Raw genomic sequence first — 60,948 nt, forward strand, 5'->3', positions numbered from 1 at the left:
CCGGGATCAGGCGATCCCGACCACTCACGCCTGAGCAGTAGGACCACCCGAGGACCCTTAGGGCCAAGCAGCGACCTGGGCACCGAGGCCCTCGCGGTCGAGCTGCTTTTGCTTTTGATTGTCGATCTGTGACTTGAGAAAAATAGAGAAATTATTTGCTTGGTGCGCTCTATTAGTGTGGTACTCATTATAGACTGCTCTCGTTTCGACCCGAGACCTCTTGAATGCCCAGACCGGCGGACAAGAGCAGGCAGAGGCATAACCCAGAGGTCCTATGGTTCGGTGGCACCCGGGTATGACAGACCAGACCGAGCACCGACAGCCCGCCCCTGAGGCCTGGGCTCCTGACTACTCGAACGGCTCGAGCGATAGGATTACCCGAGAACCCCAGGGACTCGGTAGTGCCCGGGAGACTGCCACGACACCGAACACCACAGCCTACCACAACAAACGTAAGTCAGTGGTAACTGCCCGCGTGCATACCGATCGGGATTCTTTTATCAACGGGGAAAATGAGAGAGCGAACTTTTCTCGCACGATCGAGCATCTCACCAGATAGATTAAACATATGGAATCCAGAAAAATGAAATTTAACATAGGGATTGCACATTGATATACATATTGTATTGACAAAAAAAAAATTTACAAGGTTCGGTGACTTACCCAGTTAGTGGTAGCCCCTGGTCAACTTGGGTGGGGGGAAGCCCCCGGCCTGGTTGACCTAAGCCTACAAACATGGCCATCTACGGGAAGAACTTGCGCAGGTGCTCGATGTTCCACGGGTTGGGGAGCGGCTGCCTATTTTCTGCAGCCAACCAGAAGGAGCCTTCTCGCGGGACACTGATCACGGTAAAGGGGCCTTCTCACATAGGGGACAGTTTATTCCTTCCTTCGCACGATTGGACGCATCGGAGAACTAGATCCCCCACCTCGAGAGACCGGGCCCGGATGTGACGCTGGCGATAGCGCCGTAGGCTTTGCTGGCAGCGGACTGCTCGGACGGCGGCACGCCGCCAGCGCTCTTCCAAATAGTCGACGTCGTCGCGCCTTTGCTGCTCCTGTTCGCCTTCAGAGTAGGCATGCACCCGAGGGGAGCCTAGAGTGAGCTCGGAGGGGAGGACCGCCTCAGCGCCTTACACAAGGAAGAAAGGAGTCTCCCCGGTAGCGCGACTTGGCGTGGTTCGATTGGCCCATAGCACGGCAGGCAGCTCGTCGATCCACCCTTTCCCGTTCTTTGCGAGCACGTCGTAGGTCCGGGTTTTGAGCCCCTTCAGTATCTCCGCGTTGGCGCGCTCGACCTGCCCATTGCTCCGAGGATGGGTGACGGAGGCGAAGCAGAGCTTGATGCCGAGGTCTTCGCAGTAGTCCCCGAACAGGGCACTTGTGAACTGAGTGCCATTGTCGGTGATGATCCGGTTCGGGACACCAAAGCGACTGGTGATACCACGGATAAACTGGAGCGCTGTGTTCTTGGTCACCTTGACGACTGGAACCGCCTCCGGCCACTTGGTGAATTTGTCGATGGCGATGTAGAGGTACTCATAGCCCCCGATTGCTCGGGGGAATGGACCCAGAATATCCAACCCCCAGACCGCGAAAGGCCATGACAGGGGGATGGTTTGAAGAGCCTGAGCTGGCTGGTGAATCTGCTTTGCGTGGAACTGGCATGCCCTGCAGCGCCGAACCAGCTCGGAAGCATCCTGGAGGGTTGTAGGCCAGTAGAAACCTTGCCGGAAGGCCTTCCCAACCAACGTGCGGAATGATGCATGGCCACCGCACTCGCCCTCATGGACCTCAGCGAGAAGCTCGCCGCCTTCTGCCCGGGTGATGCATTTCAGGAGGATGCCGCCTGCGCTACGCCGGTAGAGATCCCCATCTACTATGGCATAGCGTTTGGACTGCCGAGCAACTCTTTCGGCAGAAGCCTCATCTCCGGGGAGGAACTTTTCCTTCAAGTACCCTCAGATTTCATCCATCCATGAGGCATCTTGAGAACAGTCAGCAAGCGCAGCGCACTCGCCGGACGGCGGCACCCTGTCGGGGCTTCCCACTGAGGGCGTCGTCGGGGTCCCCTGAATTGAGCTCGAGGTTTCCCCTTCGTCTTGTTCGGCAGGCAGGACGAAAGGCTGTGTGAGTCTTTCTTCAAAGACTCTGGCAGGGACGCGCGGACGGGAGGAGGCCAGGCGGGAGAGGTCATCGGCCAGAGCGTTGTCATGGCGAGGGATGTACCGCAGCTCCAGGCCGTCGAAGCGCTTCTCCAGCTTCTTGACTGCCACCACGTACACCGCCATTTGAGGATCCGTGCACTGGTACTCTTTCGACACCTGGTTGACCACCAGCTGAGAGTCTCCCTTGACCAGGAGGCAACGAATCTCGAGGCCCACCGCGGCTCGGAGGCCGGCGATGAGGCCCTCATATTCCGCCAAGTTGTTGGATGCGCGGAACTGCAGCTGCACGACGTACCGGAGTTCTTCACCCATTGGGGAGGTGAGAACCACTCCGGCCCCCGTGCCTTTCAGTGTGAGGGAACCGTCAAAGTGCATGATCCAGTACCCGGGCGAATCGTGCCCGGGATATGTGGAGATTTCTTCTGGAACGACCTCAGGGACGGGCGTCCATTCTGCCACGAAGTCAGAGAGCGCTTGGCTTTTGATCGTCTGGCGACTGACAAAGTGCAGGCCGAACTCCGCCAGCTCCACCGCCCACTTGACGACGCGCCCGGTGCCTTCTCAGTTCCGGAGGATGGGCCCCAGTGGGTACGTGGTAACCACCGAGACCTTGTGCGCTTGGAAGTAGTGGCGCAACTTCCGGGAAGCGATGAGCACGACGTAGAGCAGCTTCTGAGCTTGGGGGTACCTTATCTTGGCCTCCCGGAGGACTTCACTGACGAAGTACACCGGTCGCTGTACCCGGCGGGCCTGGACGGTGGCTTCACCCGAGGGCCTGCTACAGCCCCCGAGCTCGGCGACGTGGTCGGGGCTGGCCGGGTGCTCGGGCTCGACTCCCTGGTCGGGAGGAGCCAAGTGCTCGGGCTCGACCCCCTGCTCGGGGGGAGCCAAGTGCTCGGGCTCGACCCCCTGCTCGGGGGGAGACACGAGGACGAGGGAGTGCTCGGGGGCGGCCAGGAGCTGGGACCCAGCACCTGACCCCGTGCACTCATCGCACTCTACCACCAGCACCATGCTCATGACCTGAGGAGTGGCCGACACGTAGAGCAGTAGTGGCTCACCTTCGGACGGGGCCACCAGCACGGGTGGTGAGGTGAGATACTTCTTCAGATCACGGAAGGCCTGCTCGCCCTCCGGCGTCCAGTCGAAACGACCGGTCTTCTTCAGAAGCTTGTAGAGGAGGAGTCCTCGCTCCCCAAGTTTGGAGATGAAGCGCCCGAGGGCCGCCATGCAGCCGGCGAGACGCTAAACCTCCTTGAGTCGAGCCGGGGGTCGCATCTGCTCGATGGCCCGGATCTTCTCTGGATTGGCCTCGATCCCTCAGCTGGAAACCAAGAAACCGAGGAGCTTGCCCGCAGGCACCCCAAAGACACACTTTTCGGGGTTGAGCTTCAGGCGGGTAGTGTGGAGACTGTTGAAAGTCTCGGCAAGATCTTCGAGCAGGGTGGCGCGGTCTCGGGATTTGACCACGAGATCGTCGATGTAGGCCTCGACGTTGCGGCCAACCTGCGAATCAAGGGTGATGCGGATAGCGCGCTGGAAAGAAGACCCAGCATTGCGCAAACCAAAAGGCATTGAGACATAGCAATAAGTCCCCACCGGAGTGGTAAAAGTAGTTTTTTTCTTCATCCTCTAGGGCCATGCGAATCTGGTGATAGCCAGAGTTTGCATCTAAAAAACACAAAAGATCGCATCCCGTGGTTGCATCTACAATTTGATCTATGCGGGGCAAAGGAAAAGGATCTTTGGGGCAAGCCTTGTTTAGAATGGTGTAGTCGACGCACATGCGGAGCTTGCCGTTGGCCTTTGGGACGATAACTGGGTTTGCCAGCCACTCGGGGTGGAGAACCTCTCGGATGAATCCGGCGTCAAGGAGCTTGCTGACTTGCTCCCGGATGAACTCCTGGCGCACGGGCGCCTGCCGCCGGACCTTCTGCTTCACCGGGCGTGCGTCCGGGCGCACAGCCAGGTGGTGCTCGATCACCTCCCTAGGGATCCCGGGCATATCGGACGACTGCCATGCAAACACGTCGACGTTAGCCCGGAGGAAGGCGACGAGCGCGCTTTCCTATTTGCCGCCCAGGTCACCGCCGATTCGGACGACCTGGGAGGCGCCTTCGCCCACCACGACCTCCTTCGTAGGAACGGAGGCGTCGGCAGCAAGTCGGGGTTTGGATAAAGAGGGTCCCAGGCCCCCTGGACGACCTTCAACCTCAGCTCGGGCTGAGACCAAGGCCGAGTACAACTGCTCGGCGTAGGAGGCAGCGCTGCTGGTCTCGGCGGACACGAAGATGGGGCCTGCTGGGCCCGGCATCTTAACCGTGAGGTACGCATAGTGCGTGACTACCATAAATCGGGTGAGCGTCGGGCGCCTGAGGATGGCGTTGTAGGGGAGGGGGAGCTCCACGACATCGAAGATGACGTTCTCCGTCCGGAAGTTGTCCCGGCTCCCGAATGTCACGGGAAACTCGACCTGCCCAAGGGGCAGGGAATGCCCGGGTGTCACCCCGTAAAACGGGAGCGACGGCTTTAGGCGCCTGAAGGGCACCTGCAGCTTGTCGAAAGCCTCTTTGGAGAGGAGGTTAAGGCCTGCACCCCCGTCGATCAGCACTCTGCTGACCTTCACATTGCAGATGGTGAGGGACACTACCAGGGGTAGTCGCCCCACGCCTGCAGTATTGGTGGGGTGGTCAGCCAAGCTGAATGTGATCGGGGCGTCCGACCACTTCAGGGGCCTTATGGCCTCTTCGCTCGGGGTCACTGAGCACACCTCGCGCCGCATGGTTTTGACGCTGCGGCAGGAGGAGGGCGTTTACGCACCTCTGTCGATGAAGGCGACGGTGTGCTCAGGCTCCTGGAAGCCGAGCTCTGTGTTGTTGGGGATGGCTTCGTCGTCGCCACCCCCGCGGGGCTCGTCGCGGTCCCTTTGGCACTGCTCGATGAGGCCCTTGACCGTGCGGCACTCTGTGAGGTCATGCCATCTGGTCTGGTGGATCGGGCACCACTTCCCTGGTTCGGGCCCCGCAGGAGCGGGGGCCCTTGCCGGAGCGGGAGCCGGAGCACTTGCGGGAGCCAGAGCCCTAGGAGGGGCTCAAGTCAGGGCTCTCGCAGGCGCAGGCCGTCTGTCGTTGGCCGCCCGGCGTGCTTGCCGGTGGTCGGGCTCCTGGGCCAGCCCACGGGCAGGGCCCTGGGCTGGCTCGACGGGGACAGCCTCATGCCTCCTTCTCTTTTTCTTTTCCCACTTGTCGGAGCGGGAAGGACCTGGTTGATCGGCGGCGGGGTGCTCAGGGCGCGGAACGTGCCAAGCCCGAGAGTCCACCACCTTAGCGCACTTGTCGGCCAGCGCAAAAAGTTCCGCGGTGGTCTCAACCTCTTGCGTGCCTAGCTTCTCGAGCATCCGCTCGTCACGGACGCCCTGCCGGAAAGCGACAATAACAGCGTGGGAGGTTATCCGCGGGATGGTGTTGTGGACCTGGCTGAAGCGCTGAATAAAGCGCCGCAGCGTCTCCCCTTCCTGCTGCTTGACAGCATGGAGGTTGCACTCCAGACCGGGGCGTGTGAATGTGCCCTGAAAATTAGCCACGAACTGGTGGCAAAGATCATCCCAGGAGCTGATAGACTCTGGGGGTAAGTTCATAAGCCAAGAGCGGGCAGAGCCCCTCAAGGCAATATGAAAGTAGTTAGGCACCACCTTTTCGCTGCCACCAGCCGCCTGGACAGCGGTGGTGTATATCTGGAGGAACTCGACGGGGTCGATGGACCCATCGTACTTCTCTAGCAGCTCGGGGCGGAACTTGGTGGGCTATTTGACCCGGCGGAGCTCACTGGTGATGGCACGGCAGCCGGTGCCGTACCCTGCGACGCGGGCAGCGCCCTTGGGCGGTGAACGTCGGCGAGCCGGGGAGCCCCGGCGATCATGGGCCGGCAAAGAGGAAGCCTGGTCCTCAGCTTCAGCCTCCTGCCGGGTCTCCCGCTGGCGCTCGAGAGTGACGCGCGCGTCTTCGATGCCCCTCCGCTCATTGAGGTGTAAGAGGAGGTCCTGACTTCCAGAAGTGGCCAGGGGGGCGGCGCTCCGCCTGGAGGCCCCCCGGCCAGCGCGAACGCCACCTGACGATGGGCCGGTCCTAGCGGCGCCACGCTTGGCGGTGGCGCGGGAACTCTCGGCCAGCATCTGGCGGCGGGCAGTGCCGACCAGGGCAGCGACTTCCTGGAGCCAGCGGCCCTCCGGGGTTTCCCTCGCCGCCTGGACTGGCGGATGCCTGAGGAGAGCGTGCGCTGCAAGCAGTGCGCTCCCGGGGCTGGCCTCGCCGAAGGAGAGCCTACGCCGGAGCGGCGCCCGGCGCTGTCGAGACACGGACCTAGCGGCAGGAGTTTCGGCCACCGGCTGGGGGTCGGATGGTGCACCGGCGATGGCGGCAGCGACCCTGCTGGGCCCAGCGCCCTGGTCCCCTTGGGAGGGGAACGCCGTGCGTGCAAACCGCGGCTGCTGCTGGGACGCAACAGCGACTGGGGCCTCCTGAGCGAGGGGCTCCATTTCCCCACTGGAGCTAGAGCCAGAGCGCTGGAGGCGGTGACCACCGGCCATTTTTTCTGCAGAAGAAAACAAACAAACAAATTCAGGGATGCTTCCCCCCTACCTGGCGCGCCAGCTGTCGGAGGGTTAACTCCTGTCGCAGGGATCCTGAGTGACCCCTTTTTAGAGATTCGGCTGGGGGGATGATCCTGAATATGTTCGCCGGAGAAATAAATGGGTATGAATGCGATGGCCGGTGGGGTGGAATGATCTAACCCGGAAAGGAGTAAATGCGCTGGTGTTTAGACAGGTTCGGGCCGCACGGAGGCGTAACACCCTACTCCTGTGTGGATACTATAAATGCCATGAGAAAGTCCCTCAAGGATGTTGCTAGTTACAAGAATGTTTATCTATCTTGGAGCCTGGGGCTCCTTGTTCTTCGGCCTGTGTGTAGCTGCCGGCTTTGGGTGCTCTTGATCTTCTCCTCTCTGCTTGTGAGCAATTGTTTTTCCTCTTCTCCTTTAAGCTGTCTCTAAAAAAAACCCTCTCTTTCGTCCGTTCGGCCGGCTTTAAATACCCGCCGGCAGTAGCGTGCCCCGAACGGGAGGGGGGCACGAGTTCCGAGACACCATAAATGGAAAGGGCGTCATCATCACCTCTGTACGAAGTGACCGGGGGTGGAAAATGCGTCCCACGCCCGGTCATCCGTCACCATAAATGCACTGGCAACGGGCGCCGTGGAGAGGGCCCACCGGGCAGCCGCAGAGCGGCCCGGTGTGCCCGCCCTGTCTTGTTCCCCTGCCACAGCAGCGCGACAGACGGAACGCCTCGGCCCTTACGACGTTATCCCGAGACGGGCCGGATGCCACAGGATGGTACCCGTGCATTCAATGACCCCACGCCCTTCTGCCAGAATGTGGCAGAAACTGACACTGAGCGTGGCGGGAGCAGTTGGAGGTGACAGGCCACGCACGCTCTTTAAATGCATCCTTGTGCCTTTGACTGGCTGACACCTCATCAGTGGGTCCCTCGGGGGCCACTATCAGGGGGCTCTCTGGGTCGTCGGGGAACCGAGTGCTCGGGGGTCACCGCTCACCTCCCCGAGCACTCTCTCCCGAGAATGCCCTTTCTTGATCCTCGAGGAACCGAGTGCTCAGGGGTACTGTTCACCTCCCCGAGCACTCTCTCCCGGGCACACTTGTACGGCTCCTCGGGGGACCGAGTGCTCGGGGGCCGCTGCACGCAGCCCCGAGCACTCTCTCCCGGAACTTCCTTCAGCGGGTCCTCAGGATACTTGGGTACCCAGGGGGCCACCGCTCGCGGCCCCGGGCACACTTCTCCCGGTACTTAGCCTTCCTGGTCATCGGGGGACTCGGGTGCTCGGGGGTCACCGTATACCTTCCCGAGCACTTTCTTCCCGGCACTTAGACTTCGTGGATCATCGGGGAACTCGGGTACTCGGGGGCCACCGACTGTGGCCCCGAGCGCCCTCTCCCGGGACTTAATCTTTGTTACCTTGCGGAGGAGACTTCGCGGGATGGCGCCATGTGGCGGATTGCTGGCCTGGCCTCGGGATTCGGGGACCCCCGGTTCCTGATACACCGACAGCTAGGTTCAACTGCTGGTGGTCGACCAACTGCGTGTTTCTGTGATTGGTAGCGTGAACAGTCGGGTTTTGTGACAGCGATGATTGGGCGCACGTGGGAGCCGCCCCCGTCCCGTGCAACGAAGCCGGACCCATCGATCACCAAAACGAGCAGGGACTTTTTCATATTTCAAATGTGTGATCTCAGCAAGGGTCAGATCCATTTGAGGTAGAGTAGAAACTATAGAGGAGAAAAACTAGCGGCGAAAACTCATCTGGCAATGGCTGACGTCTGTCCTCGATCGAAGCTACGGGCATATGGAATGCCTTGGAGTCATGGTTCCGTGGAACGCAGAAAACTAGACTGTCTGAATGGAAGAAAAAACGAAATAGGTAAACAACCAAATAGGCTAGGCATGCAGGTAGATCACTTGATTTTTTAGGGTCTGAAGGAACCAAGCCACCCACGTCCTACTATACAGACTGTTAGACCTACCTACTATTTTGGATCTAGTTGTATCTGTTGTCGTACAAGTTGTTAGGCATATATACTGTACACAGATATGTGAAGAGGGGCCCCTCGATTTTAGGGGCCCAAGGCGGTGGCCCCTCGACCTCAGGATTGGCCCTGAGGTCAACTCACATGCAACCTACACTTGGTGAGAACCTTAACCTGCAGAAGCGTGAGCGACACTTGATGATCGTACATCGATCGATCGGAACCTGATGCAGGTGCGTGGCGGCCAGTGGGGCCTTCGAGATTTAGGTTTCTTTGTTTCAACTATCGATTATGAAAAACAACTTATAGATTATGGATTATAAAAAGCTAAACTGTGAAAATTAGATTATACAATCTGTAGAAACTGATGAAATATGAATTATTGAATTGTTATAATCTAAATGTTAGATTATATAATCCAACTTTTATAATTCAATCTATTTATTTCAGCTTACAGATTATAATCACAATCTATAATATAAAAACTGAAACAAACAAACCATTAAAAAAATTCGTATAGCAACTAAGCATGATTGCTGATGATTCTTCACCGTGCCATCGGAAGACAACACAGGTCTAAAACCGACCAAGTCCTCTGGAGCCACGTGAGATGACGCGTCGGCCATCCTCCTTAACCACACTGACTATATATGTACGTACCCTGCCAAGTGCCAACGTGCATCCATCGTCTCTGCTGCATCTTTAACGTACACAGCACTTGAATGAAGAACTGAATACTAGCATAAACAAGAAAGGAGGAGCAAACGGTAAAGGCGCGCGATCGATGCCACATGCAATGATGCAGTGCAGAAGGCGCGGCCAGGTGCCCGTACGTGCGCCATGCTTGCTTGCCGTGGGAATCTCCCGAGAAAGTCAAAACCGAGTAGGTCAACTCGCACGCAACCTACACTTGGCGAGAACCTTAACTTGCAGGAGCGTGAGTGACACCTGATGATCGTACGTCGATCGATCGGAACCTGATGCAGGTGCGCGGCGGCCGGTGGGGGCTTCCGTAGCTAGAGACCCGCGTCCACCCATCCGAACAGGGGACCTCCCGAAGCTGGGGATGGAAGCCACTGCATGGACGGTACGGTGCACTACTATACAAATAGTTATTAAGGTCGGTTTAAAAATATAATAAGTAGTGATTTTTGAATCTGCACTGATTACTCGATGCGGATAGTCACGGACTATTACACTACCAGAAAATAGAATTTTCGTCAAGGTGACATATTTTCGTGAGCGGTAAATAAACCAGCCAAGAAAATAAAAAATTTCCGGGGGTGTCATCAAACCGCCAAGAAATATATTTTTCATGAGGGGAAAATGCAAACCGCCACAGAATTGCAAATTTTTTTGGGGGCGTCCCTAAACCGCCATGAAAAAGATGAATTTTCTTAGGAGTTTTCCTAAACCGCCAATAAAATGAAAAATATATTCATTAATGAAGTAAACATTTGTTACAATTATAGTCCAAATTACTCCAAAATTGTGATATATATGCTCATTTGCGTACTATTCTTCCATTACATCGATTTGTGTTAACCACACGATTTTTGTAAGCATAGAGCCATATATAGTAGAGTACAGAATGCTTAATGCAGCTGGGTCATTGCCGCATCATGCTACTCGATCGTTTCGCACGCTATCCGTACATGTCAATGCTGTTTACTATATAAAAAATAGATAAAGGAGACACTACATAAGTGACAGGTTATCAGGATCCGTCACAAAAAATCTTTAGTGACGGATCCTACCACGACCCGTCACTTATGACAGATCATCAGTGACGAGTCATAAAATTACCTGTCACTGATAACATAAGTGACGGATCAAGTTATAACCTATCACTTATGATTAACTCATCAGTGACGGGTCATCCTAGGTCAGTCATTAGCGACGGTTCAAGTTATGACCCGTTACTAATGATGGTATTCACAATTTTTTTAACTGTTTAAATCATTCACCATTATGTATAAGCATGCACAAGAGCCCAATGCTTTATAAAACAGTTTGAGTTACATGTGTTCGAATGTGAGCATGTCTTTTTATTCTTTTGTTACAAGAATTTTCTTATCACTTCATCTGTCACAAATAGTTTTTTCTCAAGAATAAGAAATATTGTACATTTCTTCTCAAGTTGGATGTAAGAGGTGGCTATGGACACAAATGCGCGTTCCGAAAACGGTGCAGAAACTTTAGAGGGCGAGAACTCAATCTTTCAGGCTATTTTTGACCTCAAAAAATTCTCTGAACATGACAAAGTGGAGGAGCAACAGATGTAACTTTTTCTGTAGATATCCGTAGAGAAAAAAACGTCAAAATCGAAGTCCATATACAAAAGTTATACCCGTTTACAAAGTCACTACGGATCACGTATCAAATTGCGATCGTTTGGCTAAAAAAGATGCAACGCGTGAAACCTCCCGCACACCGCTCGACGGAAAATTTGTTCCACGCGCGCGATTGAGGGAATCGCACAAAGTCTCGCATGTAACTGGCCGGCCCCTCCAGAGAACCCCACGCCAGCTCCCTCCTAAGAACCCCACGCCGCCCCCGCAAAAAAAAGAACCCCAGCCCTATGAACGTTCACCCTCCGCCCTCCAATCCCTCACTCGCCCCAACCCCCCCCCCCCCCCCCCCAGGCAGATCTACGTACACCTCCTCCAGTCCTCTGCCCTCCAGGCCCACGCACGCCGCCGCCGTTGCATCTTCCCCGGATCCGGCCATCCTCACTAGCGAGGTAGAGGCCATGGTGGTGCAGGAAGAGGGCACTCCAGCTTGCATGTTTCAATCCATTTGTTCGCAGGATGTGAGTAATCAAATCCATTTGCTTCTTTTTCTATCAACAACTGCTAGCTTATTTCTCCAAAAGGGATTTTGGGTGAATCATCAGGTAGGTGAGTAAGCAAAGGGGGAAGAGGGATATCAAGGTCTGATTTTCCTACTTCCAATTTTTCTCTAGGGTAAACTATCTGAGAAGCCAACCATCCATTTGTCGCTCCGTGCACTCAGGCAGTCAAGCAGACCCGATTTGAGGACGAGGACCAGGGACGCATCACCAGGGACCTTCGACACAGCCTGCCTTCCCTGACCATTGTGCTGCACGTGCAACACGTGACCCATCCACCTCCCTCTTTGATGAGCTCCGATCAATTCTCTTGTGGTAAGATTTGGATTTTCCATTCTTTAACACTTCACAGTGGATTATTTCAGAGTGCTTTGCTAATATTTGTGGGTCACAGACAGGTCATAGACCGGTGATTAGTAGAACTATGCATCTTAATTGAATTACTACTTGTGTGTGTGCTGAACTAGTAAGCTAACAATCGATCTACTTTTATAGGACATTATTGTTTTTGTTTCCTCTATGTTAGCTTTGGTAAATGTTAAGTGGACATTACTGTTTTTGTTTCCTCTGTGTTAGCTTTGGTAAATATTAAGTGATTGGGTCTTAGATGTTGTTATTGGTTATTCTATTAGTCTACTTTTTCTGTCTACTGATATTTGGTAGATTGTTCTATATCATATTTGTGAAAACAGAACAAATTAATCGTAGATCGGGAGTGGATGTACAACGGTTGGTCTCGTGGGCAGACTCCCTCTAATGATTGGATAGAAAACACCAATCATTTCTTAGATCATGCATTCTCTATGGCTAGTCTGGTTGAGGATGGCACCATTAAGTGCCCATGTGCCTTGTGTCGAAACTATATTAGGCAGAAAAGGTTTGATGTCAAGGTGCACTTGTGTAAACATGGGTTCAGGGATGACTATAGAATATGGACATCACATGGCGAGCATGTTGAAGCTGGAAATGATGAGGGTTTCAGTGAAATTGATCGCATGGATGATATGTTGGTTGACCTAGGTAGTGATCATGCACCGATAGTTGATGAGGAGCCAACAGCCACTGCTCGGGCTTTTTATAGGATGGTTGCTAGTGTTGATCAATCAGTCCACGAGAACACAACACATTTGTGTCTTTCTGCTGTAGCACATTTGTTAGCTTTGAAATCACAGTACAACATGTCAATTGCACACTTTGAAGCTAACTTAGAGTTAATCCATGAACTTTTGCCTTCAAAATCTAAGTTGCCCAAAGATTTCTACTAGTCAAAGAAACTATTAGAGGGCCTTGGTATGCAACATCTGAAAATTGATGTTTGTTATAACAATTGTATCTTTACTATAAAGATAATAAAAATAAAGACAAGTGTGATGTCTGTGGTACCTCTCGCTATGAGGAAGGCCAGAACAAAGTTTCACATAAAGTGTTGCGGTACCTTCCCATCAAAGATAGACTGCAAAGGTTATATGCACACATGAAGACAACAAAGCTAATGCGATCTCACAAGTGCTCCACATTTGGTAACATGGTGCACCCTTTTGACGGTGAAGCGTGGCAACAATTTGATGAAGACTTTCTGGATTTTGCTGGTGACCCTAGAAATGTTCGACTTGCTTTTGCAACAGATGGTTTCACACCCTTCAATTTGGGTGCAGCTTCATAATCATGTTGGCCAGTGTTTGTTACTCCATTGAATCTTCCACCAGACATGATCATGAAATCAGAATACATATTTCTTGCCCTTGTAGTCCCCGGTCCTGAGCATCCTGGAAAGAAACTAAATATTCTAATGCAACCTTTAGTTGATGAACTAATGAGGTTGTGGGAAGGGGTCGAAACTTGGGATGCTTAACTCAAGCAAAACTTTACCTAGAAGTAATTCTTTATTTGTAAACAGTTTGATATTTTGCAAAATAATTGTTTATCTGTTACGTCTGTGTTCTTGTAGTGCTGTAAGTTGTGTGTTATTTGTGGCTTGTTTGGATAGGTATCAAAATTAAGCCAAATCTCTTCAATTGGGTAGAGGATATGAACTAGTTTCCTTGTTAATTTGAGGGGATTTGGCATTTGGTTTATATTCTGCTTGTCAAAGCAAGCCCTCCTGCCTATGCAAACAAGCTTGGTGGTCCTGCAATGGGTTGAGGCCTTTCCATCAAGATGTGAATGTGTGAAAGGTGTCATAGCAAGAAGGGAGAAGAGCTAGGGAGATTGATGGAATTCGTGGAATGGTATGCTGAGTTTTGTTAGCCAAACAACCTCAAAACACAGCGCTGGAATGCGATGGCTCGAGGAAGAAGATGAACAGTAAACTGGAGAGTTGTTTTGCGCTGCGCAAAATCACCGCTTTTCTGGACTCTTTTCTTCTCCTTTTATTCTCCAAATTACAAGAACGTGAGCCCGGCCATTCCGCCACTACCAGCGGGGGTCCGCGCACACCACGCATAGTCGCGCACGAAGTGCACTGCCACACGACGCAGCGTTATCGCATGCGTACGACTCGGCCAAAACTCCAACAGATGAGCATGGCCACTACTTACACGGAGAAGACAGCTAACGAAAACAAGCAAATAGCTAGATTAACTAACATTACTCCCCCTAATCTAGTTGTCGAGCGCAGGTGCAGAAATCTCACCCAACCAAGTGATTTGGTCAGTATGTCTGCCAGCTGATCATCGGTGTGAATCTTGCGGATGGCAACTTGACCACCCTCGACGCACTCTCGAATGAAGTGAAAGCGCGTCTCTATGTGCTTGCTCCGGCCATGAAAGACCGGGTTCTTGTAGAGTTGGATCGCCGATTGATTGTCGACGTAGATGGTGGCGACCTCAACAACCTTCCCGTAGAAGCTTCCTAGCAGTCGCCCGAGCCAAATACCCTGGCATGCCACGGTCGAGGCTGCGATGTATTCGGCCTCGCACGACGAGAGAGCCACCACTGGTTGCTTCTGTGACTGCCAAGTCACCGGCGCCCGACCAAGGCAGTACAGCACGCCGGTAGTGCTCTTACGATCATCCACGTCTCCCGCCATGCCTGCATCGCTGTAACCCTGCAGCTTGAGGTCGCCGTCGCCCTTGGTGTAGCAGAGGCCGAAGTGGAGCGTGCCCGCGACGTAGCGTAGAAGATGTTTGACAGCGCTCAGGTGCTCCGTCGTTGGGCACGCCATGAATCGGCTCACATACCCGATCGCGAAGCTGATGTCCGGCTGAGTGTGAACCAAGTACCGAAGACTCCCCACAATGCTGCGGTAGAATGTAGGATCGACAGGCGGATTGGAGCTGTTCTTACTCAATTTCAGACGCGTCTCCATGGGCACTTGCACGCTGTTGCAGTCGGCCATGCCCGCCTTGTCCAGGAGCTTCGTCGCGTACGCTGCCTAGCTCATGGTGATCTTCCCGTCCTCCTGCTTCACCTCAATGCCCAAGTAGTAGCTGAGGCACCCAAGGTCACTCATCTTGAATGAGCGCTTCATTTCCTCCTTGAACGTCTCAACCTCACCCGGATCAGCACCGGTGAGAATCAGATCGTCGACGTACATGCCCAGGAGCAGGCGTTCCCTCCCCTTGCAGCGCGTGTACACCCCGTGCTCCTCTGTGCAGCGAGTGAAGCCGAGCGACACCAACGTGCGATCAAGCTTGGCGTTCCATGCTCGCGGGGCTTGACGTAGGCCGTAGAGCGCCTTGTGCAACTTTAGTACTTGCCGCTCTCGCCCGGCGATGGTGAATCCCAGCGGTTGAGCGACGTATACCTCCTCCGTGAGGTCGCCGTTGAGGAACGCAAACTTGACGTCGAGGTGATGTATCGTCCACCCTTCATGAGCAGCAATAGCCACCAGAGCGCGCACTGAGTTGAGCCGCGCCACCGGCGCTAACACCTCGTCGAAGTCAACGCCGGCACGCTGCACATAGCCCTTCGCTACAAGCCCCGCCTTGTGCCTAATCACCACCCCTTGCGCGTCCTTCTTGAGCTTATACACCCATTTGAGACCGATGGGGTGATGACCAGCCGGGAGTTCCACCGCCTCCCAGGTGCCATTCTCCTCAATGGCGGCCATCTCTTCCTCCATTGCCACGCGCCAGGACGGATCAGAGTTGGCCTCGGCAAAGGAGGTGGGCTCTTCTGATGCCGCAAGGAGAAGGTCCTCGGGATCCAGCTCGCGTGGCTCAGCAGTGTTGATGCAGTCGTCCATGGTGCGGAATCGTCGCGGCACGCCCTCGTCATCAAGGTCGATGCCGGATGGGACGCTCGATGGTGGCGTGGCAAACCTGATGCATGAGCCACCAAAATTGCTCCCAGCGCCCATGGGAGTGCAGGACGTCTCCTCGCCCTGTGCTTGATCCGTTGAAGCCGCAGGGGATACAGGAGAGCACGGCTCGCCGCTGCCCGAGAGCGCACTGACCATGTACTCCACGGTAAACGTCTCAGGGACAGCGCCGCCACTGGTTTCCTCCCAATTCCACCCTTTGGCCTCGTCGAACACCGCGTCGCGGGTGACGTACAGCCGGTCGCTCGCTGGGTCGTACACACGGTAGCCCTTGGAGCCAGGCTCATACCCCACGAACACCATCTTCATGCTCCTGTCATCAAGCTTCGCAGCGTGAGGGCATGTGACCTTGACATGCGCGAGGCACCCGAACGTGTGCATGAAGTGCACCGCCGGTTTCTCGCCATGCCAAGCCTCATACGGTGTCATCCCGCTGACGCTCTTGGTCGGCGAGCGATTCAAGATGAAGACAGCAGTATTCACCGCCTCCCCCCAAAATGAGCTCGACATGTTTTTCGCCTTGAGGAGACAGCGCACCATAGCCATCACAGTCTAGTTCCGGTGCTCCACAACGCCGTTCTGTTGCGGCGAGTACGACACCGTGAGCTGCCGGTGCACGCCCTTCTCCACGCAGTACTCCCCGAACGTCACGGAGGTGAACTCCCCTCCACGATCCGTGCGCAGTGCACGGAGCTTCCTGCCTGTCTCCACCTTGACGCCGACTTGGAATTTCTTGATCGCGCCCGTCGCCTCGTCCTTGCTCGACAATAGCACCAGCCACATGTATCGGCTGGCATCATCGACGAGGAGAAGGAAGTAGCACCTGCCGCCGTGGGTCGCCGGAGTGACGGGGCCGCATAGGTCGCCGTGCACAAGGTCAAGACGATGCTTGGCACGGTACTTCGCCTCCAGCGGGAACGGCGCGTGTCGTTGCTTGCCGACAAGGCACGCGTCACAGAGCTGGTCGACGTGCGTGAGCTGAGGGAGACCATGCACCATCCCGCCGCGCGCCAGTTTCTTCAAGGCATCGAAGCTGAGGTGACCGAAGCGCTCATGCCAGCGCCACGCATCATCATCAAAACATGCCAGGAGCGAGATTCGCTGTGCGAGGGTGAGCATGATCTTGTACAGGCGATTTGATGACCTGCGTACCTTGGCGAGGAGCTCCATCTTCGGATCGCGTACCCGCAGCACGCCATGCTCGATCAACACCTGGCATCCAACTTCGTCAAGCTGTCCCAGGCTGATGATGCTGCTGCGCAGACGAGGGATGTAGTAAACATCCGTCAGCACGCGATGGCGTCCTTCCCTGGCCGCGAACACGATTGTGCCACGCCCGAGGATCTCGACGATTGAGCCGTCGCTGAATTTTACTAAGCCGGTGACGCTACGATCCAGCTCGGAGAAGGCCGCGTCGTTGCCGGTCATGTGGTTCGACGCGCCCGTGTCGAGGTACCACACGCCGCTCTCCTGCCCGCCGGTGTTGGTGTCGCCAAGCTGCACCATTGCGCGCTCTTCGTTGAGGAAAATGCGCCCACCGACGTGTGCCGGTACGTCACGCTCAGGGTGATGCTCAGGTGAGAGCGAGGCTACCTGCGCCATCAACAGGGACAGTTCTTCGTCGTCTCCGCCTTCTTGCACCAGGTGCACCTCGTCCCTCTTCTTCTTCCTGCAATCACGGGCCCAATGGCCCTTTTTCCCGCAGTAGAGGCACTTGTCTTTCTTGATGTCGCGGTCGTTGCACGTGGACTGGGCGTCCCTCGCGTTGCGTGAGGTTTCTTTCAAGTGCCCGCCGTGCGACCTTCCGTGGCGCGAGGAGTTCCCACTGTTGCCGCTGGATTGCGACCCATCTTTTTCTCTCTTGCGCATGCGCGCCAGCCATTCTTCCTCAGAGAGAAGAAGACGGCCTCCTTTCTCGCCCGAGCTGGAGCGCTCGTAGCGCTGCTCGACCGCCCGGAGACGACCGCAGACTTCCTCGATTGATAGCGAGCTCACATCGAGCAACGTCTCGATGGAGATCGCGACCTGCATGAACCGATCTGGGACTACCTGCAGCAGCTTCTTGACCACCTCAGCATCAGAGATGTCATCACCGAGCAGGCGGAGATTGTTGGCGAGGCCGGCGATCCGCATCGAAAATTCGTCAATGGATTCACCGTCCTTGAACGCAATATCCCCAAATTGTCTGCACAGTTGTTGCGCGTTCACTTCCCGCACACGTTCCACGCCCATCCGCATGGTCTTCACCGCATCCCATGCCTCCTTTGCCGTGTTCTTCACGGCGAGAGATGAGAGCATCTCCGGCGGGACCGCCCGGAGTATGGCCGAGAGCGCGAGACGATCGTCGCGGTAGTCAGCATGCCCGGGGTCGATGGCCTCCCAGAGGCCTTGCGCCTGGAGATTGACGCGCATAACCAAGGCCCAGTCGGTGTAGTTGGTGCGCGTCAGCGTAGGGTAGACGATGGAGCCGGAGGATTCCCTCACGACGCGTTCGACCACGGTCGCACGCTCACCGGTGCCTCGGGGACGTGGTCGTCGCGGAGGAGGTGACGGCGAGCGGCCACACCCTCGCCGCGGTGGCGTCTGCGAGTGAGCATTCTCCGGAGCCCAAGAGGATGACATTGCCTCCCCCCAGGATCAGCTTACGGCTCTGATGCCAATTGTTAGCCAAACGACCTCAAAACACAGCGCTGGAACGCGATGGCTCGAGGAAGAAGATGAACAGTAAACTGGAGAGTTGTTTTGAGCTGCGCAAAATCACCGCTTTTCTGGACTCTTTTCTTCTCCTTTTATTCTCCAAATTACAAGAACGTGAGCCCGGCCATTCCGCCACTACCAGCGGGGGTCCACGCATGAAGCGCACTGCCGCACGATGCAGCGTTATCGCATGCGTACAACTCGGCCAAAACTCCAACAGATGAGCATGGCCACTACTTACACGGAGAAGACAGCTAACTAAACAAGAAAATAGCTAGATTAACTAACAAGTTTAAGCAAAATCTAATCCAGATGGCAAAGCTTGTTGCCTAAAGTGCTTTACGGCACGTAATTGGCGAAAGCAAGAAGTCAGTCAGGCGTCATATGGTTGTGTCCATTGGTCCGCTGTTTTGGTGGGAAGTATTCCAGCAAATGACACCAAGTAACAGCAAAACTTGAAGCTGGTGTAAATTTGTAACACCAGAGTGTATACATACGAGACCCTCTCATTTGAAATCGAATGCCTCCGCCATGTTAAAATAAAAAAGAAGCAGCTAAAAAAGAACGATGCTTTGCTCTCAGTTGCTGATTGTTTCAGCCGGATTCAGACAGCGGCATCTTTGGCCTCCTCCACCAATGCTGCTTTGCTATCAGTTGCCGCTGATCGTTTCAACCAGATTCAAACAGCAGCATCTTTGGCATCCTCGACCGAGCTTGCACTTTGTTTGCCAGAACCAGTAGAGACTTTCACAGTGGCAGGCCTTAGCAGCCGCTCCTTCAGAAGGAACCCTCGGCGGACTTCATGGGAGACAACCCCTGCCTTGAATTGCACAGATTCTTCTCGTGCCATGGCCTCATGTACCTTCATAAGAAAAGACAAGGTATGAGCTCTCATAATAGCGCATATATGGCGAAAAGAAAAGTAACATTTCTCATTCATATCTTCATTTCCAGATGCAACATGCAAGCACTAAGTATCTGAAAAATTACATTTTTTATATGATTATATGGACCAAGAACTACACTGCAATTTAGTCTGGATGTTACTTGTAAGCATTATTCCTACTACCCCAAAGTTCTCCGAAGTGCATACTGATATTGTGTGAAAGCTAAGTTCACCTCGGTAGGGTAATACATGATGTACATCCATTATGAGCCAGGCCATAAGAAAACCTAGACGTCATTATGCACTTATTGATACCAGAACATAATTTTTTATGCATGTTCACAAGATTCGTAAGTGTTGTGTATCCAAGCTGTTAGGGAGGCGGCCATTGACAATGTGAATAAAACGGATGACAGAAAAGGTAAATTATACTTACCAAAGGATCAAACGGCTTGCCAACTGTTTCGACAACTCCAACACCCAAATATCTTAACGTTTCAACTATCCACTTGTATATTTGATGTAAACTTTGCACACTCCTTTTCAGTCTGCTTCCGGAAATTCTCCAGATCGGCATTTAAGCGAAGAAACTTTTCCTTCCCAGAAGTTATTTCGGCTGTAATACTTTCAAATTGAGATGCTACCCTACTCTTCTCTTTTTCCACAGCAGTGATTGCCTTCTCGACTACATCAAGAACTTCGTCGTTTCCGTCTAGAAAAGCTGTCTTGTATAGTTGAATTAGGTCTTTCATAGGAGGCAAATCTTCCCCATTGACAGTCTACAGAGAAATACTCATTTTAGTTAAACTCGATGAATCACACTTGGTCAAAATGAAATACATGAGAAGAAGCTCCAACAAAGAATATGAGCACTTTTTAATAGTTTTGTTTCTCGTCTGGTTACATTTATCCCAGTTACATAAATATTTCATTAATTTATCTCATTACACGTTTTAACAGTAGCTTAAAACACAATATTACAACTACGCCTTAAATCCTATAACTCTCTTCTCAGTATATCCCACTGTTCAAACTATTCAATTTAGCATAAGAACAAAAAAGTATCTCCCATGTTCTCCAAATACACGTGTGTTGCCAGAATAATATCAAAGCGTTCCAATTTTAGCTTATCTTCTTCTAAATTTATCCAACAAATATAGACTAACAATGCATGATATTTTAATCCTGGGCATACTGAATGTAAGTACTTATCGCAAATGATCAATGGAACCTTAACACAAACAGTTTAGTTCTCCATTCACACACTGTAATACTCCTGTTGCAAATCTCTCTTGTCCTCCATCCACAAAGAGGCCCAAAGGGGCGAAGTTTTCCACGACCTAACTGCTCTGCTGGCGCCTCACACCCAAACTTTGTAACCACGAAAGGCAAGAAGAGGTCCCAAATGTCTCACCTTCGGGTCAGTGCTGGCGGCGACGTGGAGCGACCGTAGCTCGGCATTGTGGCGCCGGAGGGAGGGCAAGGCGGAAGTTGGCCGGCTGGACCTCCATCTAGCAGGCAGCGCGGCGGCCGGAGCTAGGGTCTGGAGGCCGTGTCCGGCGGAGCTAGGGTTTGTTGCCGCGGAGGCAACGGGGCCGGCGCAGAAGCTTGCCGCCATCCTGCTAGCACCCTATCGTCTTGCTTACCTACTGTCCGGAAAGTACCCAAAAAAAGGAAAGAAATAATTGTGATGGGAAATAGCGTTCGCTAACCCCTCGAACGCCTTTGGATGCCGTCCGTTGGCGTGGGCCCGCCATCTCGGCTGTCAGATCACGAAGCTCCCCATGCTGGAGGCGGGCAAGACGGCAAGGCAACGCCGGCAAGTCGCGACCGCCTCGAATCATCTCGTGTCCTCCTTCCCTCGCCTTCACTCACTCGCTCCGCGGCCACATCTCGAGCGCGCGCCCTGGCCCTGCTGGCGTAGTCCACAGCCACGTCTCGGTCCCGACGTGACGTGACGTGCTCCGCCGCGCCGCGCGGCTTTTGGTGGAGGTCCCGTCGCGCGCCGACCGGCGCGGCGCGAGGCCGGGGGGCGGCCTGGGCTTATCTCGTGTCTTGACCTGAAGATACCGGTTGGGCGCGGGTTAATGAGAGACGCTCATATCCAATTGGACGGCGGTGGAACATTCAAGTTTTGGAAGTTAAAAGCTTATGTTAATTTCAGTTGTTTGTTAGTTGTCAGACAGTTACAGTACCTAATTTCACTTTTACCGCGTTGTAATTCAGACTGAGGTAATTAGCCTGGGATATTTCCGGAGGGAGGTAGACAATGAGAATGATCCAACCATTTTGCTTGTAACAGAACCACAAAAACTATGGGTGGGGAATGAATTCGTCGCTGGGTTCTTCCTTCCTTCCTCCCTTCATCGTCTGATTTCCTCTGTTCTTCGTTGGGTTCTTTCTCCTGTGATGCGTGATTCTCTTTTGGTTGAGCTCGGGTTCGATCGGGTTTGACAAATTGGTACTAGAGCCTTGCGATTCTCGGACCTTAGCAACGATTCGGATCATCGGTGAGGGTTGTCCAACATTTGTTTGGGCGTAAAATTCCGGGAACCGAGTTCGATTCGCTTGCAGTGAAGAAGGAGGTGAGTTGGATTCAGACTTGGGTTGCCTGGTTCTTCTGGGTAGTAAAATCCCTCGGTCGATCTCCAGCTCCGACGGCGGTAGAATCGTGGTGCAGATCTGAGTTGGGGAGGAACAATCCGAACCGCATCTGCTCCATACTGACAACATGACGCGTACCACCAAGACGGCGGCAGCAGCATCTGCAGCTTCGACAGCGGCGGGTGGGGCTTCATCATCTGCAGTGATTGTTAATCCTGAGGATTTGGCGACGTTGGACGGCTCTAGCATCGGCTTCATGGAAACCATGCATCATGAGGTACTCGATTTGAAATCCCGGCTTGGAAATGTTGAGATCCATCTCTCAGATATGCGTGAAATGATCCACAATATCCAGACAACTATGTTAGATAGGCCACACGGTTCTAAGGATGATGTTGATCAAGTGGGGGTTAGAGATTCTGAGCTTGAGGAAGTCGTTGAGGTTCTGACCAAGGATAAGGGGGTGAAGAACACTGGCAACAGCAGTCAGACCTTGCCTGAATCTGTTGTTAACCCACACCACCCACCCCAAGGCTATGTATACACTGAAATTCCACTTAAATCTGCTCCACTTGTCACAGACCATGAGTTTGAGGATGACAGGACCACTCAATTGCATCATCCACAAATGAATCGTCCAAGCCACACTTCATATATACCTCCTCATGCTAGAGGCCTTGAATTTCAGAAACAAGGTCAGGGTTACCAAACTGACAAGTATAGTCAGAAACTCACTGACAACACATACAGTCTTTCTATCTCTAGGCCCAAGATTGATTTTCCTTCTTTCAATGGTGATAACCCGGTGGGGTGGACTAGACAGTGTGAGAGGTATTTTGATTTAGCATCCGTTCCTCAGGAATTATGGGTGTCACTTGCAACATTACACTGTTCTGGAAGGGCTGAGCACTGGTGGCATAGTTTGAGGATGTCAGCAAAACACATGAGATGGGTTCAGTTCTGCTCACTTGTTTGCAATCGTTTCTCTGAACACAGTATGTTTGATATAGTAGAGGTGTTTCATTCACCCTCACAAGAAACAAGTGTATATGCCTATATAGACAAATTTGAAGAGCTGATGGTAGTAATGCAGAGGCAACATCCTGGACTTCAAGAGGATTATTACATTAGATGCTTTATTAAAGGGCTTAAAGATCAGATTAAACATTACCTGAAACCTCACAAGCCACATAGTATGATTGATGCTTATGGAATTGCAAGAGATTTGGAAAGAGTTGTTCTGAGTAGGAAATCTGGTTTTTTTGGTACTCACTCTAGTAGCAAACCCTCATTCACTCCCTCATTGAGCCAGAGAAATACTGTACCAGCAGCTAAATTGGAGGTGGTCCAAAAACCTAAAAAGCTTCCAGCTATCAATACTAGGCCTAAGGAGCTAGGAACATGCTGGAAATGTTCTATCCCTTGGACACCAAAACATAAATTGAAATGCAAGTTTTACCAATCCTCTACTCATGCTATAATTATGGGGCCAGATGAAATTCAACAACAGGTGGAAGAATTGGAGGAGGACCAAGCCTATGATCAGGAATTGTAGTAGCAAACCAATCCTGAATTGATGCAAATCTCCAAGCATGCAATGTCTGGTGCTAAAACTGTAGCCACATTCTGTCTACCATTGACTGTGAGGGGCAAAAGAGCCATAGCATTGGTGGATAGTGGGAGTACTCACAGCTTCATGGATGTAACTTTTGCAAGTAAGGCTGGATGTCAAATTCAGCATACACAATTACAAGCAGTCACTGTTGCTGGTGGAGGTGAATTACATTCTGGAGGGCACATTCCTCATTGCTTCTATCTGATCTACAAGGAAAAATTTTCTAGCCTTTTCCAATTGCTTGAGCTTAAAAGCTATGATATCATTTTAGGATGTGATTGGATATACAGTCATAGTCCTATTGGTATTGATCTCAAGGAAAGACTTCTAACAATTACTAAGGAAGGGAGCAAAAAGATGTGTTTCACTGATTGTTATAAAGATGGTTGTGGCAGTGAACTACCAGCTCAAAAATTTGGCAAGCTGTTGTGCAAGGGAGTCTTGGGCTATGTGTTCCATATCAAGATGGACAATGCCAGTAATACAGTAGAAGGCATACACAAAAGGGAACTTGATGAGATCCTGGAAAAATTCAGCAAAGTGTTTGCTGAACCTGAGGTGTTACCACCTGATAGGAAATGTGTTCATTCAATCCCTTTGAAATCAGGCAGTCAACCACCAAGCTTGAGACCATATAGTATGCCTCACCATCAAAAGGATGAGGTAGAGAAACAAGTGAAACAGATGATGGAACAAGGGATTATCAGACCTAGTGAGAGCCCATATTCTTCTCCCTCTATTTTGGCTAGGAAAAAAGATGGCTCATGGAGGTTTTGTGTTGACTACAGGCAGCTAAATGATATGACAATAAAGAACAGATTCCCTATACCTGTAATAGATGATCTATTTGATGAATTGCATAGCCAAATACTTTTCAAAGCTAGATCTCAGATCAGGGTTTCATCATATTCCTATGAAGGAAGAGGACATCCATAAAATAGCATTTAGAACACACTTTGGACACTTCGAGTTTTTGGTAATGCCATTTGGGCTTACAAACACTCCAGCCACTTTCCAGGCCATGATGAACACTGTCTTTGCTGACCTACTCAGGAAGTTTGTACTCATATTCTTTGATGACATCTTGGTGTATAGTCAAAATTGGGAGGAACACAAGAAGCATCTAAATATTGTGCTGCAAGTACTGATGGAAAATAGGCTGTCAGCAAAGAAGAGCAAGTGTGTTTTCGGGGTGCAACAAATTGAGTACTTGGGTCATGTAATTCATGAGGGAGGACTCTCTACAAATCAAACAAAAATAGAAGCTGTTGAAAAGTGGCCAATTCCAAAGAATGTGACTGAACTCAGAGGGTTCCTTGGTTTGACTGGATACTACAGGAGATTTGTCAAGGGTTTTGGAGAAATATGTAGGCCAATGCATGACATGTTAAAAAAGAATTCCTTCCAGTGGAGTGCTGAGCAAACACAAGCCTTTGAGGAGGTGAAAAGAAGGCTAGTTACTGCTCCAGTTCTTGCCTTGCCAAATTTTAACATACCATTTATTTTGGAGACTGATGCTAGTGGGAGTGGTATTGGGGCAGTGCTGATGCAAGAGGGCAGACCAATTGCATACTTCAGTAGAGCTTTGGGCCCAAGATCAGCTACCATGTCTACTTATGATAAGGAGGCCTTAGCAATCTTGGAGTCAGTTAAAAAGTGGGAGCATTATTTCCTGGGATCACGGCTCATAATCAGAACTGACCAAAGGAGTCTAAAATTCATCACTGAGCAGAAAATTTCTGAGGGAATCAAGCACAAATTGATGTTAAAACTTTTGCAATTGGACTATTCCATTGAGTACAAGAAAGGCAAGGAGAATAAAGCTGCTGATGCTTTATCTAGAATTGACCACCAATGCATGGTTATCACTGTGATTCAGCCTTTGTGGATCCAGGAAGTGACTAACAGCTATACTACTAATACCCACTGCCAGCAACTTCTGGCACAACTTGCTTTAGCACCTGATGTTGAATCTGGATATACTCTCAATTTTGGAGTCATTCGGTACAAGGGCAGGATTCACATTGGCAAAAATGATGCTGTACAAGGTAATATAATCAAGGCATTACACACATCTGCAATTGGAGGACACTATGGTATTGCAGCCACTTACCAAAGGGTAAAAAGAATCTTTCATTGGGTTGGGCTCAAAAAGTCAGTTAAGGAATACGTTACAACATGCCCTATATGTCAAAGAGCTAAAAGTGAGCATTGTCACTACCCTAGGTTGCTTGAGCCACTACAGCTGCCTGACATGGCTTGGACACACATTACCATGGACTTCGTAGAAGGGTTACCTAAATCTAGTGGCAAGGATGTGATTTTAGTTGTGGTGGATAGGTTTACAAAATATTCACACTTCATTCCATTGACACATCCATTCACAGCTCTCACTGTTGCCCAGCTATTTGTAGATAACATTTTCAAACTCCATGGCATGCCCACTTGTATTGTGTCTGACAGGGATATATTTTTCTTGAGTGATTTATGGTAGTCAATGTTCAAGGCCTTGAATATATCATTGAGATTCAGTTCTGCCTATCATCCCCAAAGTGATGGACAAACAGAAAGGGTGAATCAATGCTTGGAGAGCTATTTGAGATGCATGACCTTCACTGAGCCTAGAAGATGGTGTAGCTGGTTGCCATTGTCAGAATGGTGATACAACACCAATTACCACACATCTCTGAAGTGCACTCCATTTCAAGCACTCTATGGTTACCCTCCTCCCCTCATTAGTGAAGTTGCAATTCCTGGTCCTGAAGCTCCTGCAAGGGATTTTTTGGCTGAAAAACAACACTTGATTCAACAACTCAAAGAGAACTTGGCACAAGCTCAAGCTAGAATGAAGAAGTATGCTGATTTGAGGCGTACTGAAAGGGAATTCAATGTTGGAGATATGGTTTATCTTAAGATGCAACCCTATATACAGACAACATTTGGATTGCGAGGTTTACTGAAATTGGCAACTAAATACTATGGTCCCTTCTTAGTCTTGCAAAGAATTGGTAAAGTGGCTTATAAGCTCCAACTTCCTTCAACTGCACAAATTCATCCTGTTTTTCATGTCAGCCAGCTTAAAAGGCATTTGGGAGAACGAGCTGTTCCTAGTGAGGATTTACCACTTGTGGATGCACATGGGCGTATTAAGATTGCACCAGTTGCTGTCCTGGACACAAGAGCCATTCCAAGGAATGAAGAACCTGTCACGCAATGGTTGATTCAGTGGGAAAATATGCCTCCTGAAGATGCTACTCGAGAGGACAAAACATTCATCAAGAGTTCCTTCCCAGCATTTTATTGGCGCACGATCAAGACATGGTGGCCGAACGTCCAAATTCCAGACTATGTTGCTGAAGCTTGAGGACAAGCTGTTTCTTCAGAGGGAGGCATTGTTATGACCTGAAGATACCGGTTGGGCGCGGGTTAATGAGAGACGCTCATCTTCAATTGGACGGCGGTGGAACATTCAAGTTTTCGAAGTTAAAAGCTTCTGTTAATTTCAGTTGTTTGTTAGTTGTCAGACAGTTACAATACCTAATTTCATTTTTACCGTGTTGTAATTGAGACTGAGGTAATTAGCCTGGGATATTTCCGGAGGGAGGTAGACAATGAGAATGATCCAACCATTTTGCTTGTAACAGAACCACAAAAACTATGGATGGGAATGAATTCGTTGCTGGGTTCTTCCTTCCTTCCTCCGTTCTTCGTCTGATTTCCTCTGTTCTTCGTTGGGTTCTTTCTCCTGTGATGCGTGATTCTCTTTTGGTTGAGCTCGAGTTCGATCGGGTTTGACATCTCGTCGCGGCGTGCGGGGTTGACTCGGGACCGCCGAGCCTCGATTCGTGCCGGCGAGCCTTGGTTGGTGCGCCCGGATTTGCGTCGCTTGATTTGGCAGCCGCGAAAGCATCGGAGAAGGGGAGCGGAAACCAACTCTCCAGAGGCCACGGGCTTCTTCGCCTCGCGCGCAGGCGCGTACCGTTCCCGCTTCAATTCGTTGCAGAGCCTTCAAATCTCCGGCTCCTCATGGCCTCCTCAGGTATTCCTCGATGCGAACTTGTGGGATTAATCGGAGAAATTCTCCGTTCTTTTTCTATCTCTTTGATTTGTCGTCGGGTCTACCTGTGGATGTAATTATTGGTATCGCGTGATGCGTCAGTCGCTTAGGAGTTAGGAGATTGAGTAATAGTGCGATTTTGTCAGTATCTTTTTCTATTCACGCTTTGTTGTTCCTTATAGGTTCAAATAAGTAAAAGAGAAGAAGAGATTCTGAACCAAGTATAAGTCATGATTGTCAAATCATATGGAAAAGGAAAATCCAGCTAGTTTCAAGGGCCTATTTATTTATGCTTGTGTCAATAACGAGAGATGCTTGAAGTTCGTGATACGTCTGTTGAGAAACGAGTAAAATCGAAAAAATGATCTCCGGTAGCTAATGGCCTAGGATATATGTTTTGTCCTCAAATTGTTCATGTGATACTGTAGTGCTCGTTATTGAAATATTCGAAGGATTATGATTAGAATGTACATATAATAAGGTATACCGAGGTCATCATGAGTTGTTGGAAGCGTTTATCCTGTATCAAGGATTATAATCGTAAGGAAATCGCCTGAATCAGGTGCTTAATGTCAATGGAAAGCATGTTGCCTGGGATATTAGTTTGACAAGGTGTAAGTATACTTAATTAGGGCTACTTTTTAGTGCTGTTACTTATCGAGTTGTGGAGTTAAATTGTTATTTGACCTCATCATTTAGGATTGTGTTGTGTTGCTGTGGAGTATGCAGTTTAACAAGATAGGTATTCTCATTGAACTTTTTCTTGTCAGCAGGGTGAGAAAAAAAAACAATTCTTTACCGCTTGTTGTTTAATTATGGCTTAGGAGCGTTTTGTATAAAATTCAAGAATTAGCATATCTACAGGACATCAGGACATTGTGTTTCTGTGGCTGAATTTTGGATCTATTCTTAGCATTCAAGACACACTTACGTGATATGATAGTCTTCTTGTGCAGATATCTCTGTTGATATTCGGCCTGACTTTAATCGGCCTGACTTTAACGCGTTTGATCATTTACCAAGCATGAGATACATTGCAACAGAGAGACCCTGGCTGAGTAAGTATAACATGAAGCTGAACTGGTTGTCTGCCACTTTTTTCATTTTAACTGAAGAATGACAGCTGAACATTAGCTTCTTTAGCGCTATGGGGGATTAACCAGTTTTTTGTCTTTTGGCGTCTAATTCCTTAACAGAATTATATGGAATAAGAGTTCAGCCTGTACCACCATTCACAAGTTTGAGCTGTAAACCTGATCCAGCACTCATTCATCGTTGCTTACCTGATGAACTACTTTTCGAGGTGATGATTATACGAACTGAGGAGCATTTATTTTCATCCTCTTAATGCTGGAATTGAAAACACTTTACTAAATTGTTCTCCACTTATGTCCGTTCCATGTGTATTTCCTGTTAAGTATCTCTGTATATCTCATCATATCATGGAATCATCATGAGAAGGAGCTATTATACTTGATTGATCCATAATGTATTTCCTGCTAAGTAGATAAGGGTGCGTTTGGTTGCTCGCATGCTTGAGGCCCGTATATGTGAGCAATTTGTTTGGTTGCCTGCATCTGTTCAGTCTGACTGAGAAGAGATTGTGTTTGATTGCTCGCACGAAGACATGTTGCATGAGATAAAAATGACAAACAAGTGTTACCATAATATTTATTTTACGTCATTGTACTCTTATAATCCTTAATTTATCTTATTAAGCCTTGATATTCTACGAAATACATTAATGTCACTTAATGCACACTAATAGCATCATAAGATAGCACCAGCCTGCATCCAGCGAGCCATGCTCTGTAGAAACGCCCAAATCTACGTTTCTAAAGAGCCAGGATGAGTGCATGCATTTGCATCCTAAGAGCCAGGCTCAAGGTGGCATGCATGCAACCAAACACTTGCTACCTGCATCCCATGGGTCAGGCTGAGCCATATGCAGACAACCAAATACACCCTAAGTATCTCCATGTACCTCATCCTATCATAAAATTGGCATGAAAAGAAGCAAACATCATTGACATCAATAATCAATGCAGTACTACTTTCCTTAACTGTTTTATGGCTATTTTTTTCAACAGATTTTCACAAGAATGAGCCCATATACTTTAGGGAGGGCTGCATGTGTCTGAGCAAGTGGAAATATACTGCACGTAATCCTACTTTGTGGCGTACTGCATGCCTGAAAACTTGGCAGGTTAGTGTACTTATTTGTTGTTATTCGGTTTTCATGCTCTTACATTTTTCTCAAGCATCCAAATTTATAATATGAAGAGGAGTGGAATGGAGGCAAACTACAGGATGGTTCAGTCGTTGTATGATTCTTCTTGGAGGAGCATGTGGCTGCAGAGACCAAGAATCCAAAGTGATGGTAAATATTCAAGAAGCAGTGGATCATATAATATGGTGCATTACTAAAGCATATTTCTCCAAATAGATAGAGTGCTTTGAGTTCAACCTGACCAAGTGCTGCCTGGGATTATCTGATTACTACGATTTCATCGATGAAGCGGTCACCATGACAACTAGTAAATGATTAATGGAAGTTGCTTTAAGATGTATACCTGAGTGTATCTGTGCCATAAACCAAAATCTCATACAGAGTGCTAAGTAGATATACATAACTTTGACTATCATTTTGTCTAGTGTGCCCACTTTAGTTTGCACATGAGATCTGAGGCATCATGGTTGTTTTTTATACAATATTGATCTGTTGTCTGTTAGTATGACGTGCAGTGACCATGCTCTTTGGATTCACTTTTGAGTTTAAATCAAGGCATATTGTGCTGTTAAGCGTTAGTGGTTTTAGATGCAAACTCGTCCTATTCCAATTCTCACAGATAGTACTATTCCGATATATTTTTTTCTTTGAAAACAAGCTGAAAGTTGTTGATTTAATTTCCTGATTTTTCTGTTGTTATTGCTGTCTAATCGTTAGAGCTTTCAGCATTGTGGGTGTATTATATTTGCACTGACTTTGATACTTGCTGCTTCGTCAGGTCCCTATGTCAGTAGGAACACATATATTCATACTGGAGTTACAGAGTGGCAATTCAAGAAAACTGTCAATGTGGTATGGTGGCACTATTTGTTTATTTTTTAGAACACTTTCTAGATTTCAAGATACTCGCCTTTACAAACACTGATCATTATGGTTATATTATGATTATTTTTCATATTGATTTCATGTTCTTAGTATTCCCAAGTTGTTAGTATTAATGATTATACATCCCTTTCATCTTCTGATATGGGTGATCGCGGTTGTAAGCGCGAGTTCTAGGGCGAAGCCCAGAACGCTGAAGGGACGACGACGCCACAGCACGCCGGCGACCTATGGTACTGGCTGACGGTGCCACCGGTCGTTTGTCGTCGGCGACGCCTGATACTGATTTGTTGGCAATCAAAACATGCCCTATCTTCTCCTCTTCTCATTAATTTATAGAATCCTCCTAAACATGGAAACTACTAAAGATAGTAACTACTGACTCCTAATAAGATTACAACTCCTATTAACTAACAAAAGAACTCCTTCCTTTCTGTAGCCCTGGCGATACTTTCCCAAAACCTGATACTTATGTCTTCTGCGAATTTCAGCTTCTCAAATCTGGGTGTTGCTTCCGGAAATACACCCGATCAAGCTTGGACATATCAATACTCCCCTCCTCAAGAACAAGCTTGTCCTCAAGCTTGAAATTAGGATATGATCGACGGAAATCCAAAGCGTCCTCCCACGTAGCTGCTTCGATTCCTGCGCCTGCCCATTGAATCAAGAACTGCCGATGCCCTTTAACAAAACGCTGCACCAGTATTCCATACGGAGATAACTGTGCTGAATCTGGTGAAGGAAAAGAAATATCTTCCGGCAAATCAAGAATATCTGTAGGAGGAAGCCCTTTAAATGGCTTTAATACCGAGACGTGAAAGACGTCATGAATCTTAGCCGTGATCGGTAAAGCCAAACGATACGCGACTTCTCCCACTCTAGCCACCACCCTGTAAGGCCCAAAGAATTTGGGTGCCAATTTATGATCGTGACCCTGTCGAGCTAACAATTGGCGATGCTTTTGCAGCTTGAGCCAAACCCAATCTCCCACAGAATAAGTTACCTCTCTATGATGAAGATCATAGCGTTGCTTCATTCGGTTCTGTGCAGCCAAAAGATGCTGTCTAGCCCGATCTAATAATTCATCGCGATCCACCAGTTTTCTATCAACTGCATCCACTAGCGTTGCACCCTAGCTATATGGTACTAATGGAGGAGGTTGGCGCCCATACACCAATTCAAATGGAGTCATCCGGAGTGTAGAGTGATAGGAAGAGTTATAACAAAACTCAGCCCAAGGTAACCATTGTACCCATGTGGATGGCCTTTCAGCAGCTAAACACCTCAAATACATCTCAATCGTACGATTAACCACTTCTGTTTGGCCATCCGTCTGAGGGTGATATGCAGAAGTCAGTAGCCTGGTTCCACAACGCTGAAAAAGGTCCTGCCAAAATGTGCTTGTGAAAACTGGATCGCGATCGAAAACAATAGACTCTGGCATTCCATGTAATCGCACAATCTGGTCAAAGAAGATATCCGCGATCGTTGACGTCGTAATAGGTCGTTTAATAGCAATGAAATGTCCATATTTGGATAAACGGTCCACCACCACCAACAAAGCCGTCTTCCCTTGTGATTTGGGAAGAGCAACCACAAAGTCCATGGACACATCCGCCCAAATGTGATGCGGTACTGGCAAGGGTTGCGAGAGGCCAGCTGGAGCCAAAGTACTTGATTTATTTTGCTGACAAACAAGACAACTGCCAATATACTCCTCCATAGATCGGCGAAGACCCTCCCAAAAGAAACTTTGCTGAATACGGGTGTAGGGTCTTATGAACCCCCTCGTGAGTAACTTCATGATATGCAGCCACCACCTGGACTCGAATTGGCGACGTGGCAGGAAGGAATAGGCGTCCCTTGTGGTAAAGGAGGCCATCCCGTGTCGACCATGGACGCGCAGTGTGACGGGTCGCCTCCTGTTCAGGTTCAATAATGCCCTGGTGTGACGCAGCAACAGCTGGGGATGCCGCCAACAGTTCTGTACAGCGCTGTTGAATTGCCGGATCCTCACGCAGTGCCTTCTCCCAACCCTCCAGAGTCAGCATCGTAGGAGAGGAAATCGTTGCACAGGATTCCTCATGTTTGTGCATGCGAGATAGTGCATCAGCCGCTATATTAGCCCGGCCCGGTTTGTGTTCCACCACAAAATCAAACCCCACCAACTTACTGACCCAATGCTGTTGAGGTGGCGTCACCAAAGCTTGGTCGAGGAGAAATTTCAAACTGGCATGATCCGTTCGAACCACAAACGGTCAACCCCACAAATAAGGTCGCCAATGTCTAATCGCCTTCGATAATCCAATTAGTTCCCGCTCATAAGCTGCTAATTTTTTATGCCGATCTGCCAATTGTCGACTGTAATAAGCCACCGGATGCCCTTCTTGTTGAAGCACCGCTCCAATGCCGGTGCCAGAGGCATCACATTCCACTATAAAAAGAATGTCAAAGTCTGGAAGGTGGAGAACAGGAGCCGATTGTAAAGCGTCTTTCAAACGCCGAAAAGCTGATGCAAACTCATCTGACCATTGGAACTCCCGACGACGAAGAAGATTAGTAAGAGGTGCAGCGATCGTCGCGTAATGATGGATGAAACGCCGATAATACCCTGCTAAGCCCAAGAAGCTCCGTACATTGGCCACAGACATAGGAATCGGCCAACGATCCACATCCTGCACCTTGTTGGGATCGACATCCACTCCCTTGGCTGAAATTATGTGGCCGAGATAACACACCATCTCCTGAGCAAAGGTGCACTTGGATCTTTTCAAATATAGCTGATGCTGCCGGAGTTGAACCAATACCGAATGAAGATGCTGCAAGTGGTCTTCCCAAGAAGAGCTGCACACCAGTATATCATCGAAGAAAACCAATACAAATTTGCGAAGGAATTTAGCTAATACCTCGTTCATAAGAGCCTAAAAAGTTGAAGGAGTGTTACACAGCCCGAACGCCATAACCAGGGACTCAAAATGTCCATGGTGAGTACGGAACGTTGTCTTTTCAATATCAGCCTCACACATGCGGACTTGATGATACCCTGCTCGCAAATCAAGTTTGGAGAAAAATTGAGCCCCGTGCAGTTCATCCAGCAATTCCTCTACCACCGGAAGTGGAAATTTATCTTTAATGGTTTTGGCATTGAGTTCACGATAGTCCACGCAAAACCTCTAAGACCCATCCGCCTTACGCACCAAGAGTACCGGCGACGAAAATGCGGAACGACTGGGTCGGATGATACCTTGTGCCAACATCTCTTCACACTGCCGCTCAATTTCGTCTTTTTGACGATGTGGGTATCTATAAGGCCGTACGACGATGGGATCTGATCCCTCCTTCAAGCAAATTCTGTGATCACAAGGACGCGAAGGTGGAAGTCCCTGTGGCTCCTTGAACAAATCATCAAAGTCACTGAGTAAGTCCTGCGATCGCCTGTCCTCCCCAACTGTGAGGCTGCGCAGCTGCGATTCCATCACGTTGCTCCTAATGCCTTGCAAACACACCTTGCAATCTTCCCACGAAAAAGTCATTTGCAGAGAGTCGAAGTTCCAGCCAATAGTGCCCAGCTGCTTTAACCACTGCATGCCCAATACGACATCAAAACCTTCCAACGGAATCACCAAGAAGGAGTCCTCGAACTGGTAGGACTGGATACAAAACTGGGCCTGTGGTATGCCCCCAAGACAGGGCAAACGAGCACCATTTGCCACTCGCACATGCTGTCCTGTAGCCGTTATCTGGTTAATCTTCACCGTGGAGGCAGCATGACTGTTGACAAAATTGTGGGTACTGCCACTATCCACCAATCCCACCAAATGTTGGCCTCCTATCTCCACAATCACTTGCATGGTGTTACCGGCCTTCGGTCCGCGCATTGCGATGGCGGACAGGGCTGGCTCTTCCTCCTCGGGTTCCTCCTCCTCCCCTTCACTCACTACCTCCAAATGGAAAAGACGTTTGTAGCGATGGCCACGTGAGCATACCTTATCGCAGTTGTAACAGAGCCCCTTCTCCCTTCTTTCTGCCATCTCTTCTGCACTGAGTCGGCGCCTATAGGGTTGAGTCCTTCCTGTTGACGTGGCCGCTGAAATCTGGGTAGTAACAGAGGACACCTTGGCGCCCCCTGGACTGGACGCCGAAGACGGCGACTTGGGCGTCCCCAACACTGCTGTCCCGCTACCTGCCAAAACGCCCAGGCCAGAATTTCGTGACGCCGCGTTCCAGGATGCCCATGATCCTGATATTGCGGATGTAGGCATGCAGCGACTGAGCCCAGGACGTGCACGTGACACCTGCGCAACCTTAGCAAGCCATAAGTCTTCCCGCCTTGCTGCCTCCCGAGCGAGACCAATAGCATCCGCCAAGTCTCGTGGACGATCGCGCCGGACGTCGGCGGCTAGTGTCGGCGACAACCCTGCTGTAAAAAGCTCGATCTGATTGGCCTTCGACACCTTTGGCGTACGCGCAAGGAGACGCTGGAACTCCCTCGCGTAGTCTTCCGCCCTGCCCTCCCCCTGCTTCAAATTCGATAAGTCTCCAAGTGGTCCTGCGGTCGAGTGCCGCGTGAAACGCTGAAGGAATGTCTCATGAAATTCATGCCAACTGATGTGCTGATCTTCCTCCTCCCAGTTATCCAATACCTCCTGTGCCTCTCCACGCAAATGCATCCCTGCCATCTCCACCCAATCCTCCCTGGGAATGTCATGCAGCCTCCCAAAACGCTCGCACTGCCGGAGCCAAAGCAGCGGGTCCTTCGTCCCATCGTACAGCGGTAACTCATAACGTGGGGCATGCGCTGACCAGCGGCGCCCTCCTTGCTCATCACTGCCTTCATTCTCTGCTCCGTCTCTCGGATGCTCATCTTGTCGCAGATGCTGTCGAACTCCAGCCCCGACGGACGACCCACACGTTGGTTGGACCGGTTGCTTGCCCGTGATCTTGGAAAGCTCCGTGATCGCCTTCCCAAGCTCGACCACCATGATCTGAACCTTGTCCATTGCGGTGGCTAACTTCTCCACTGTGACCTCCAGATTGCCCAGACGGTCTTCTGCGGAAGCCATAGGACGGGAATCAATTGGCCTTCCTGATACCAATTGATATGGGTGATCGCGGTTGTAAGCGCGAGTTCCAGGGCGAAGCCCAGAACGCTGAAGGGACGACGACGCCACAGCACGCCGGCGACCTATGGTACTGGCTGACGGTGCCACCGGCTGTTTGTCGTCGGCGACGCCTGATACTGGTTTGTTAGCAATCAAAACATGCCCTCTCTTCTCCTCTTCTCATTAATTTATAGAATCCTCCTAAACATGGAAACTACTAAAGATAGTAACTACTGACTCCTAATAAGATTACAACTCCTATTAACTAACAAAAGAACTCCTTCCTTTCTGCAGCCCTGGCGATACTTTCCCAAAACCTGATACTTATGTCTTTTGCGAATTTCAGCTTCTCAAATCTAGGTGTTGCTTCCGGAAATACACCCGATCAAGCTTGGACATATCATCTTCAGGTTTGCTACTACCGTTATTTGAGATTTTTCCCAAGCGGGAAGTTCCTCTATAAGGTCCCTATTACAACTCCTTCCGTTGTCATTTTTCTACACTCGACAGCACGTTTCTCACTTGTAACATTGATGTTTTACTTTCCTGTGAAGAGCAGATTTCCCCAGAGAAAATTAAAGATGCTGTCAAGTGCATGCATTTTCGAGCATCAAAAAGTGATTGTGTATTTAAAGGCGACTGACTACATACTGTCAGAGGATGGCCAGGTGAAAAATTTGGACCTTGTATATGCTTTCTTCAGCTCTATCCATCACGTTCTTCTAATATGAGCTACTTTTTCGGGCATGCAGATGGAATTGGCACTCCTATATCCGGGGCATCGGTACACACTTGTTAGGATGCGCCTTAGGTATTTTGTATTAAGATTTTGCGTAGGTTTTGATGATTATCGTCAGTTCCTAGTCTTTGAAATTTGCACTAACGTTCTGCAAGCTTAGAGGCACTACAATTGGTGCAAATAACAGGTTGGATGTATTAAAGATTCTAACTACCGGAGTGAATGCAAGTGAACTGAAAAACTGGAAAGGCAGCATACTTGAACTCGTAGAGGGCTGGGAGGAGGATGAGACGCATGACCCAGATGTGCCTGCTGTTTCCCACAGCAGGGGTTTGGTTCCCTTTGTGTTTGTTCCATTTGAGGAGGTATGGCGGTTAGGTGAATGTTGTACTATTTTATGTGATAAGAATGCCATTGGAGGAAGGGGCCAACTGCAGCTTGCAGTCTAATTTCTAACTTCAAGCATAGTATTCTCTACATAGTATGATTGACCGAGCATTTTGCGTAAATTGTCCAGGCTGATACTTCGGTGCTAAACCTCCCAGTGGAGAAGATGGATTTCTTTGTCCCTGGGTGAGCTCCTTGTGATGACAAAGACGACGGAGAATGGAGATGATTGGTGGCCCTATTGCAGGCTAAGATGGTGATGATGGAGATAATCGGCGGTTTCATTCCCAGGCTAAACTCATGTCGGAACAATATGTAAATACCCAGTCTTGTTTTATTTCTTATTCAGGTTGCTTGCATGCTGTTGTTTATGAAATATAATAATAGGCTATGTTGATGCTTGAAAACGGGGCAAGCAGAAAAATAAGCTCATTGTCAGAAACGAGTGGAAAATCGCCCTCCTACATGGGTCTGTACCATATAAGCAAGCATTGTCTATCGTTGTAAACTCCTGAATCTGGATAACGGTGTGGTGGTCTAGGCCAATAATGGAGCATGTATTTTGGGATTGGTCAGTAAAACCATTGCTTCTAGTTGCTTGATTGCTGAATAATCAACGGGTAATGATTAATGAAATATGCTTTGCTCTGTACATTTCTTTCTAATCGCTGGAAATCCTTTGCATCTTGGATACATGAACCGCTTGAGTCATAGATATGTTGTGGTCTACTGATGCATTCATTTGCTGAATGGGAAACACATATGTATTTATCTTTCCTCAAGGGTTAGAGATAGCAAATGATCAAATCTCGAGAAGTTCATTGCAAACCTAATTAACATATACCGTTAGCTACCCACTGGTTGGCAAAAAAGTTGCATGCATTTCAAGTCGTCGTTCTGGAAACCAAATGGTTCTGAGATGTGCGAGAGGACTTGCAAGAGGCATCGTCGAATCACACGCACTTCGATCAGCTGGATATCTGGTTATTTGGTGGTAGCTGGCACTTTCGATTGACTGAGTGTAGTGGGTGCTTCTTCTACATGCTGCTGGGTTTGGGTTTGGGGTCTTCCTCCTTATACACGAGGTAATTCCACGCCAGATTATGAGGGAGGTACGTGTCCTGCAGCGCAGGAGACAGTGCCATAAAAAGTTTGGTGAGCGAAAATTCAACCTAGAATGATTAGATTTGCTTAATCATAAGGTCACAAGCTCAGTAGTTGAAGAACATTTGTTAACCGAGATCTCATCTTGCCAAATAATTTAGTCCATTAGGACATGAATCATCAATAATCGATCTTCCCTTATCCGAGAGAAGCGGCTAAAATCCAAAATTAAGTGTATTCAACACATAAGGTTTCCGGTACAAAATGATAGCATCAAAGTGTCTATAGCCGGTATAGGCTATATTCGGCACACGACGTGCCGAATACGGCACTGTAGTCCATATTCAGCATCTCATGTGTAGAATACACCTGATTTTCAGCATATGAGGTGCCCAATATGGCTAGACTCGCATTTTTTTCGGAGTACGATGTATCAAAAGTCGGTTTTTGATAAATAAGGTGTCGAATACAGATGCTAAAATTGTAAATATGATGATATATTATCTATGTCAATAAATACGATTACATATGTTGCCTAATTTTAGATTTTGTGCAGAGAAGTTGAAGAGTGGATTGGGTAACGAATGGAGACATAGGAGCATGTGGGGACGACGCGGATACCGGGTCCCGGCACGTGGGCGAAGCCGCGAAGGCTGAGACACGCGGCTAAATGTTGTCGAGTATTACACTCACAACTCTTCTTGGTTATCAAGTACCCTCCTAAATATTATTGACCGCATGCTATAGCGCTTTCATAGTTTGTGGTGTGGCATGGTGACTTATGGCATGCTTTACAACATTTCTATGACCGTACCACTAAAATCTGCAAGTCGAGAGTGCACCAAATGGATTGTTAAATTGGATTAGATGGTCATAGATATGTTAGCAACCATGTTAAAAGTCACTAAACCACCCTTGAAGCCACACACGCACTATGCTATGTGTGGCCATAGGGAGCATTTGCCATAAAAAAAGTTATAGGTGGATTACTGACGAAAATGAAGTTGTAGGGTGTTTTTGGCAAACAACCAAATTTGCAGGTGGGTTTTGCAATTTTCTCTTGCTTTATTATTTCCCACAGATTACCAATCTTTTTGACTCGCTCAAAAAAAAAGAAAAAGAAGATAATCAATCCCTTTAAACAAAGGAGAAAGAGCCGCTACTCTTTACGGGGCCATGCATGATCATCTTTAACGCAAATCGATCACAGCTTCTCCTAACCATCTTTGAAAAAAAGCACAGCGAGGTCGAGAATTTCATGCTTTGGAAAAGAGATAAGGCCGGCGAGAAGGAAAGCACCAAGCCAAATACTGCTGTAATTCATGTGAGGGACCGTAAGCATTGGTTGGTACTTTTAATTCAAACAAGTTTTCAGACACCAGGGTTCTACTGGCTGGTTTATATGCGCGCCAATATTTATTGAGTTTTTTATATGGTCCTTGGAAAGGCATCAAGAGATACAAAATTTATAAGTTGAGTTTGGCACCTGATGTACAAAATTTGGCACCTGAGGTATCAATTTTTTTAAGTACATCTCAAGGTATAATCATTGGTACCTCTTGTCTATTGATTAATTCACTGGTTGGAGTTTTTATTTATTAACTGATTAATGGAAGCTGCAACAAATTAAGGTGGTGTTCCTCACTTTCCATACTACTTACTCTTGTTTCAGGGGGATTTCATCATGAAAAAACAGGTATTAGTGTAACCCATGTGACCATAATAAGAATCGAAACTTTTGATTCAAAGAAGTTTTCATACACCATAGCACTACTAACTGGTTCATGTATGCGCCGGTATTTGTTGATTCATACACCCTATCAGAGCATGCATTCGTATTGGATTAACTGGTTAACTGAAGCGGCAACAAATTAATGTGGCCTCACTTCGCTTCCTGCTTACTCTACTTCAGGGAATGGAGGGAACATATGTTGATGGCGCCAGAGAGGGGATATTCAATTATATTCCTTTACAGAGAAAAAAGGTCATCTATTTTGATGGTTGGAATGTCTTTGGGGGCGGCCCTGGTCCTTAGATCCATAACGCAAATAAAAACAAAGCTAAGAAAACTCCTTCAAAATTATACAGAATAATTTACATAGATTGCTCAGAGTGGAAAAATATAAGGGTAATGCAGAGGAAAATCATAGAGGAGCTAGAAATTGACCATGAAACAATGCCATGTTTGACAAGCACAAAGAGGAGGATCACTTTAATGGTGTGGACCATAGCTCTAGGGATGTGATATGAAGTGTTTCAGAAGTGATTGCCCAGTGCCTGGGGTCCAGAAATTGTATGCTGATTTTCCTTAATAGAAGTGATGATGAGGTTGATGTGAGTGGATTTGGTCTTAGTCCTGAGTATCGTGACCATGCTATGGTTTGGACATTCCGACCATGTAATAGTCTATGGGTGCTTTGACATATGTTATACAAACTGGGATGAAATCATAACTGAAGAAACGATGGATCTCGTAGCCAACCTTAGTGAGCTAAACGTACAGAGAGTCGGTTGTTGGAATTTCACAAATATTATCTTCAAAGGCTCTGAATAACAGGGGCGGGGTTAGGACTAGCCCAAGACCCAGGCCATGTCTAGGGTTGAACACGGGCTATGACCGGTGGCCCAATGGAGCTACAGGAAAACCAGAGGCATAATACGGGCCACGACCTCAGGTGCCCAAGTGAGAGCCCCGCCTCTGCTGAATAATAAAACCCACGATACGTCATCGCCACCTCTAACCTTTCCAGCAGTTACAGATCCAGGATTGTAGGCTAGAGTGGTACAACTTAACATAATTTAACATATCAACATAATTACATTTGAAATTTGCCTTAAAGAAGCTTACACACCTATATGGACCTTAAGCTGGTGCAAATTCTTAAGGTGATCCATGACTCACCATACCACCTAGCTGGATCCTCCACTGCTTTCTAGCCTAGATGCCCTTGCCGCCTGTTGTCAGGCTGCCCTGCCTCCCGACTTCTTTAGCCAGAGGACATCATGTTCCCTCCCTCAACCTCTAGCCCTTACCCTAACTTCGTCAGGTGGCGGAGGAGTGGTGAGGTAACCAGTGTCACTGAGGAGGGCTCAAGAGGGGCCGATGCGTTTAGAGGAAGGAGAAGAAGAGGAACCATCGTAGTTGTTCAATTCCCTTTTGCACTTATCTTAATGTTGATCGAACTGAGGACCTATATAGGAATCCACACCAAAAAGGCGGTTGCTGGGCTTGGCATCAAGATTTACTTGGTAGAACTCTAGCTCCTAGTTTTATACAGTGTCAGGAGTTTATAAGTTAAAATAAAGTGGTTTAAATCGCTATTTCTAGTCTAAAATACTACCAAGATGACTTGCTCAAATATTTCCAGCCTAATAATTTCAGCTCTAAAATTTTATGAGCAAGGATACTTATGTCTAAGATTTTTTTTTAAGTTAGAGCTCTGTCAATCAGATCCAAAAATTTTTGCTCCCCGAAGGTTATCAATCTCTTTAAACAAAGGAGAAAGATCTGCTACTCTTTACCGGGTCATGCAAGATTGTCCTTAACGCAAACTACAGCTACTGGGAATTAACCATCTTTGCGAAAAAGCAAAGGGGGTTTGAGGATTTCATGCTTTAGAAAAGAGAAGAGAGGAGAACGGAGAGAAGCAAAGCACCCAGCCAGCCAATATAGATGCAGGCAGCAAGCAAGGAATCGAGAGCGTGCTTTGGAGAAGGACAGACACACCAGCTGCCGTCCATAGCACCACATACCAGACCGTACGCTACTCGATCTCCTACGCCTCCATCGCATTTCCGGCTTCCAATTGATTTGAGGGCGAGCGTGCTATTGTGGAGTCATGGGTTAGATGACTGGTTTGCTTGCTGCGCCTCTTTCTTTCTTGGTCTTAGACGCTGGAAGTGGAGCTATAGCTCATCTCGACGGAACAGGTGTGTACTTCTCTTCTGCATTTGCTCCCTCAAAAATATTAGTGTGCTACCCGTCAACAATGTCCAAGCAGATCGAGGCTTAATTCGTACTGATTGGTTTCAACGTTGTGTGCGCAGACAGGAGTTGGCGAGTGGCCTTTGATTAGTGGATAGATTGATGGGTTAGTTCCATAATCAGCCGCGCCTTTTTCTGTTTACTTTGTTGATCTTCTACGACAGAGGAGTTTTATCATGGAAAGCCAGGTACTCCTCTTCTGCATTTGCTCCCACAAAAATGTTGAAGCAGATGCTTAATTAATTAGTACTGACAGGTTGGCGAGTGGCCTTTGATTAGTGGATCGATTGATGGGTTAGTTTGATAATCAGCTGCGCCTTTTGCTTGTTGATCTTCTACGACAGTGGAATTTTATCATGGAAAAAGAGCTACTACTGTGTTGCTTTGTTTTACGCTCACAAGTATTACAGTTTTGAATGCTTTCTTTTAGCCAATTCTATTGTTGCTTTCGTGGCTGTACAAGTGTACAGCAACATCACTCGATCATGCATGATGAGTAGTTGGATCTAGCTGACGTTTGAAATGGTCTTATAGCATGGGAAACATAACTTAATTAACTAGCTAGCGTTTGATCAGGATGGGGAACGACCGGTGTTTCCATGAATTAACGCTCATCATTTCACTGTACAGTCATATTAAAATCACATGTTACTCTAGAGTCGTGTATATGTCAAAAAGATCCTATCCTTGCTCAAATCCACTAGGTCATATACTAAGCTTGTTTAGTTCATAGCGAATTTGCCACAACGATGGGGCTAGGAAAATTGTGGCCCTCCAAAAAAGATGTGACAAATGAAATAACTGCCTCATGTGTGGCAAAGCTAACTGACCTCACTATTTAATGAATAGTAATAGACAAGTATCTCTGCCCAAATATATAAGGTGGGATTTTGGAACACATGCATGTTGAAGGTGCTGTTTTTAGCCACCTCCATTCAACTGGCAATAAGCGAGGTCAGCTGGTTTTTTTCGCAAGTTGGACAGAAAAACCCAGCAAATTAATCCAAGTGGTTCGTAATTAAGGCGAGGAATAATGAGAAGTTAAGCAATTTTGTATCCCCCTTCTTTTGAGTGAGCTATTGTGGATGGCTGTCATTGTTTATTTTGCCTAATGAAGATAAAAGGGACAAATGAGCTAAAAGAAATGGCTTTACAATGAGTGGACCAAAGAGATACCACCCCACATTTAATTATCTATTCTTACAACTTGTAAATTCATCTCATCCGTAAGCAGAGTACTTTTTGTTCGAAGGAGTTTTCAAACACCACCGCAATTCTAGCAGCTGGTTTATATATGTGCTAGTACTTATTGATTCATGCACCCGGTCAGAGCATGCATTTGTATTAGATTAACTGATTGATTGAACCAGCATAACTATAGAAAAATTCGTTCGTGCCTCATTTTTACTATCGGTTCGGAATTAACCAATAGCAATAGTCCATCTGGTGAAAACCGGCAGTGATAATCAAGTATTATAGCCGGTTTAATTAAAAAACTGACAGTAATATTATCATTGCTGGTTTGTTATATTAACCGGCAATGTAAATAAAATATGGTCTATCTTCAAAAATTCAAAACTTTTTCAGTCGGATGGAGGTAAACTTTATATGAAAATTATAGCACATGATGATATCTAAAAATTCTTTAGTTGATAACTTTTTTATTTGAAGTCGTATAGATATCCAAATAATTATCTAAAGACTGTCAAAGGAAAACCACGTACCGAACTACAAAATAAATTGTGAGATCTGGTGTAACTCTAGGAATGGTTGAAAAAGACACCCACATCGCCATAAAGTTAAAAAATGCAACTTTAAAATTTTTATTGCGAGTTTGGTAACTGATAAAACGGTTGCTCAGTACTGTCTTTTAGATGTAGCACTATGTCTCCAAAAATTTTTAGGTAAATTAGAGCAGATCAATTTTTGATTTAAAAATTTAGAGGTCCTATCGACTCTTCTGAGCCTTTTTAGGGTTAAGAAAGGTGCATGTGTAAACATGGATTTTTTTTTATACGCCTCCTCATTAGCTTCAAAAATAGAGGTCACACGTTGAAATCGGACTCCGTATGAAAAAGTTATGGCTATTTTACTGAATAATACACGAATTGGAGATAAACTTTTTCATACGGAGTCAGATGAAGATAAACTTTATATAAAAATTACAGCTTTCGACAAGATGTACAATTTTGTAGTTGATAACTTTTTCATTTAAAGCCATCTATAAGCCTAAATAATCGTCCAAAAATTTAAGCAGGAAATATCAAAAGGATAAATTACCCTATAGTCATCAAGTAAGACTGTAAGGTGAGATGTTAAGAAAACTTCGCACGAGAGGTGAGGTCACGGGTTCGACTCCCATAGAAACCGCGAGAGTTGTCACAAGTCAGAAAACCTGCACGGTTCATTCATCGAGTGAAAAAAAAAACCCAAAAATCATTAAATTTGAGACTAGTTATCACTACCGGTTCATAACTATCACTATCGATTTTAAAACTGACAGTGATACTCAGCTAGTATCACTGTAGTTTATTTACTATCAGTTTTAAAAATAATAGTGATGATTTTTTATATAGTAGTGCTGTAACAAATTAATCTGGTCTCACGTTCCTTTCAGAGTTTCTCAGAGTCAACGGTTATTGGCGCCACAGAGCGCATAATTGATTATATTCGGTATTACAGAGACAAAAAGATCATCTATTTTGATGGTTGGAGGGGCTTTGGGGCAGCCCCGGTTCTTCGATCTGTAGCACAAGTACTTCTATCTAGGGAAGGTCTGCGTCCAGAAGAATGCTTTGATAGAATAATCTACATAGATTGCTCAGCGTGGAAAAATAGAAGGACGATGCAGAGGAAAATCGCAGAGGAGCTAAAACTTGACCCTGCAACAATGGCTATATTTGACATTCTGGATGAGGAGGATGACTTCAATGGAGTGGACCATGGCTCCAGGGATATTATAACAAGTGTTGCAGAAGCGATAGACCAAACCCTGAGGGACAATAAATATATGATTATTTTTCTTAATGGAAGTGATGATGAGATTGACGTAAATACTTTTGGCATTCCTTTGCCAAACTATCGCAGCAATATAATGATATGGACCTTTAAAAGAAGGTTTCTGACCATTCATGGTAGCCCTGATGAAATAGCAAACAAGCTAAGATATAACCACCTTTTCCTTACATGTCATAATATCACCGGATTATCAAGTTCAGAGTTTAGCGCACTGTTACGTGAAGAGGCTACTATCATAGTTGCTCGCAACCCATGTTTGTTGGATATTGACCTAACAATTGTCATAGATTGTTGTCTCTACGAGTTATTTTTGCATTGTGGTTTTCACAGGGCCACTGGATTTGATTGGGCAGGTCATGCTTCCAACTTCTGGGCATGTGATGGGATCATTAAAGGGGATAGAACAAAGGAGATTAGTAATGCATTGCGTCAGGAAATAAGTTGGGAATGTGATGCTTCTATGCTTGAGGGTGTGTTTGAAAAGTTCATGAAAGATCAAAAGGCTCCTTTTTGGGTAGTCAAAGATGAGATTACTTATGAAAATAGGTCTTTCCGCTGGATTTTTGTTACCTCCAAGAACCTGAAAGTACAGGAGAATATGCAAACTATATTTGAAAGGACATCGTCTTTATTCGTAGCATTTGAAAGGTCTAATAACCCGCAAGAATTACCAAACGGATTGTTCAATTATTGCAACAGCATTTGCGTTCTAATTCTCTCGTGTTCTGTCTTCTACTTTGCATCACCTCCTTTCCTTCGTTGCCACGGATTGAGATTCCTCGGATTGAACCACTGCACAAACGGTTACACAAGTGCAGGAGAGGACTGTACAAAGTGGGCATCTCTACGTAATCTATGGGTGCTTGACATACGTTACACAGACTGGAATGAGATCTTAACTGAAGAAAAGATAGATCTCATGGCTAACCTCAGAGAGCTAAACATAGAGGGAGTCCGTTGTTGGCAGTACACAAGTAGATTACAGGGAAGACTGCCTTACCTTCAGAGGCTCCGAATAATCAAATCTACACATGAGGCAGAGACATCAATAGATAGTAGCAACTCATTTATGGATAAGACAAAGCTGGAAATACTTGATTTGTCTGGCAACAGGGACATGAACAATCTACCAGCAAGCCTATCAATGGCGAGCAGCCTTCAGGTGCTTATTCTTGATGGTTGTGATGGGCTAGAAAATGTTGTGTTGCCTAGCGGATTTCCTTCCTCGCTAAAATCATTCAGCTTTGATGGCTATGGATCTGCATCCCACTGGAAATCAATTGTTGACCTACCTCCAGATAGTTCCCGTCCGAAGCGCCCATCAGATGCAAATAAGAGGGGTATTGTCGAAACCTTAAAGATATCCCTACAAGGTTGCACACAGTTAGAGAATTTGTTCTTGCGTGAGCTACCCAATCTTGTGGAGCTGGACCTCTCAGGAAGCGCAATCAAGGTACTTGACTTTGACATTATGGTGGTGGATGTCCTAAATCTCAAGCGACTCTTTCTGCTAGGTTGTGAGCACCTTCGTGCAATAAGATGGTGTTCAGATGATGATTCCTTTATACCTCAGAAGCTGGAGTTGCTCTGCATAGACACACGACCTGGGAGGGCACTTGGGTGTACTCGGCCATCTCTTGGCCAGCATAAATCCTTCCGGTTGCAGGTGCATGTTATTCTTGCGGACGCAAGGCTGGCTCGGTGCTTGGCGGATCTGATTTGTGTGTATCCAAAAGCAGTAGATTACCAGGATATATATTTTGATATCCACATCACCACTTCAACTGTCCATGGTGCGGTTGTTCAACCTAAGGCAACCAGCAAGAAGAAGATTATACCTAGTGATCAACAACACCATGTTCTATCAAGCCGGTACGGTGATCTCTTTACCAAGATTGGTGATGCTCCGATGCAAGCCTTCCCACAACCTCCGACTCAACATTCGGATCGCCATATCGAGATTGGTGATGGGGGCCTCAGCATCGAGAGTGAGCTAGCAGCAGCAATTTCTTGTCCAAGTAAAAAAAATTTAGCTTATATGATGACAGTGTATGCCGAATCTCTGCATGTGCATGACATCTCAACCAGCGTTAGCATGCCAGTAGGACCATGCCTCAGGTGGTGCCGCGTGGAGAGGTACCCCAACTTGGACACCGTCTTCGCTACGGGCACGTACGGGTTCTCTGCACTGGAGACCATCTGGGCATCGGATCTCCTGATGGCCCGCTGCATTTTTGACAAATATAAAACCCGCCATTGGGATTATATATTTTACAGTCTGCAGCACTTGCATCTGCGCTCCTGCCCAAGGCTCCAGTTTGTGCTGCCGGTGTTTGAGATCGACTCCTTCCCCAACCTGAAGACCCTCCACGTCATCCACTGCGGCGACCTCAGGCACGTCTTCGTGCTTCACGAAATGCCCCCGGAGGAGAGAGACCTGATAGATCCGTTCCCGAAGCTGGCCACCATCCACCTGCACGACCTGCCGAATCTGCGGCAGATATGCGAGGTCAAGATGCTCGCACCCGCTCTGGAGACCATCAGGATGAGGGGATGCTTTGGCTTGCGCCGGCTGCCGGCCGTGGCGGCCCGCGAGCCAGGCGCGAAGAGGCCGACCGTCGAGATGGAGAAGGACGTGTGGGACGCGCTGGAGTGGGACGGGCTGGCCGCCGACCACCACCCTGACCGCTTCGAGGCGCCCGTGCACTACTCGCGCTACTACAAGAGGCGCCTCCTCAGGGGCACCGTCCTCAGGTATATACATACATGCCCTGCTTATTGATTGATGAAATTAATCCATCCATCTCTGTTAGTTCTGCTACTCAACTGCCTGCAGCTTAATCACTCTTTGCAACTCTGCCTCTCGCATTGTCTAGGTGAATCCTGAACCCTGCATCTACTGCTGCTACGAGAGATCGATCAGTGGCATGTTCTACGTCTGCTATGGATGCTGCTACTGATGCCGTGTTTGGTTCATGTCGTGTGGGCTTTGGCTTTGCCACTGACGCTTCTGGGTTGCTGTGACGCTACAGCTGCTGCTGCCTTTCGTTGAGAATTTTTTGCAAGGTGCGAGCCTCAGGTTGGCTCCTCCATGCCTGTGTTGATGGCCGGGTTGGCCTGCGTTTGCTGTGTGCTTTGGAATAAAAAGGCGGCCTTGGTTTGTGCTGAGGCCTGGCCGATGTGTGTGCTCGAGTGTGTGGCTTGCGGTTCAATCTGCAGCCGGGTGTGTATGCCTGCTGGCTGCTTGTTTTTGGATGGCTTGTGAGTGTGCTCTGCTACGCCGTTTGAGACGGGAGTAGCTAATAACCTGCAGCTGCGTGTGATTCATGCTGCTATGTACTATCTCATGAAACAGCTGGTTGTGTGCCTGATGCTGGCTGTTGTGATTTGTAAACCATTAAGCTTGTGGTGTGTGATTTATACTTGCAAGCGTCAACCTGGAGATATTTCTATCCATGCTGTGCATCTGTTTCCACTTGGGAAAGAGGTTGGAGTATTATACTGCCGAAAGTACTTACCAATGCTATTAAGCAACACATGTTTTGGTATAGCTAGCATCAAAAGAATTAAGATTCTGCTGCTACACTGAGTCTCCTGATTACCGATGCAATACTACAGGGATTCTTAATTTGCTTTCATGTCTGTGAAGCTCTGTTTCATCTGGGGTCTATTTCCTCTTATGGAAATTGTTTCACATTTCCATACACGCATAGACGAACATGCAAAATTTCATTGCTTGTTTTCATGTACCTATGGATGTAGAGCTTAATCTGAAGACTGAGGCATAAACAAAAATAAAAAGTTTAAAAATAGGTCCCACCGGGATTGAACCCAGATCCCAGATTCAAAGTCTGGAGTGATAACCACTACACAACGGAACCGTCAGGTTTAAATTTATTGATAACTTTTTAGTAATATAATATGGATCTGGTGCATAAGATTTTAGCCTGTGGATATCTAGTGGAAGTTCAAATACAGTTCCAACTCAAGAAACTCACCTTCATCTGCAGATCTGCATAAATGGACATTCACAATCAGCAAGTAGCGCATTATATTATGAAAAAAGAACTGATACAGCACCTCTGAATAAAAGACAATGTCGCAAAATTTCATCTCATAGGCCGTCACCGCATCACACAAAACTTCCATCATTTCACAATCATGAAAAGGGAAAGAACATAACCCAATAGCTCTCCGCAAAGAAAAGAATAGCCACTGATAGGTACAAAATTGGCGATTGTCTCGTGGTACATACATACTTATTACCTAGCCCATTAAACTTACACAGAGGGTATGTGCGCCGACATTAACTTCCTTCCGGGAAGATTGCCTAGAGTCTATTTTGCGGCTTCTTGTTTTGGAGGACTTTCAGCTACTTTTTCACTCACTTGGGTATCTCTAGACTCTACGCCAGTGGCCTCAGCTCTTTTCATTGTGATTTCTCTTTGCATTTTTATTTGCTCTTGCATAACTTTTGCCATCACCTTCATTTGCCTTTCTTCTTTCTCCATCTGCATATCCATTATGATCTGAGCATTCTTGTCGATTGGTTTGAAATATTCATCTATAGCAGTTTCCTGACAATTAAGATGGAAAACAAGTTAAAAAGTTATTACAAATGGATGTGCATAACACAGGAAGCATTAGTCTTATTGCCAGCAATCCCGTGAAACTGCACCCGAAACCTGAACCAAAGAACTATTTGGACTTTTCAGAATATATTTGCCGTGTTTCACATTAATAAAACATGTACCATTGCATTCACATGCCAACAGGGTGATGGACAATCTTTATCTAATTGTTTCACACTGACGTCACTACATACTGGTATTCATTCTGGTTGTACAATTGTTCACAATCTAATAATTTTGCAAAATGCAGTATACATTTCCTAGGAAAGCATTGACTATAAATTTTTGCAGCAGAAGCTTACAGCTTCTTTGAGACGCTGATTGAGAGCTTGCATCTGCTGAACCACTTGACGAACCTCTGATAAGATAAATTGTTCTGGCAGTTTCCGCAGCTCTTCTTTTCTAGCTTGGGCCTGGATGATAGATAGTAAATTCAAAGAATAAAACTGAGACAATATTTACCGACATGTGAAGACTGAGGGATTCGTAATTTCGATTCTAAAATTAGGAGAAGCGAGCACAGCACTTGGCCACGTTACTATAACAGAAAGCCTGGCTTTTTTTTTTTTTGTATCTTCGACAAACAATTTAACCCTTTTTCTCTCTTACTTCTCTATAACAGCTCTATCTCTTCCTACCCATATATAAATAGTATCATCTAGAATACCACTTTCCTTCTATCGCAAGTGAAACCGTTTAGGAACATAGTACTGATTTGTTGCATAACAGTAGAATTATTGCTACTTGCTAACATCATAATCCTACGTATTCTTTGGGAACATAGCAATATTTCTATACATAATGGTACAACTTATTGGTATGAAGAGCCTAAGCAACTCACGGCTTTGTCCACTCAATATTTACTTTGCTAAAATGCCAACATAACTAACAGTAACAATATGAATGATCCAAGAACTGTGATAGATTAAACCTCACTACAAGACAATCTAAAAGGACAGGTGGTAAAATACAAATGTCCTGTTTTAGGATAACAATGGCAGGTAAATCACAAAGTATTTCAAATATTTTCCATATCCAGGACATGATAATAAGAAAAGGTGTTAAAGAGTTGATGGAAAATGCAAAACACCTTGCATGAATATTCATTGTTCAATGAGCATGCATTGCAGAAAATAAACTCATCAGTCGAAACCATGCTTTATAAACACGGAGCAGTTTCAACTTTAGACATGCAATCTGCAAGGTACTCAGATGTAACACAATGACCAAAGAGAAAACCGAACTATTTTCCTATAAAAGAACATCATATAACAACAAATTTGTTGGGAGTTAAAGGGCTGGGTTCTACCACAACAAATTTGTTGGGAGTTGAAGTGACTAACGCTGTCAAACAAAGATCAATTATCACGTAGGGAAGATATGACAATAACGGTCGTTTCTAAATGTATCAGTTATGCTCAACAGTAAGAGCTAAATACAGGTTCAAATATATACATTGGGGTACCTTTTCTGATCAATCAATTTTAAACGAAAAGAGCATATTTTGAGCAGATACCACCTGTACCTACTATTTTACCGGACATGAGCAATCAATCAAAGCCTAGCCGTGTGTTGTTTCGCACTAAACGAGCAACATAACATTTTAAACAATCTTTTCTCTAATATTAAGGTGTTTTCATACATAACCATGCAAATCAGCTACAAGAAAATACCACAACTTCAATTGAACAGCAAGTAGCCACTCCAACACAGAACCTCTACTGGAAGCAGTATAGAAAAACTTGATGTCGGGGTTAATTCCTGATAATGATTTCGGGATGTACCGAACGACGGGTGCGTGATCCGCGTTCCGAGTTTGTGCACGGAGGATGTGTATGTATGCTACTTAAGAACACGAGAAATTATCTAGGTTCAGACCCCCTTAGGGTAATAACCGTACATCCTGTGTCTTCCTCTTATGGAGTCTGTTTTTGTGTTACAAAGATCTCCCTCCCCCAAGTCGGACTCCCCTCCCTTTATATTCCAGGGATAGGAGCCTTACACGTGGGTCCAACAAAAAGGCCCATGCCTGCCTAGATGTCAACACAAGCTATCATTACAAGTCACGCATGTGTTATGCATGCCCTGTAGCATTGCGATGCCTGTCCCATTCGTCAGCCATATCCTCGCTCGTCGCTCCCTGGTCGCCCGGCCTACCCTGTCCCATCGCCGGTTTCCCACGCGGCCTGCCATGCTCCCTGTTGCGTTTGCAAGCCTGTCCCGTAACAATTAATGTTGCGGGATGGGACACAGAAACTCTGCATCGACCTTGGTCGCCTCAGCCGGAGTGGAGCCCCTAGAGAAGTAAAACAACATGAGTAGCGGTATTAAATTATAGTCGACTGGTTAGACGAGTATCTGTCTCATGACCAGTAGAGACTGGTCATGGGAATTCCAGCGAAGGTCAGGACCGTGGTCGCGCGGTGCCAAGTGGTCGCACGGTGGGCCCGAATTAGAGAAAGGAAACTGGTCCTGCAAAAACTGGTAGTTGTGAACCATCCTGGCGGGGGACCCCACATTCTTTACATCGACAGTAGCCCCCAAGCTCCATCGCGGATACGGTGATCTGAGTCGATCCTCATACGGTCGTGGTTGGGCACGGTTGTTCTACTCCAGACCCGGATGAACCCAAGTTTTGCCCGAAGAGTGGTCGGCGACACGGTCTACCTTCATGGAAGGTTTAGAAAATCGCATCCCGAGGGGAGGTTAAACTTCCAAAGAGAGAGATCATGGGAGAGAGAAAAGGACAACATGCGCAAGGGAGAGAATCGAGAGAGAAACCTTGATGGCCGCCGGACTTTGAGGGAATTTCACTTCCCCATCTGGCCCCTTGGAATTCGAAACGGGACCACATCGATCTTATAAATCGGAGGACAAAGAGCCCTGGAAACCCCTCCTCACTCCAAGCCCTTGCGCCAGAGCCCATTTCCTCCGACCTCCACTCGTGCCTCTCGAAAAAAACCACCGTTGTACTCCCATGGCGTCGCACACCGGAAAGGGGCCTGACTTCCCTAAGTCCAAGTGCACCATCGCCAAGCTGAAGCAGGTGTATGAGAATCGCATGCTTTTGTGCCGCCTGTCCTCAGGATATCACCCAGGGGGGATATCCCTGCTCCCCGCCAGGGAGAGATCGTGATCTTTGCCTCGTTCTTCCTAGCGGGTCTCGTCCCCTCCTTCTTTGAGTTCTTTACCACCGTCATCACATTCTACAATATCTGTCACCTTCATCTCAACCTTAACTCCATCATCATGCTGAGCATCTTCGCTCACATGTGCGAAAACTTCATTGGGATCGAGCCATGACTTGATCTCTTCAGGTTTTTCTACACGGCCAGGTTGCAGCCCGAACCGGCCACTGGGAGTTGCAGCTTTTGTCTCCATGACGGCGTTGTGAGCTCCTATTTGGAGGTGAATCTCAAATCATCATGGTCGGGTTGGAGGGAAGAGTGGTTCTACCTCACGACCGATGACTCTTTGGACAACCTTCGTGTGCCAGGTGCGTCAGCGCGCCTGGTAGAGAGCTGGGGAAGCTCTCCCCCACCGACCACAGAACTGCTATCCCTTGCTAGCCAGGTTAAATCGCTCGCGGAAGTCAGCCTGTTGGGGTCGTCCACGACTTCATCAAGTGCCAGCTGTGTCCCTTACGGCAGAGAGCACACCTGGCCTACTTGTACACCAGGAGTGATGATGACACTCGGGAGAGCTCTGCAGGTAACATCATAGTCGTCCCCCTAACTCTAGATGCTGGTCGAACGGTGTCATATTCCTCTATTTCAGATCTTCACAACAAGGTCATCGACTTGCGGGTCAGATCGCTAATGGCGGCGGTCGCTAGGAAAGGTGGCCCTCTGTGCGTCCCCCTGTGTGAGCTCCCCCCGTCGGAGAGGGCTCGGGTCAGACTGGTATGTTTAGCATTTTTCCAGAATTTCCTATTCCAAGCATTTTCTTTGGTCAGGGTCTCATGGTTCAAGTTATTTTCAGCATATTCCTGAGGTCGATGTCATGCAATCAATAGTATACGAGGTTGAGGAGGTCCTCCGGGAGATTGAACGTGAGGGCTCCCTACCCTCCCCGTCACCTATCTCTGCCCCAGATGCCCACCAACCTGGTCACGACACAAACCCGACTGGGCAGGGAGTCGGCCAGTCTACTCAGAGTCAGGTGGTGATCGCAGGAGGCGGCCCTGAAAGCGATGCCAGCCAGCAGAGGGCCAACCTGCAACGCCCCGACCAGACCCGCCATGACCCAGCGCCCCACGACCAGATCAGGGCCGACCAGGGGCCTCACAACCAGACCCGCGCCAACCAGACGCGTACTAAACAGATACCCCAGACCCACGCCGATCAGGCGTGCTCCGACCATACCGTCGTGGACCAAGCGTCTACACAGCGTGGGAAGAGGCCGGTAGAGGACTCATCTACCGTAGAGGCGTCCAAGCATACTCGTGGGACCTCAAGTACTAGCGACCCAATCGCAGGGTTGTCTTATCGACCGGTCGATCCAGTGGCTTCATGAGGAACAAATTTGTACTTAGCTCCCCGCCACCGCGGTAAGTTTTTTTTTGGCAGGCGTAGATACCTTGAATTTCCTTTCCTTCCTTGATTTCGTAACTCTATTTTTTGTCACAAGCCCTTGGTGACTCCCACGGCTCCCGTCACAACTCCTCCTCTGATGCTCCCACAAGACGTTCCAGTCCCTCTCCCTGCGCTGGTTTTTACCCTTGGAGCATCGGCGACGGAGCCGGCCCAGACTTGCTCACCCTGGTCAGCCGTATCCCATCTTCCGTTCACAGACTGGTCTAGGAGAAAGGGGCGGTGCCCAGTAGGTGCGTCGAGCTGAAGAAATAGCTGGCCTTAGAAAGGGAGGTTGAGTGCTTGCTGCAGTAAAGGTGTGGAGAGCTCCAGTGAGAGAAGGCTGCAATTTTCGCCGAGCACTCTCGGCTTAAGGAGGACGAATGCACTACCCCTCCAGGATGCCTTCAAGGCGCTGGCAGATCCCCTGGGGAGCCTTGGGCTGGGAGCCACCAAGCCAAAGGACAACCGCACAGCTTGGGCCTGGGCCTATGCCATCCAGATCCTTACGGAACATTTTTCAGAGCTCCCAACCACCTTGGCGCTGAGGGTGCAGAGGATGTGGCACAGGCGGTGAGGGAAACTACGGAGTACATTCTCTGGTGCTACAGCAGCCGCGACCCTAACTTCAACCTGAACCTTGTCGCGGGAGTGTCAAGGGGTGGTGGATTATGTGACGTCTGTCTTCCAGGTGGAGGCCACCGACGAGTAAAAATCTGACTATAATTTTAGGTTCTGTAATATATTTGAATGAAGCCCCCACCTTTTTTTGTTCTCTGATGAGTTTATGTCGTTGTGGTCGTAGAGTTCTTGGAGTGTCCGAACCATCCGCCCATACTGATCCCCCACCTACGCCGACCAGCAACCAAGCTCTCGTCGAACCCTCGACCATTCCTTCCGACGATCCCGCTGACCAGCGCATTTTGGAAGTGGCGGCCGAATGCGAGCTGGGGTTTTCAGTCGAGCAAATGAGTACGTTGAGCGACCTTCAAGGTGTGTTGTTCCGACCACCTAAGCCACATGCTGGTCCTAGGCTACCCATGCAAGACTTGACCAGCTGACTCTTGTGTGGCTTATGACCTGTTTCTTGACTAGCCTACCGGGAGGAGCTACTCGCGGTGCAGAGGGATTGAGAGCAAGTGACAAGGGAAAGCGTCCTATAGCTAGAGGAATTCTACAACCACCTTAGTCGTTATCGGGAGGATCTGCTCGCGGAGCGAAAATACCTAAAGCAGATGACCAAGGAGAGCGATGAGTGGCGAGTGACATTCTACAACCACCTCAGCCGGGCATTTACCCCCTTCAACTCATTGCTTCGGTCCGCCGGTGTTCAGGTTCGCCTGACACCCGAGAACACTGTGACCGGTCACATTGAGTGGTTTCTGGCGGCCTCTGAGGAGGTAGGTGGCCTCGAGCCACAAGACCGTTGGCAACCACCTTTTTAAGGTCAGAGTCTCTGACACCTGTCTTGTCCTTGCCTGCGTTCGCGACCACTTCCCCGACCTGGACCTCGTGCCGGTAGTCGCTGCCGGCTTTGAGGGTACTCGGATGACCATAGAAGAGCTCGACACCTATGTCGATTCATTTTTATATGTCGCTCGTTTTTGCCTTTGGACCGTCCAGTTCGACCCGCTTAGGGGTACCTTTGGATCCTAGGAGTATTTTCTCAAAGTCGTCTAGAACCAGCCCCTAGGCCCTATCCGAGTGGTCGCTTTGTAACAAAAAGTGCTTGTCTTTATATGGATTTTTCCTATGTTTGTGTGGCGAGTAGCCTCGGGTGCTCGTTGTGCCTAGGGAGGATCGCGTCGATCCGCTCACTAGCTAGGTTCCAGCACTAAGGATGACCTTTAGCACGATAAGCCTTTCGGTGGCAACCAACGCTCGACCCGAGCTAGGACTTGTGGTATCGTGGTTGTTAACGCTCAGGCGTCGTCCCCCTAACACCGTGAAAGTGGTTAATTTTGGATCACGTCCCATCAACATGAGCGAGTGGGCTAAACAAACCTGGTTGCGAGAAAACAAATCACATATCCTAATAGTTATATCCCCCGACTATCTGGTCGATGGAAGAAACTGCCGACCAGGCGGTCAAGCTCTTGAAATGGAAATGATTACAATTTGGTGGGAAATTGTGTTTGTCCATGAAATCTTGCAAAATAGAAAGCTTGGTTTCTTGGATTTGAAATACTTACATGTCATATTCCACGATCGTTCGGAAGATCTTGCAAAATAGAAAAATAGGCTCGTCGCCGAGCAGCCTTATTCACAGAATTGACATTTCGGGAGTTGTGTAATTTGCCACTGACCTCCTTGGCTAATTCGACTATGCCAGGTCAGGGAACTGTAGGTCGCTTTGTAGCACCTGTCCCCCACCCGGGAGGGTTCTATTACGAACTGCCCTACCCTGGACTGAACCCTAGTCGAGGTCGCCTACCCGTGTCCATTCCCGCGCCTAGTGGTCGTGGCCGCGCCTGAGGCCTTGTTGGGACCAGGTTGCTTGAGCCTTAGAGCACGTTCGTGGAACTCTTCGCTCGAGTTTTTATCGTTGTCCTCGCCTGGCCACCTAGTCGGGCCTGAAAGGTTGGCCATTCGAGGCGACCGGCGTGCGACCTCCAATTGGCGAATCGAGTTCCGTTGTCCATATTTATGCGACTTGGACTACCAAGGCACACTACCAGCGCTCATATGAACTTAATCGGTATTGTGGCGGTGATCTCCCTAACGGGCTTGGCCTCGATCCTCTTTGTGAATTTGTCGATTACCACGAGTAGGAATTCGAAACCGCTTAGGGCTTTTAGGGAATGGTACCACGATGCCAAGCCCCCAAACATCGAAAGGCCGACAGAGTAGTATAGTTTGCAGTGCCTAGGCTGGCAGGTTGGTATTTTGGTCGTGGTACTGACACGACCTGCACTGTTTCAACTGCTCGCAAGCATCCTGGAGGGCGGTGTGAAGTTTGGCCTTCACGTACGCCTCCGAGGATGTTAGGGAACGCTGTGCTCCCCCCATCTTGAGTGATGTATTTTAGTAAAAGGTCACTGCTCCTTCGGTGGTAGAGGCGTCCCTCTGCCAAGGAGAATTCGTGTGGTCTACCCACGTGACCCTTTCTGCTGACACATCATCATCATGGGAAGCTTGATTCAGAAGGTAGTCAAAGATCTGATCCATCCAGGTCATACCCGATTTGATCAGAGCAACCACATGATGGTCACCTGAGGTTGCTAGCACCGAGGGAGGCGTTGCCTCCAAAGGTGTTGCATCTGGTGTTCCGTTTCCAAGCGGGGCATCCCTTCCACGTTGGCCCGAGACCGCGGTAGGTGGTCATGTGAATCTTTTTTCAAAGACTCCAACCGGGGCAGATTCGCAAGAAGAGGCCAGACAAGCCAGCCCATCAGCCAAGGAAGTAGCTCTTGTGAGGGACGTGCGTGACTTCCTGGTGAAAGGACAATGATGTCGCCTAGAGGGGGGTGAATAGGCGTTTTTACAAAAATTCAACCCTTTCTACCGTTGGCCTAAACTTGCAGCGGAATATAAAGTAACGAGTTTTTCACAAGAGAAAAACCTAAATATGCTAGGCTCAACTAGTGCACAATCACCCTAAATAAGTGTGGAAATTACAATCCTAAGGTGACAAAAATTACTCAATTCTAGCAAGAGATATGCAATAAAATTTAAATTGAAAAAGGCTGAAAATACTGTTCATTTGCCTGAAAACACTGTTCATCCGGAGTCTCCGGTGTAGTCCGGATACTCCGGTGTGTACAGGTCCGGAAACTCTGGTAAAGACCGGATTCTCCGGTTTCTGTACAGAACAGAGCCCGAAACTGAATAAAATTAATGAGTGGAGAGTTCTAGCTCAAACCAAGTGATGTCGTGTGTTTCCGGAGATGATTCCAAGTAGATCCACGGAAAACCTACACTCAAATACACACAAACAAGTAGATCGAGCAATATGCGCAAAGATTTGAGCAAGAACTTAAAAATAAGGAAACAAGAGAGGAGACACAAATATTTGTTTCCCGAAGTTCAGATTCACCACTGTGACTCCTACGTCTCCGTTGAGGAAGCTCCAACGAGCCGGGTCTCTTTCAACCGCTTTCCTCGATCCACTCTTGATTTCTTCCCTTGCGGAGATGAAATCGAGCCCTTCACAAACTTCCGCGGCAACCCACAACCTTGGGTGCTCGTCGGCAACGCCTAGCCGCCTAGGAGGCTTCACCTCCAAGAGTAACAAACACGACGACGAACTTCTTGCCGAGAACTCAAGTGCTCAAGATTGAATTTTGGCTCACTTGCACTCAATCTTCCAATCTCACAACCCAACTCTATTTTCTTCTCAAATCACACACTAGATTGGAGTGGGAGGGAGTTCTTTTGGCTCTAGAGGATGTTCTTTTCGTGCCCTTCCAGCAGCCCCAAAGGATGGGGTGAGTGGGGTATAAATAGCCCACTCCAAAGAACTAGCCGTTACTGTTTTTGACAGAACTGACCGGAGTATCCGGTGAACACCGGAGTATCCGGCCCTAAATCCAAATACGGCGTCAGAACGGTCACCGAACGTGTCAGAACTAGCCGTTATGACTTTTCTGGACTTTTACCGGAGTATCCGGCCTACACCAGAGTCTCCGATCGGCACTTAACCCAGAAAATAGCCCCGGAGACTTCCCGGAGTCTCCGGACACTCCAGGTACCGGAGTATCCGGACTTCACCGGAGTCTCCGGCCTTTCCAGGTACCGGAGTGTCCGGTCTACACCGGAGTCTCCGACCACAGCACAGCTGACATCCGAAAAACGGCGATAACTTTTGATCCCGGAGTCCGATTTCGACGATTTTGGACTCTATGGAAAGCTTATTCAGAGGGCTACACATCCCAACTGAATTCATGACCTAAAACACATAGGTTCAAACTAGGAACACTCCAAAACCCATTTTGGACACTTCCGCACTTCCCGCTCCGGACTCTTAACGACAAACTCTCACTTTGGGTTTGGTTGGGAACTCTTGAGCACTGAGACACGACAATTAGCTCACGTTGCATCCCTCTTAATAGTGCGGCATACCTAGACTCAAATTCAAAGATAAAACTCATTTGAACCACTTTGAGCATTTGAAAACTTTCAAGTACCGCTTCTTTCTTTCAAACCTTGAGGGTTGCCAACTTCCATATATTCTTCACTCCATCTCTTCTTGATTCTTCATATGATTGATGTGAATCATCCATAGCTTCCCATAGCCTCGCACGGTCCATCGGCGCAAAGCCTTCACTCGCTCTTCACCACCGCCTTGGTCCTTCGGCGCCAAGCCATTTGCTTGCCCTTCACCACGGATGGTCCATCGCAGCCGAGTCTTGCTTGCCCTTCACCGTCTTGCCATAGAAAACCATTTTGTATTCGACATCTTCAGAGAATTCACTTTTTCATATATGGAGTCCACTTTTGTTCTTCACTCTTGACATATGTGATTTCAATTCAACTTATACCTTATTATAGATCCTAACCCCAACTCACTCTTAAGCACAAAGCACATGGGTTAGTCTATAAAACTCTATTAACAAGTCATACCTTTAGTTACTTGATCTCCACAAGTAACTTAGCCTTCAAGCTTATTGCTAGTCTAATTGAGCTTCTTCTTCTTCTTATGAACATCACCAAGTGCTCATTTATCTAGATGCATATTTCTCCTCCATGCATCACATCCGAGCATCACCTAGAGCTCATTCATCTTGATGTACTTTCAATCTCCCCATTTACCTAGAGCTCATACATATCTCTCCTCCATGCATCACCTATGGAACAACCTACTAACAAACTCAACATCATTGTTAGTCCATAGGTATTGTCATTAATTACCAAAACCACACATAGGGGCTAGATGCACTTTCACCTGGTCGATGGTGCGTCGCTCTAGTTTTCTCACTTCGGCGAGGTATGTCGCCATCGTCTGGTCCGAGCACTGAAAACCCTTTGGCACCAGGGTTACACCTAGTGGCGAGTCTCTTATCGCTAGTAGGCATTTTCCCCTTGTGCGGGTGCTGCTCACGTTCCAGATAAGAGATACTCATACTTCGCAATATTATTATTAATTGGAAAACTTAATTGAACCATGTACCTAACATTGCATGGTCCTATGCTCGTTTGTTCCTGGTCGGGGGAAGCGTGTCTCATTTGGCGACCAATACCGCGCACGTGAACACTTTGAAATCCTGCAAGGGAGGACCAGGATTCCCCCTTCTGATCAATGAGTGCTCATCACCGGGGAGGAGAGTGTTACCTTTTTGAGATCCTGGTAGGTTGCCTCCGTTACTGGTATCCAACGGGAGTAGTTGTTACTCATGTCAGAAGTTTTAAAGTGTAGACCCTTCTGATCATCCTTGGGTTGAACCTGCTCAAAGAAACAACACATCTGGTTAGTTTTTGGGTACTCTTTTGCCTGATCGGATCATACCTGGCCGATGGTTTCGGTTTGCGCCCTGGGGCTGTGCGTTGGCTGTCCCAACACGGTGAGCACTCTTCCAGGTGGGGGCGTCATTGAAGAGGATGGTTCCCCCCAGGGCTTACGGTTC

The 60,948-nt window shown here is 48.1% G+C and overlaps 1 protein-coding gene and 2 pseudogenes across 1 annotated transcript; 2 read left to right on the plus strand and 1 right to left on the minus strand.

Moving 5' to 3' along the window:
• Positions 1-19,215: 19,215 nt before the first annotated feature.
• LOC133923498 (uncharacterized) lies at positions 19,216-21,302 on the minus strand (annotated as a pseudogene).
• Positions 21,303-27,564: 6,262 nt separating this feature from the next.
• LOC133924236 (F-box protein 7-like) lies at positions 27,565-37,709 on the plus strand (annotated as a pseudogene).
• Positions 37,710-44,840: 7,131 nt separating this feature from the next.
• LOC133925489 (uncharacterized) lies at positions 44,841-48,573 on the plus strand. Its single transcript, XM_062371403.1, has 2 exons — positions 44,841-47,937; positions 48,060-48,573. The coding sequence occupies exons 1-2, from the start codon at positions 45,011-45,013 to the stop codon at positions 48,061-48,063; spliced, it is 2,931 nt and encodes a 976-aa protein (XP_062227387.1). The 5' UTR covers positions 44,841-45,010; the 3' UTR covers positions 48,064-48,573.
• Positions 48,574-60,948: the final 12,375 nt, after the last annotated feature.

Source organism: Phragmites australis, chromosome 7 (assembly GCF_958298935.1).
Source record: "Phragmites australis chromosome 7, lpPhrAust1.1, whole genome shotgun sequence".
NCBI classification, from domain to species: Eukaryota; Viridiplantae; Streptophyta; class Magnoliopsida; order Poales; family Poaceae; genus Phragmites; species Phragmites australis.

Coding starts and splice junctions, on each gene's coding strand:
- LOC133925489 (XM_062371403.1), top strand. CDS start 45,011: ATGCAGAGGAAAATCGCAGAGGAGCTAAAACTTGACCCTGCAACAATG.